At 37.6% G+C, this 72,089-nt stretch overlaps 1 protein-coding gene across 1 annotated transcript; it reads right to left on the bottom strand.

Moving 5' to 3' along the window:
* Positions 1–30,625: 30,625 nt before the first annotated feature.
* LOC121298465 (leucine-rich repeat neuronal protein 1-like) lies at positions 30,626–52,757 on the bottom strand. Its single transcript, XM_041225590.1, has 2 exons — positions 52,434–52,757; positions 30,626–33,804 (listed from the first exon to the last, which is right to left on the bottom strand). Exon 2 carries the CDS (start codon positions 33,555–33,557, stop codon positions 31,407–31,409), a length of 2,151 nt encoding a protein of 716 aa, XP_041081524.1. The 5' UTR covers positions 33,558–33,804; positions 52,434–52,757; the 3' UTR covers positions 30,626–31,406.
* Between the last annotated feature and the right edge of the window lie 19,332 nt (positions 52,758–72,089).

The raw sequence follows: 72,089 nt of genomic DNA, 5'->3' as shown, positions 1-72,089 counted from the left end.
GAATCATCTAGAGCTGTGGTTCTGAAACGTTTTTGTTCGTTGACCACCTGAATTTTTTTTCATCCCTGTCGGACCACAGTATAGGTAACTGAAATATAAGAACATAAAGAAAATCACTATAATACTAAGAATAACCATAGACTTACCTTTCTTTGTTTCAATGCGATGGGTGGGCCTGTTTTTGCGAGCAAAGTTATTTTAAAATTGATGTTTTAAGGAACAGTTCTAGTTTACTTTTCATTAACACAAATTTACAGAGAGGGGAAAAAAATTGACTATTTCATTTTAAAATTGATAAAATAAATAGATAAATAATCCTGTACAGGGCTCCTTGCCCTGTTACAGCACGGTGGAATTGATTTTTGCCAAAGCACAGTTCAATTAATAAATTATTAACACCCAACATATAAAACTTGCAATAAATATACACATTGTTTTTAAAAATGAGTGACATTCCTTTTGTCAGATTTGATATTTTCTGAGCCACGACAGTGTACAAGTGCATAGAATTATAAAACGCAAAACTTTTCTCAGTTGGAAAAAAAAAGCAAGAGAGGCAAACATTTAACAAGCCAACAACTTAATGAAATTGAAGAAAAAATATGTTCGGGCAGCTGGCGTTTTTATTGATTTGATGAAACATAAAGAAATGGTAATCAACTTAAAAACAGTTTGTCTTGAAAATGTAAAAGGCCTGTTATGATAATTCTCTGCTTCAATGTGTAATTTGGCTGGTCAAGAGTACTCAGTTTTGTTAAATTAGCCACTGTGCTGGTCTCAGTCGCTCTGTAAACTGTGCTGACACAAACCGCAAGCACAGCCTGTAGTGACCAAGCATTAAAAATGTAAATCTGTATTTCTGTATTGGCTTCTCCAGGTCAGCGGCAGTAATGCGTGGATAGTGAACTTTGTCTTTGCCTCCTTTTCTGTATCTTTTCACTATCAACAAAAATACACGATTGACATTTTTAAATGCTTGGTCACTAACAAGGCTAACATTGCAGGTTATGTCAGCTGTGAGACCAGAGCGGAGGCTTCGTTCATTTTAATTAAGTACAATAAATGGAAACGTTGAAAACACTCCAGTTTAATGTTTACAGCAAATAATAGAACCTTGTTTGAGGGACTATTTTTTCACTAAAGCGGAAGGATATATAATCTTTATTTATTTATTTATTTATTGAAAAATATTTTTTTTCTTTTTTTTTTTATTGTATCTATTTTATAAGTGGGGTAACACTCCAGGGCTTGTGTGTTTTGTTGCATTAACATAAAACCGTATGTTAATGCAACACAACAACGCAAGCCCTGTTGAGTTACTTTACAAGCTGCTGTATTGACTATTGTAATTGCATTACACTGAAATTCCCTAATAGCTAATATATTCCAAAACCATATACTATAATTTGTTTTTTTTTTACTGGGAGATATTCTCCATGTATGCATTGTCTTTCTATATCCGTAGCTGAGTTTTTAAGGTCTCATTTTGGGTTTGCAATGGAATCTATAAACTATGCTGCTGCTTCCTTTCCGTAATTATGTAACCTTTCCACGGACCACAGATTGATAACCATTGATCTAGAGCTAATCATACTGATTGAATTATCTGGAGCTAATCACACTGACTGAGTTATCTACTGCTGTGGTCACTTGGATATATTTCCTGTTGAGTTTAATCAGAGGTTACATCTTCTCCAGAACTAAAATCCCACAATTCGCTGCAGATATGATCTAAAGAAACAAGCAAAGTGAAACCAAAATGATTTGATATTAAGACAAATAATACCACATAAATATAATCGGTTTACATGCACATATAATGACAGGTGCATTCTGATACAACGGAAATTCAGTGTTGAACAACAGAACCACTTAGAATGCTAGATAACATAAAACAAATACATTTGTATCTTCTTACCCCTTAATCATTTTGATAAGTCCTTTAGAAGTAGCTGTGCTGAATGACAGCATTTGGAGACTTACATTAGAATTATATGCCAGTTAATTTCATAGCCAGACAGTTTAGAAAATGATTTCACAATGTCAAGGAGTACATGGAATTTGCTATTGTGTGATAGTGAAGGGCAATATGAGGGAAATAAAGTTACCAAACCAAAAACACAATTTGTGGAGTAAATAACTGAGAATGTGACCCTAAGCGTCTCAGAGTTTATAAAGCAAATCAAATAAACTGTGGTGTGAATGAATACTAGGTGATACTCTGTCAGGTCTAGTGGAATGATCCAGGGGTTTGCAAAGGTGATTTAGAGCACAGTCATCCTGCCGGGATTCACTTTTTTTTACAACTACACCCAAGCATTAATTTATTAATACTGGTTTGTTATAAACACTCTATTACTGCTGAATTCCATTCTAATCTTATGACGGTCAAAGCGATCAATATGCTTATATTTTACCCTGTTTTACTTTCACTGCCCTTCACAGTTGTATTTAACTGATAAGCCCAACCTAATGACAGCTAGGTGTTATGCAACTTGTAAAGATTTGAAATCTATCATATGTCAACTTATTTACACAGCACTTCGTCCTCGTGGAAAGGGAATTTCAAAGTATGTTAGCACAAGCCATCTCCCAGCATTGCTGATTTTTACATAGTCTAGTTATTGTCTCTTGCAATCATCTTTTCATGTTGTCTGAAAGCTCTTCTAATCAGAAAGTTGTTTTACTCTCTCTCTCTCTCTCTCTCTCTCTCTCTCTCTCTCTCTCTCTCGAAGAACGGTATATCATAATATAGATACTGTCTGCTCTCAAATATTATATATATGTGACAATTCTCTCTGTCTCTCCTCTCTCTCGCTCTCTCTCTCTCTCTCTTTCTCTCTCTCTCTCTCTCTCTCTCTCTCTCTCTCTATATATATATATATTTAGCTAAGCATCTGCTTTTTCAAATAGTTTTCAGCATTCTGCTTTTCAAAGAATAACCAACAGTTTAACCCCCTGCCTACAGATTTGTTTTATTTGTTGTTTTATTGTAGTCGATTACAAGTACAAATAGCCTTCAAGAGGTGTTATACAAAGAATAGCAACTACCTATTTGAACTGAGTGATGTTTACAACTGTAACCATGATTAATTAAAAGTGCATCAATCTAATAATCCATTGGGGATCTTTCTCCTTCATCTCATCAAGATGATACAGTAAAAGTAGGATTATTTGCAAAACTCAAGTAAATGTTGTCCTTTACCAAGCAAACATGAGAAAGCTTTATTTCAGACATTTTCTGGTAAATCTCAAGAATAATCAAGTGCCTTTGCCTAATGACAGAATGTCTCGCTTTCGCGCATTGTAAGGCTTCAGGAAAGTAAATATATCTGTTTAGTGTCTGTATTTGTCCTGTTTTGTGTCCAATATCCTTCAACACCATTGTGAATTGTTTTATATGCAAATTTACCAGTGTTGATTGTTCTGCATAAGTGGATCACAATATTGTTCAGTAAGAATTGCTCAATTATTCATTATTATAAGCTCATTAATGATTATTGTGTTAATGGAAAATGCATATGCAGAAATAAATACATTCTTGGACTTTAATGACTATTTTGTTAACTGACAATTTATATGCATGAATAAGTATGTTCTTTGAAGATATACCTGCATTTACCAATCAGCTTTGGTAAATCATAAGATTGACAGGTAAATGTCCAAAAGGAAATTTATTTCTCCATAATTTCAGACCTGTACCACCTTATTTGGTAAATGTTGACATTTACCGGTAAGATTGACCAGATTCAGACTGTTACTGTAACTTATATACTAATAACGATACACAAAAATTTACTGACAATGAAAATATGCTGCTTTATAATTAAGGAAGTAAACAAATAAAAACTTGATTCAATATTTTTTTATACAGCATTAACAGAATAAAACACTAATGCTGGAAGATATGTTACATTATATTATTGTAACCTTTGGTTGTGGTTCTGGGGGCAGGAACTAGGGCTCCTCCCATGTTCTCTCTTGCCAAAATATCTGTCATCTCCCTATTTATGTTATGCTCTGTCTTGTCTTTCTTTTGTGTATCTGATAAAAACCACCCTTCATTTTCCACCGCCATTGAACAATACATTGTATTTACATAGTAATATAAATACCATTTGCTATTCAAATTATACTATACGGTTATGTTTTAGTGAAAATCACTTAGCTTATGTGTACCATATATGCTTCTTGTTATAAGGTGGGAGACATATAAGCAGTCTCTAAGGAAGCAATGTTCACAGCATTATAGCTTGTCTGACATTTCACTATGTGGACTGGTAAATGGGTAATTTGTAATTAAATGTCTTCTTGTTTGGTCTGCAGAGTAACTATTTTATTGAAATGTCATGGGTGATTTTTGTAATTGCTTGAATGATGGTATTGTGTCTAGAAGGGGGAAGTTGGCTTGTTTATATGCGTAACAGCAATGTTGACATTTTCAAGTGCTTTTTGACAGCTTCCATTTTCACATTGTTAGTAGTGATAACATATTTCAAATATACTTCACAGGGACATAGAGATGACAAAATGTGTTTAGGATATCCTACTGAGGAACGTCATCAGCCATTGACTCTAACTGAAGCAAAAGAAAAGAAAATGAAGCCAGTATTTAATTAACTAGCAACATTATTGTGGCAGGAATGTGGTTAAATCCTATCCCATCCAACAATCACAGGTGTGGCCATTCCCCAATTAGATAATTTAGTGCTATTTGGGGAGTGACCACCTCTATAAAGGGGAGCAGAAATCCTTTGTTTGGGGAGGGAGTTAGATGACTGTTTTTGACCTGTGTGTGTAGATGTTAATGAACTGTATAGTGAAGGCAAATGCTCAGCCTATAGTGTATTGTTTTTGTAACCCTTTTGTTTTGGCCCTCGTGCCCTGTTTATTTTGCTCCTGTTTTTGTGTTTAATAAATATGTGCTTTAGAATGCAGCTTCTGTCTCTGAGTCTAATTTCTGCTGGTAACGTCTTGGGCCAGAGTGCCATCCTGTCAAAGAAGTGGGATAGAGACTCAGAGCAGGACTGCAGTTTAAAAAAAAAAAATTAAAAAATGTAAGACTGGCACAACCAGCAGCGACTGGTTGGAGGAAGAAAGGGCTCCGTGGTGCAGAGCTTGTGGGGAGTTTGTGGGGTGATTGTGTGCCCCCACAAGGACCCACAATTTATAAAGGTGTACCACAGAGATGAGTTGGCCGAGGAGTGGTTGCCTGCCCAAAGACTGGAGAAGATGGAACTGCCTGCCCCAAAACAAAAGAAGGGGAGGAACGGTGAGCAAAGAAGCCAGTGCCGTCACCAGCACCAGAGAGGGAGGTGCTGCCTGCCCGAGTGCCAGAGAGAGGGAGGTGCTGCCTGCCCGAGTGCCAGAGAGAGAGAGGTGCTGCCTGCCGAAGTGTCAAAGAGGGAGGAGCCACAGCCAACTCCAGTGTAAAAGGAGGAGGGGCTGCTGCCTTCTCCAGAGCTGGAAGGGGAGGAGCTTTTGCCGTTTCCAGTGCAAAAGGGGGATGGGGCCGCTGTTGTCTCCTGAGCCATAAGCAGAGGAGATTCCTCTGGCTCCAGTCAGCAGGGCTACTGCCAGGCCAATCTCAGCAGCCACCACACCTGCTTTGAGGGGAGCAATGTGGACAAAACCCCAATCTGGAAATTGTCATCGTGACAGACTCCGTTATATCCCCACAGAAAGCAGAGGCTTTGTGGCAAAAGTGGAATGTCTTTGAAAAGTTTAATCTATGAACAGGAATCAATATACAGAGCGATTTAAAAATTCCAAAGTCACCCAAAGTCATTCTGTTATTTCATGCCAGAAGTCAATATGAAGTACAATACAGGCAATCAACTACACATTGATGATTCTTTCACTCGCAATCTAGGGCAGCAGCTTGTCTTTAAAAATGATTACAAATTGATACAGACCCAAGGATCCTCTGCCTGGTCTCTGTTTGGTTATGGCAACCTATGTAATCAGTACCATAAAAAAAAAAAGTTGAAAAAAAAAACATTAATTAAGATTTATATTTTTATTTGCGTTGGAATAACAACTATCACAATTATGGCCACAAAAAAGATAACTGCTGCCAAATATTTGTAAATATCTGGAGAGACCTGCTGGGCAGTGAGGCTCCGCCTGTAGAAACATGATTATTAGGGCTTCTGTTTTTAAGTTTTTAATAATTTCTCCGTTTTTTGGGGGGCTGTCACAAAGACGTCCGGAGTGGGGGGACGTCAGACAAGAAAGAGGAACCAGGAAATAAACATAGAGAGAGGTGGAGTTTGGTGGAGCTGAGCGAATGGTTTCGCTCAGCATTTAATGAATGAACAGACAGTAAATGAAAGGTATGTAACAAAACAAAAACACAGGACATGGCACATTCGCCAAAACAAAAGAGACAAACAAAACGGACTATACAGACAAAACGTGGTGAGCTTCTATTTTTCTTAATATGATTACAATTATCTCCGTTTCCAATCCCATTCTCCACTCACCGAACACACAACCCTGAGTGGGTGAAAACATGCAGCTTTTATACAGCTGTAACGAGACTCGATTGGTAATCAATCATTCAGTTGGAGTCGCGGTACAACTGCACATGAATTAATAAAGTGCAATTCCCTGTGCTTTTTTTAACATATTATTATGTTTTACTTGCAAGTGAAGTGCTGTGCAATCCTCGTGACAAAATACAAATATACATTTTAAACACTCATGTTACACAGATCGGTTTAAATCCCGTGTACCACTGACTATACACCAACATTAACACACAACACAAAATACACATAGGGGCGGGCACTTTGCCACAGGGGCTTTTGCTTTTTATATACTATATGAAATTATTGTTTTTTGTTTACTGTAGTTTTTTTTTTCTTTAACAATATGTATAGTAACTCAACAATACTTTCACTGTTTCATTTCATTTGCAATTCTGTTTTAAATTCGACAAGCGTGGACATACTATGTACTGTAATATAACTTTAAATCTCGCGAGCAAGAACATCTCATTTTAGATCTTACAAGCACGTTACAATCCTTCAATAGAAATGTAGGAATTTGCTGCCACTGAGTAGTTGGGGTGGGTTTAAAGTATTCAGAACGAATCAATTATAGATACAGGTAGGAGGGACACTGTCAGGAAGGAGGGACACTGCCCAACTGCACTGGGAAATTATTATAATTGTTTTTCATGGGAAAAGGGATCAAGTCAGCATGAATTGAGTAAATATTTCCAGTGTTTATTCAGTCTTTATTGGATATACACCAATTTCATTTTTTTTTTTGTATTGCGGTTGTTTTATCAGTTTTTATCAGATATTATATTGAAAATCAGATGCCCTAATTATATAATTAAGATTTAGTTAAAACCTCACAGCAATATTAGACCATGTTGTAACAGCAAAACCCACTACAGGGTTGGCCTTATGGTTTAATAATTACATGGCTGAATGTAATTATTGAACAGTAATCCAAGTGTTTTATTACTTAAGGATTACCCACATTCAGGGGATGAACAGATGGACATAGCTTTTCTGGTATTAACAAGTATGCATTAAAGATTTTATGAGGCTAGCAAGGCTCTCCATATCTCAGATTTTGCTATTGAAATGTCTATCACACTGGCAGCTTCAGCTGAGTATAAGATACGGCAATAAAGTCTGATAGAAGCATCTATCAAATCCATACAATGAATGCAATTGGGCTTGTTGGAGAGTTTGCTTTAATATATGTTTGATTAAATTACATGTCATACTTACAGAATTGTCAACATGGCTCCAAAGCGTTGCGTGCAGGGTGAGCCATACAGTCAGAGAATCATAGGTTTGTGTCATGGCTGTGTGAAGTTGGTGGATCTTGGACATTCTAATCCAGAACTCACTATGACAGGGCATTCTAATGCTCTTAAGAATTTACCTAATTTCATCTGAATTGGTTTGTCTTTTTTTTCAGATATACCGGTATATCCCAAAATGAGTTCTGATACATTTAGAAAGAAGAACAAGCACCTCACCACATTTCACCAGGGATATACATCTCCAAATAAATGGTGATAGCTTCCCTGTTCCCTGAAAACACTTTACTCACTGTATTAGATTTCAATAAAATATCTCTTTGGATGTTAATCGCTATACGTTAGTATAATAATAGTTAAAGATCCCCAGTAATGGAGCCTGATGGAATATCAATAGAAACAATTAAAAAAAACAAAGGTAAGTTTTGTTAAAAGCCTTTTGAAATCATGTTTAGTTTTCACTTTTCTAGCCTACCATTAAGTAAATTTGAATTCTTATTTGCTTAAATTGTTATCTCCATGCTGGCTGTGTAAACTAATGAAAGCTGTCAAAATCCTGCGCACTCTCTGATTCCCTTCACACTGTGCAAAGAGATTACATTTTGATAATTTTTTTCTAATTCATACATTATTTATAATCTGCCAAGGTCTACTTTATATCAGCAATATATTTCATAAAAGCCAATATAGACTAATGAAGACACCTAGCCTGCAATCTTCTTTGAAGGTAGACCTGTTTCTTAACTGTGATCAGTCAAGATTGTCCGTATGATAAGGATGAATCCCCTGAGTATACCAGCACACATCTGCATCTCAGATTATCAGTTATCACTACTTTGTAGGGGTAGTGGTGTCAGAGCTGTATGCCTGTCAGGTTAGTCATGATCAGTGAACCTGCGGGGGCTGGCTGGCTGTGCAGGATTCCAAACCCTGACTGTAAAGGTAAGTCATATTCACTGAATGGCTTACTGCATCAGATTCCATAACGCAGGTAGGAGTGAAAGAAATGTCCCCCTCTACAGGAGTAGATGCACACGCTGCTCCTGAACGAGACAGCACAGCAACCCAGGTGAAGATTAGCTTACCACGTGAGAAACATCTGCATCCTTTCCATTATCAACTCAAGCAAGTCACTAATTTACAGCAGTGTTTCTATGCTATATGTATAGTACAGTACAGTCTAGAGCAAGTTTGGCAGTTGAGATCTTCACTATGACTAAATCATTCATATTGTCGGAAACCTTCCAGCACTTTTTATCGCTGAACTTCTTTCAGAACTAACAGATATTATGTGAGCTAGAAATATTCAAACCCAAACGCTAGCCGTGCTGAGATTTGTGACATACTGAATATATGACAGTAACAGCATACAGTGGGAGTTCTCTGTAGCCCGTGCCAAGCAACAAGTACAAACGAGTAATTGTAACGAGTATGGTTATTTTTTTCCCCCTGTGTTGAAGTAATAGATGGGTAATTTTGATATAACTTGTTATTTGAAAAAACAAATAAATTAATCAGCTACTTGCTTCAATAGGGCAGTGATGACTGTCAATCTTAAACCTACAGAGAACCAATCCAAAATTCAGGCCATTGGGGGCCATCCAAAATAATCAGCATGTCCTGAAAGCATGCAAAGTGTGCGCTGTGAGGTGGGGGGGCACTTTTATAGCTTGAAATATTCACATACCTTCCTGAAGCGGTACTACAGACACCAAAGATGTCACTTTTGACATTGTTTATGATATTTAACTTTGGTTCAGGATCCTGTTAGAACACACTACATTCACACACCACACAGGGAGTAAAGAATTAAAGAAGCAACTGTATATATAAGGGCTGTATGTTTAAAACTTCTCAGGCCTATCAAGTTAATTCTTATGAAATGTGTTTTTCAATAAAACATAATAGGGTATTGGTAATTTGAATTGCAAATCTTATACAGTACCACTTGACATTGAATAAAAATACTGTTCATTGTTTAATGTCGGAAAATGGTGTTTCTATTTGCTATACTGTATTATAGTTCTACTCAGTTTCATTGTGAAATTCGATTATAAAACTTGACATATTTCATGCTTTTTTTATAGTTGCAAAAATATAAGCTCTTGTACTAAGTAGCAGGCCTGCTGCCAGTCCTCCCAAACACATATGCACAATTATTTTTGAATATGCTGGTTCATTATATCATTAATATTATAGCCTGTTGCTATATTTATCATTAATTATGCCCTTATACTTTAATTCACCCAGTGTACCAATAGAATACAACAAAAGTAATCAGACAAACAAAACTCATTTCATGTCTCCAATCGATACGTAGTACATTAAACTAACTTGCTTAATAAAAATAAACTGACCAGCTCAGAAAAACCAACGAGTTGCTGCAAAGTAGCGTCCAGATATTTGCAGTAAGAATCCAAGCAGTAGGCTACAACACCTGTTTGAATCCAGATGCTTATTTTAACACATTTTGGAATGGGGTAATAAGCATGGTCTAACTCAAGTTATTTTCAGATGAGGGTGCTCATGTCCCTGCAACTTCTCCTGGTTCACTGCTTATTTCAGCTTCACTCTTGGACGTGACCCTTTTTTTTTAATATATATATACACTTTTGCAATGGGCTCTGGCATTTCACTGAGGTGGGTTTATAGATATAGAGATATAGGTATACAGATAGCCACTGGTGAGGGCATCAGAACAGGCCACGAGGAAGGGTGTGATGTTCAAGAAAACATTTAAATCAGCAGAATTTAACATTTCTATTAGGACACACCAAACCTTGGACGGCATCCTTCAAAGTTTTCAGACTTTATAATTAACCTAGTACTTTCTTATTTCCTTTGTTTGTTAGAGTTACAGTATTCATTTTTGGAGTGGAATAATTTAATGGGCCTAGCTTTTGTTTGTGTCCATGAGGTTTCTGCAAGAAGAGTTTTTTTTTTTTTAAACTAGCAAACTCAACATGAATGTTTTCAGAAAACAGGTCATATAATTAGCCACACAGATAATTTACAAGTGGTTTAATTAGGATAGACTGTGAGGTAATTTTAATTGGAATTGCTTCATCGGAGCAGCATCACTGGTTTCTCGTTGTAGTATTTGTTGTTAACGAGTGCATGTGAACAGGATGGCTGCTGGTGGTGACGCAGACACAGAAGACAAACAGCACTGTGGATAGCTGGTGAAAGAATGAGCTGCGGCACTTTTATTAAACAAACAAAATAAAAAGGTTTGGCAAGAACTATGCTCACAGAGCAAAATAAGAGGTTAAACCCAAAACAAATCACAAACACAAAACTAACACCAACTAAACAAACAGGGACAAACACTCCATAAACAAGCACCGTGCTGGTCCTCCAGCATGAAGTAGCAGTTGCTATTATTACTATTCTAATCTCCTCACTCACTGTCGTTTTTTCAACCCTGAACACAACCCTGAGTGAGAGCTTCGTGCCTCTATATATATCTATATCTATATCATATATATAATTTGTGCAATCCCGTGCACACATACTATACACATTTGAATCTGCACGTGAAATGATTGTGCCATCCTCGTGTCTAAATACAAATTTAAAACACTCTTGCTACATAACCCCATATTATACCCTGTGTGCTTATACATACACCAACAATAACACGCTACATACAACAGATAAATACACGATACCCACAGGGACGGAGCACAATGCATTGTAATGAAGGCTCTTAAATCTAGTGTGCAATAACAGGATCAGTTACATTTTAATGAACAATTTAGTTTGTATCAAAGGTAATCAATTGACCATAAACAAGGTTACATGTCAGTAGCAGGAAATCTCTCAAGCTGATGGTTAAAAACAGCTCTGTAAATTCCACAGCAATGGCTTGACTTATTTTTATGTGGGATCATATTGCAGGAATATCAGGTGTATTCATCTCTTACAACAATTACAGACCTTGGCCTGTATGTATATACGTTTTAAATGCCTGTTTTTCTGGTACTTACATGTTTCATTTAGGTTACAGAGATGTGTAAATGAGGTTTATGGATTTGTATTGCCTCTGTCATTGTGTTTGCTCAGTCAACGGAAAATGTACTTTGGTATCTGACAGCTCTTCATTTAGAATTCATGGTTTGTAAATGTAATTTGAGTTTCATTTACTTAGATTGGATGTATAAACTTTCGTCTGTTTCTATCTTCATATGTAACTTAATGATTTATGCTTGCTTCACGGTGGTGTAGTTCAAGGGTGGTTTTGTGGTTTATTATTTTTAACTATGTTATGTCCAGTTCATTTAAAAATAAAACACATTTATTATCATTGTTTGTGACTTTACACTGCGGTGCTTTGCAGATAATTAAGAATTGCTGACTATATGCTTTATTTATTTGCACATGTACACATACAGGTCTTCTCTCCTAGCAATTTACAAATCCAAGCTGTTTTGGCAGCAGAAATTGTTGTTCTTAATGCTTTTGTGGCCAAGATTCCTGTCAACAGGCAAAATAAAATAAAACACATTTTTTTCTGTTCAATTACTTCAACCAGTACATCAGTTTCCTCTTAACTGAAATGAAGTTGTATTTGTTTTACCCAGGTTTTTCATTATCTGCAACAAAATGTATATAATTTGTTGCACTTTTAAGGAAGCCATGGCATTTGAAAACTTGTAACAAGTACTTGAATATAAAAACGGTTCTATGCCATTCATGCACGTTAATTTGACTTCATGTAATACATGCTAAAAAAGCTTAATTAAGCTTAATTAATGGTGTATCCACATGTATAAAGCCATGTGTTAATTACATTTTCACCACTTACAATTAATGTATGTGTGACAGGGAGGATCCTGTCACTGGTTCTTGCGCGGATGTGTGCAGCTGGGATGACAGGAGATGTGTTACTAAGCAACCAATTGAGAAAGTAGGCTCGCCTGGCGCTGAGCTAATCGGGAGGTCATGATTGGCTGTGTGGTGTGCCTGGCGATGCTGCGTGCAGCCTCAAAGGGCATCTGCGCCACAGCTCAAGGTTACTACACATGCTACACAGAGGGGCACATTGTTTACATCGAGGAGGAGAGCGTCCGCGCCGCAGGATAACTACTACGGAACCCTTCAACTGCAAGACAGGGCCTGTGAGAGCTCTGCTCAGCCAGGACCATCACAACAACCCAGAGTCACTGGGAGACTCCGGGAGGAACAGCGATAGGTTACTAGGTTCCTGGAGCGAAACATCTCTTTTAGTGAGACTAGCGCTCACCTTGTGTGGCAACCTTTTTTTTGTATCTTTGTTTTGTTGTGTTTTTTTAATGAAATCTGATACTAGGGCTATGATTGCTGGTACCCTAGTGGCAGCACTTGTGTTGTTTATTAGATCTGCGCTCCTGTTTGGTGTGTCAACACCCAACATTCTGTGTCTGACTTATTATCCAGTAACACCCCCCCCCCCCCCACATAACATTTCCCTCTGACACAGTATGTGCGTGTATACACAGAGACATTAACTGTAAATCATGAAAATGTAATTAATGCATGGCTTTATACATGTGAATACACCGTTAATCAAAGAAAGGAAGTGGCATACAATTAAATTAATTTGTCTGTCCCATTTACAAAATCATGTATGTTTTATTCTCACGTCACTGAAAACATTTGCTGTTTAATAACCATGGCCTACAGCCAGTTATTTCTGATGAATATGCTGATTTTTTGTCCCATTATGTGTAATTGGGGAATCAGCTATTAAGCCCTCTTTAGAATGAACTGGATGAAAGGCTAAATATTTTGAAATGCGGTGAACATTTCATCTGGGATAATTAATGATCCTTCTGTTTGCTCGTAAAGGAGAACCATGCATCTGAAGCTGAGGGAGCTCAGCAAGGTTTTCTTGCTTGTAATGAATGGTAAGAGATTCCTGCTATTTGTTACAGTATGTTTGCAATGTATTTATTTTTTTTTATAAAGAGTTCAGTTTAATGTTTAAAGGGGGTAGTGCTCCTTTTTTTCTACACAGGTTTTGTAAATGAGCCGCCCCTGACACACATGACTGATACTTCATATGTCCCTGACATGCAATCTGTGATATACTGTATATACAAGCTGCATCTCCCTGGTGCAAATATTTTTCATTACAAATGGGCAAGATCTGATACTCCCTAACCAAAAGCTATTCTGAAGAACACTCTCTGCAGACTTCCACCCCAAATTCCCTGAATGGATTATAACCGGTAATCCGTGAAAAAGGATCTAATATCCCTCCAGAACAATTTAAAACCCTATAAATACTGTCTAATCAGAGCTACCCATGTTGCCCATGTGTCCTGTTGACAGTGTTATGGCAGGTGATTCTCATGTGAAAAAAGTAATTCTTGAACAATATAGTAAACAGAACCAGTCCCTTCCTAATGTTCCAATTTGTTTACCAATATGAAGTGCCAAAATAAACCCAAACCTGTACATGCATTTTTAGGGCTATATTTTCTTCACAGAAAAAAAAAAAAAGCTTATTTCACAACATGGCCAAAAGGTTTGCATCACATAGAATTGAGACATAATAAAAAAACAAAATCTATACAAACATGATTTTATTTAACATTATGTAATTAACAAAACTACAAAATGATATCACAAAAGTCTCCCGGAAGCTATAATAGTCGTACAGTAGTTCATATTAGATTTCAAAATGTCACATTTTTCAATTTGTGTCTGTTTTTTGTTAAGTATATGGAAAACTATAACGCGGTATGTAATTTAATGTGTTAATGTAACATTATTCTGCATGTCTCATTTGACTTTATGAAGCAAAATGTGTTAATTCTATAGAGTGAGGCTGTAGCTGTAGGTATTTCAAGATACAGTCAGCGCTCGGATATCCGTTGCCCAGATACGCGTTAGTCGCATTTTACCACCCTTGAATTAACAATAAAATCAATCCCCATTATATATGTAACAAATTAATGCACTTACCCGTCACACGCGATTTCCGACTCCATCACCCGTTTTCTGATACAAAGCCCATCTGTTCAATGTTGCAATATCCGTCTGATAAATTATCTCTAATGCCAAATCAGTCTGTCTTATATTGTGCAGTTACACAGTGTTTCCTCCACTTTCACCTGACGAAAATGCAGCCAAAACAAATCAAACGAGACAAGCAAGTGTAATGTAACAGTTAATCATGAAAAGGTTTTAGATACTGTGATATATTTTTTTCATTTGCAAGTGAACTGTCACATTAGGGCCTTATCAAGCCCTATATTCTGCAATTTTGAATACTGGCTTCGGATACTGTTTTAATTTTGGAAACAGAGTTGTTGTTGTTGTGTATTATTGATTTATTTTTTTAAATCTTTCGGTGTAACATAATAGATGTTATTTTGCTGTTGGGTCGTTAATGGGAAATTTTCATACCACTACATTACGCACCGGATTTAAAAGTGTGTACTGTATTACAGTAAATGGGTTGTCTCTTTAGTTTTGGCAAGTGATATTTTCAGAACCATATTCTGAATTTAATTATTATTGCTACTGAAAATACAGTACTGTACCAACAAAACCAATACAGTACATCTAAATGGAAGCCTACTTATTTTCAGATACAGTCCTTTCAGATATGCGTTTCATGCGTTTACCATCACTGAAGTCAAAATTTCATAGGCTCAGACATGTGAGTGCTGACTGTATAGCATGATTAAACATGTATTAATGCAGAAACAAATATCATTGTCACATTCAACATTGACCGTTTTCTCTGGAGCTTTTATACAACAAATGTTCCTGAATACTGAAATGCTTACCTGAAAAACAGTAAATGCTAAATTGTAGAATATTTCATTTTTATTGTCCACCTTTTAAAGACATTCTATTTTCACCATCAATGAATTATCAAACAAAATACTGTAAAAACATCAATAAATGTAAAAATAACAACAGACATATAAAATGTCCCCTTCTTGTGCTGGACAGAGAGAAATTGTGCAGACATATTTCACATCTTTGATGCAGTTGGTGTCTTTTTCATTTTAAAGAAATCGTGCAGCTCTATGCAGTGTGTTCAGTCCTTTTCCGGAAGGCAAATATTTGCTGTTTTTATTTTAAGTGATAAAGCAAATATGTATATTTACACTATTCTTTCAAAAATAGGAATTTTCATGGGAAAGTACATATTACATGGCAATTTGTTAATTTCGTGGACAATAACCGTGACAAAAATACAGCCTTGCACATTATTACAAGCAAAGCTAACACGAAGTGAAGACAACAATTTCTTCCAGTGGTCAATGGGTATAAATAGTTCTTGCTATTCCAAAAAGCTCCCCTGTCCAAGCTTACACCACCCCCTAGACTCCTGCAATGCTGGTAAAATGTAGAATGGGAATACATTTCTGATTGCCTCAGTAGAAAGGTTGGTCTCAGCCTCACACAGTCTTTTGATAGTGTAAAGTTGTTCCTGCTTGTCATAATACCCAAAGACTACTTTAGGCTATAGCACTACCTCAAGTTGTAAAAAGTATTATTAGATCCTATAGTAGTTTATTGCTGTTTGTCATCAAAGCTTGGATTTCTGTAAGGACTAGAACTTACAGTCTCGTTGTATTTTATTGTTTGGTAGTTTTTTGTTGTTGTTGTTATTGTTGTATGAAATATGAAACAAATAAATAAGCTTTTACTAAGCAAGTGCGCTGAACTGAACTTCATGGATCATAAAACGTTCCTGGATTTATTAACAGCACAAGCAATATTACAGGAATGGCCTCGTCAAGCCCTGAGTCTTACTCTTTCATAGGCAATCCCTCCTACATTCCCCCAATGGAAGATACCCATGTTGTTTATTTTAAACTGTCTTAAAACATAGTCAAAATAATAATAATAATAATAATAATAATAATAATAATAATAATAATAATAATAATAATAATCATCTGTATTTTTTATACCGCAATTCTTACAACACATTTCAAAGCGCTTTACAGTTTAAAACAATACACAGTGATATTAAAAATTAAAAAAAATTGTCACAGCAGCATTTACCCACACAATGGACATGAAGCAGGTACACATTAAAACAAGGACACACAACAAGTTTAGTCCAGAAACAGAGGACACACAGCATCAGGACTGTACAACACATAAACAGCCAGCCATGACTCAAATGCCATTTTAAAAAAAATGTTTTTTTAGTTGCTGTTTGAATCGTTTATTTTCTGTTTGAGAGCACTCAGAGCTTGGGTGCATAACAACTGAAGGCCTTCTCTCCCATAGACCGAAGCCTAGATTTTGTCACCGTTAAGAGCCCAGCATCTGCAGATTTCAGGTTTCACACCTGAGAATATACAGGTAACAAATCAGAGATATAGCTAGGAGCCAGACCATTCAAGGCCTTATATGTTAACAGTAGTAATTTAAACTCAATCTTGAACTGAACAGGGAGTCAATGTAGACATGCCAGGACAGGTGTAATATGTACAAATGTGCAATATGTATTAATAACAAGTTTAGAGGCTCCAGCAAACAATACATTACAATAGTCGAGTTGGGAGGAGACAAAGGCATGCATGAGTCTCTTTGCATCAGGTAGAGAGAGAACAGGTCTTAAGCGGGCTATGTTATGCAGATTGAAAAAGACACCTTTGTAACATTTTGAGCATGAGCTTCGAAAGTTAGGCGAGGATCAAAAATAACACCGAAATTTCTCATTTCGGAACTCACTCTAATTTCAAGTTGAAGTTCCCCACATTACTCAACTGACGCGGAGAACCCAGCAGCATAACCTCTTTCTTATTGCAATTTAACTGCAGAAAATTTTGCCGCATCCATAATTTGATTTCCACCAAAGAGTGAGAGTACAGAAACAGCTATTGAGGTATTAGGTTTAGTTTGATGAGAAATCTGAGTGTCATCTGCATAAAAAACTAATTCCATGGTGCCAGATTATCTGGCCAAGTGGCAGCATATAGATATTAAATAACAGAGGCCCTAGAATAGAGTCCTGTGGGACACCTCTGGAAACCATACTGGAATAGGACAAGTACGCCCCTATCAAGACAGATTGCTTCCTGTCTGACAGATAAGACTTAAGCCAGCACAGTGCAGTACCAGAGATACCAACAGAGGTCTCTAGGCATCAAATAAGAATATCATGGTTGACTGTGTCAAATGTGGCACTAAGGTCCAGGAGTACCAAAATAGATAAGGCTGCAGAATCTGCAACAATGAACAGATCATTTACCATCTTTACAAGAACTGTTTCTGTACTGTGTAGTGATCTAAATCCAGAGTGAAGGGGGTCATACAGATTATGTTGCAATAGGTGATTAGATAATTGGTTAGCCACTGTACGTTCCAGAATTTTTGCCAAAAATGACAGATTAGATATAGGCCTATAATTTCATAATATCTCCGGGTCTAAGGTAGGCTATTCATATATATATTCATATAATTGAAGACTTTAAGTGGTAGACTACTGAATCTTAGTACAGATCAATAGACAGTATGCTGGTTAGATTTAGATTTGTTTAAATGGGTAAACGCTTTAATATTTGCTTCACTTTTTATGGGCCATCTGGGATTCACTCAAAGACCACACCCTCCAAGTTGTGAACCTCTGCCCTAGAAGGAATTTAGCAACAACCCAGTAGTTGGATGCTGAACAGTTCAGGTGTTCACAGTGTCCCTTTCTTAATGAGCTCAAGCCTCCAATTTTCACACTAGGCTTGAGAGGGCATCCTCGGGCTTTACTTGCTAATGTTCTCCTTTACATCAGAAGAAAATTAGGGAGCAAGTTCACTTTAACTCCTGAATAAGTTCATTTTACTCCCAGAGGTGGGAATCAATTACATAAGTTGTGATATGATTGCAGAATTATTAAGAAGACTGAAAGGGTGTGCCTGTAAGCAATACCACATTAGGGTTAGATCATTGAAAAGCGCTTCCATATTTCACTGGTTCCCAGCAGGTATATACAGTACCAAAAGACTATAGAGACTGGGAATCAGAGAGCTTCAGCATGAGGTAACCACGTACTGCTTCCTCTGTAAGCACCTGCCCCATGCTTTTTGGTTTCTGGTATTTGTACTCATGTGCAGATCCAATTGAGTTACAGCAGATCTGGACAAACCTCCACAACCCAGCAATGTTAATAATGTATATTTTATTGATGATTATGCAATGTACAGAATGAATAACCCGCTTGCTTTGAGGGTCCATCACCTGGCCTGCTGGATGAGACTCCCCATAACAGAAAGTACCAAGGGAGGGGGGCTGCGAGGGTGGAGTCAGGGGAGGAGGAGGGATGCAAATTAATCAAACGCAACAGAAGCGTAAGTTATAGTCTATTTATATAGCTCTGATTGGCCACAATTGAATGACGTAATGTGTATAAGGGTGTGTAACAAAGTGCCCGCCCCTGTGTGTATTTTTTCTGTTATATATTGAGTGTGGTTTGTTAAATGTTTGTGTATAGGCATTGGTACATGGGATATAAACGGGTCTGTGTTTCACGTGTGTTTAGAAATTTCTAATTGTATTTAGGCACGAGGATTGCACAGCACTTCACGTGCAAGTAAAAAGTAATAATATGTGAGCACGAGGAATTGCACTTTATTAATTAATGTGCAGTTGTACCGAGATTCCAATTGAATGATTAATTAGCAATCGAGTCTTGGTACAGTGGCATAAAAGCAACATGTTTTCACCTTCTCGGGGTTGGGTGTTTGGTGAGTGGAGAACGGGAGAGAGAGGAGGAGAAATCGTTTACAACAATTGGTATTGCGTGCTGGTGGGACCAGCACGATACTTGTGTATTTAAAACTCACCGTGTTTGTCAGTGTGTCTGTCCGTGCACTGTTTTGTTAAGTATAGTCTGTTTTTGTTTGTCTCTTTTATTTTGGTGTGGAGTGCAGTGTGTTTTTCGTGTTTGTTTAAACCTTTTTATTTACGATAAACCTGCGCAAGCAAGCGCCTCATCATTTCAATTCATCCATCCTGTCTGTGTGTATTCCTTTCCTGGTTCTGACGCCGCCCACTTCGGCCGTCTTTGTGCAGGGTGTCACAAAGATTTGCTGTACTGGATGACGTCAGACCAGAACCAGGAACCAACAAATAAACAACAGAGAGGTGGAGTTTGGTGAAGCTGAGCAATTGGTTTCTCTCAGCATTTAATAATGAACTGACAGAAAATAAAAGGTTGTAAAGACAAACAAAACACAGGACACGGCACTTTTGCTAAAATAAAGAGACAAACAAAACAGACTACACAGACAAACACGATGAGCTGATATTTTAACTTTAACTATTCTTATTACCTCCGTCTCCACACCCACCAAACACACGACCCTGAGGGAGTGAAAACATGCTGCTTTTATGCAGCTGTACTGAGACTTGATTGCTAATCAATCATTCAGTTGGAGTCTCGGTACAACTGCACGTGAATTAATAAAGTGCAATTCCCCGTGCTCGCATATTATTACATTTTACCTGCATGCGAAGTGCTGAGCAATCATCGTGCCAAAATACAAATTTACATTTTAAACAACTCGTGTTCAACAGACCCATTTATATCCCGTGTACCAATGACTGTACACCAACATTAATACACTACATGTAACATACAACACAAATAAATAGCCCAGGGGTGGGGCACTTTGCCACAAAGGGGCAGTCCTTCCTGATAAATTTAATTGAATGCACTGTCTGAAAAACATGAATTGCATTAATTAGTAAATACATAATTAAAACTTCAGGACTAAATGAGTATTGTGAGTGGAGCGTGTACAAGAATCCCAACACTTCCCTTCATCGGAGCACTATTTCCAGTGAGCAAGGTACTTCAACAGTGAGCCAAATCTAGAATAACCTTGATATTAATACAAAAAGAAAAATTCTCTAAGGCTTGAGCTCTTTCCTTAGATGCTTCATAAAATGTGTAGTACTTGCAGGAGTGTTATCCTTTAACACTGCCATTTATGTCACAAATAGTGGAACAGAATGAAATATTTATAACGCAAAAGCACTAAAAATGTCACTTAAATCTTCATGAGACTCAAAAGCAGTACAATCAACATTCTCTACAGATTCTTTTTTTTTTTTTCTCCTATGTTGTGGTAATCAGCAGGAAATATTATCCCCAGAGAACCAATTAGCTGCTTACATCACAAAACTGGCAGGCTACAACAAAACCTATTGATTTGTCTTGAGAATACTCATTTGTGTATAACTGAAGAGGAAAGGGGCAATATTCAGTTTTCCTAATAAATGCGGATTAGGGAGTGGTGCTAAATTATTTGCTGAGTGCATATACGTGTTCTATTACACACTGCAGAGACTGGGAAGCCTGCTGCCTTGCTGTTAACCTATTTCAAATTACCTTCACTATAGAAAATGGTTCTGTGCTATAATAGCACAAGTGCAGTTACAACACTAAGAAGCTGAAATTAGTAAATGGACTCAACAGTAGTAACTTGTTCATATCACAAAGATATGAAGCAATGCACACATGTAATTTACTGAACCAATATAACATAATGAATCAATTTGCTGATTTATCAGAAGCAGTAGTCAGTATGTGTTTCAAATCTAATGAGTTGCCTTGCCATTGCAGGTAAAGCTTTCTGCTAAAGGCCAGGGTTGTTGGACAGGGTATTGTAATGGTTTTAATGGCAAGATGTCAACCATACTCACAGCTTGAGCTTGTAGTTATTAAAACTTCCAGTTAAGTACAATACATATTTGGTCCACTTTTGGTTCAACCTTTTTCGGTGTCATAGTATAAATATCAAATGGTAGATCAGTGTAAAGTTCAGTGGTTGTAGAGAATTAACTGTATTCTTCTATTTATTCCAGTTGCCCGGACTTCATTCGGACACCTAAAGCTGCTGTGGTACACAGAGGGAGTATTGTGGCAAGCTGGCGAGTGGATAGAGGCCCAGAAACAGACTGCAGTTCAAAAAAATATACTTTTATTATAAATAGATACAAAAATAAAAAGGCACAAGGGCCAAAACAAAAGGATTGAAACACAAAAAGAAAGACAAAAAAGCAAAATGTACAAAATAAAGGTTTCCAGGCTGGGCAATCCCTTCACTGGATTTAGAAAATTGAAACATCACAACCAACAAACACCAACCTGCGTCCTCAGCTCCCTCCTCCCAAATGAGAAGCAGAGGCCTCCTTTTATGTCAGGTGGCTGGGCGCTGATTGATCATTAATTAAACTAATCATCTAATCAACCCCAGCCACCTGAACACAATGAACCCAGGCAGGTAGGGGAATTTAACCCCACCCCTGCCAATTTCTAAAGGGCAGAGCTGTGCTCTGCCACAAGTATATAGACATATTCATTTAATATGCATTTATTATCATAAGATTCAGATCATTTGATTTGTTAAGAGACAAGGGGATGGGGCAATAGACATTTTGCCTTCCCTTTAAATGTCAGACAACAATAAAATATATGATTTGCAACATATCATAAGGATAGTACGCAGTGATTGTCTTTATTACATTTCAGTTTGATGGGCCTATTTCAGTTATACTATTTCCCGGATAGGAAAATCAGTAATGCCATCTGCAGTAGAGCTATCTTATAGATACTGCTAGAAGACCTAGAAATTATTAAGGAAATGCTATTTGGTAATATGAACCACTGTGTGTAACGTTTTCATCAAAGAGGATGAAATGGACTGAAATTGTAAATGAAATAAGTGCTGCTAGCGAAGGGAGGGCCACAGCACGGGAGCACAGTCTTGCTGTCAGATCATTTGTAATGTACAATTTAAAACAATAAGTACCTATTTTTAAGCAACTTTCATAATTAAAGCCTAATGTGCAGCTAAAACTAAAATGGTTGAAGATTATGCACAGGAATCCTCTGATATTTCAGTACAGGAAATGACAGAATCCAAGGTGCTGAGAGAGGGCACTGGAATATTGTTCTGGCTGATACTTGAAACACAAGCATTTACAAGATTCATTACATTAGAGTTAGCAGTGACACGACAGAGCCTCTGGGATTTGAGAACCTAGAAAATACATTTATACAACAAGCCAGAACAGGAAACTGAAATTCGTGCTTAATTAGTTATGGGAACAACTGCTGTATAAGGGTTTAATAAACAGTTCCATACTGGAAGATTCTGCATTGAACTCTGTAAACGCATTGACGTGATAATTATACTGGTTTGCAATTGAAATGTAGTTAGTTACAATAATGAACACATGGGGAGGTTTTTTCAGGAGCCTGCTTTATAAAACATTGATGGCAGTTACCCTTTTCAATGTTTAGAAATTGCTGTATATTTTATAAGTAGCAGTTCAGGATTTGACAGTGTTGTTTCTAAAACTATAGAAGCAACAAAGACTAAATTAAATTAAAAAAAAAAAAAAAAGAAAAGAAATGTTGTAAAATTTCCCATATGATATCCATATCACTTTACCAGTGTTTACTTTTAGATTATATACATATTTTAATTGTATTTGTTTGTAAAATTAAACATTGTAAAAGACCAAAACAATAACCCCTAGGTGAGGGCATTAAACCTTTGCAGTCCATTTATTCAGCGCTTGTCAGGCACATCAGGTCCAATTTATTTTCACACACGCTGTTTATTTTACACATGCTGTTTAAATTTTTTTTTTCAGAGTAAAACTGGTTTAAAAGGCACCGAATCGCAAAAGGACACACAGTACTGTATCTCCAGCCAAGCCCCACCCCTTGTTCACTGTATTTTTCACATACCTGTTTATTGACATGCATACTGATAAATCCTCTCCTTGTTTTATCACCAAACTCCTCAATAATGCGATCCAAGTCATTTTTATTACTATAACATCTCAAAAAGCTCTGCAAATGTCTGTGATATTCTTTGACTGGTGGAAGCAGAAGCAGCTGACTCCTTTGTTTATGTCGTGTTATCTCTGTGGTGCATGGGGCTATCAGATAAGCCTTTTTTTTGGCTTCATTCAGCTCCTATTGGTCTCACTCAGCCATTGAAAGGTTTTCTCTGCTTTCTCTGGAGAAAAAACAACTAGAGACCTGTGCTTTGAAGGAACCACAGCAGTTCCCTCACAGCTCAGGAGATCCAAAGGCTCAGTGGGTGTCCACCGATCCCACAACCAGGCCAACCTGAGAGTGGATGACAGCAAGCTACTGGCCTCTGGAAAACAAACTCCAATCCACTGTAGTGTGATGAGAAACAGTCCCTGACAGTTTTACCTCCCTAAGCTAATGTGACATTCCCTTGGGAATCCCCAGTCAAGATCAATGACTTTGCATAGCCAGGTCATGAACCTGAACTCCCCTGACTGTATGACTCACCCTGCACATGCAGCTGTGCTTTTACCGGGTGAGCCACTCGAGTACCCACATTGACAATTCTATAAGTTGTGGCAGACTAAGCGGAGGAGAGGAACAAAATGTAGTCCAAGAGGAGTTAAAGGACTACATCCCACAGAAGGTGGATGTAGGAGGAGGTACACCTGGCTCCCATTAAAAGGATAAAATGGGTATAAAAGGGGTAGAAACCCTGTAGTCTGGGCTGTTGTGCCAGGCTGTGTGAAGCTGTGTGATCCTGTGTGGCTTAAGAGGAAAGCTATAGTGTAAACCTTTTTGTTTGTGTTGTAAATTGTGTAAAAAAAAGTATTGTAACTGGGAAACAGCTTAGCCGCCCAGTTGTGGTAGTTTAGGAGTCTGCACTGAAAACTTGAATCTTGTGTTGGTCAGTGTTTTAAAAGGGGCAAACGAACTCGAGTGAGTGCAGATCTTTCACAAAGTAAACCATGTAATTTAATCAGACATATATTTATTTCAGAAGCAAACTCTCCAACAAGCCTGATCTATGCCCAATTACATTCATTGTACAGATTTGATAGATGCTTCTGTCAGACTGTATTGCTAAATTGTATCTTATACTCAGCTGAAGCTGCCAGTGTGATAGACATTTCAATAGGAAAATCAGATATACAGAGACCCTTGCTAGCTTCTGGGATTAACGTGTAGATATTTTCTTTCTGTTGATGATTATATAATGTAGATACATTCTACTGTGTAGACTGAGCTTTGGGGTCTGTGTTTTATTTTCAAACTGACAGTATATTATATACTGCTATAAAACCTGAAGGGTATTTAGTAAATAGTTATACAAAAGAAGAACCGCATCATATCTTTATTAGAAATTTGAAAATTGTTTTTGATTATTTAAAAAAAAAAAAAAAAAAAGAAATTCAACTTTTTAATAATTACTTTTTTTGCCTATAGATAATGACGAAATGTTATATTTTGTCAGCCACTTTAGAGAAATAGAGTACACAAGCAGCGTTACACAGTAGGGCTGATAAACATGTTAAGTGCTTACAGGTATGATGAATGCTAGTGTCCACATATAAAAGTGTAGCCAGGGTTAGACAAAGCTATCGCTTGGTACCTCGGTATGTCACAACTGTACTCCTGCTTTTTAAATTTCATGAAAAATAACAATTGCAGTGAACTGTGCACTAAGACATGACATGCACATTACAGCTCCCAACACGCTGGGAAAAGGGGAGGGAGACCAAGGGCTCCCAAATCTGCAATACTAGGATACACAAGCCCATTATTGCAGATTATATGATGATTATATTAAGAATACAAAAAATACTGAAGTTAGCTAAGCTTTATTGTTGGGTATAATCAAAATTATCCTGTTTATTTTCTTCAACTATCAGCCTCTTCAAACACTGTAGGAGCTGATGGTTTGTTGGTAAATTCGGTAGATCTATAGACTGGTAAACATATGCATTTATTACATGTGATAAATTCATACATTTACCAGCACATTGATCATTGTATTGCACTTGCAAAGAAATGCTAGCATATAGAGCAGCCATTTGTTTGAGGTAGATTTGTAAATAAAGTAACTTCAGGAGTGGAAAAAATTGCAGATTTAGCCTGAGCCACTTATATCTAAGAACAGTCCTTTGTGCTGGCATTTAGCTTTTTTTAAGTTTTCTAACTAAGGAAACCCAAAATGCTAAATATTGTGACATAAAATAAAGACATCCGTCCAGGTATTTATCACAACTGAATTATCCCTCTTATATATACAGTCCCAACCCTCTGGTTCAATGTTTGACCATACTGGTGAAACTGCTTTTTCTGTGCAAGAACAATAACTGCCTCTGCACCCTCTGTAATATGAATACTCAGTAAAGCACTGCTGTATGTCTCCCTAGACATGTTGGTATTGTATTTCATTATAGCTCTTTAGCCTTAGCAAGCCAGCGTCCACACCAGGTCACTGGCATGGATATTGCCTCTGACATGCAGCAGTATCTGGCTTGCATTTCCAGGGCAGATCTGGAATTATCAATAAGTATAGACAGTGTCTTTGTGAAGATAATTAGTGCCTGAAGGCAGAGAGATTAACTGTTCAGTTAATTGCTTTAGCAGCACATTTCTTGCACAGCAATACACTGCAGCTGCGTGCAATTAGAACCCCTATACAGCAGCATTATATTCATAACAGAGTAAACAGTTCTGTAGCCTAGTTTCCGCTGGTACTCAATAAGCAAACTAGGGAACAACCATGACTGAGTGAAGTTATCTGGCAACAAACTCTCTGTCCCCAGTTGTACTGCTTTCCTAGAAAAATTAGGTTTTGGGGTACCATTCTACTTGTGAGGTGTCTTGATCCTTAAAAAATGTAGCATATTTTTAAAGAGGAGACAATTGTCTATTCAAAGATAACAGCGTACAGAGAGGCTATCTCTTTAGTTCAGGGAGATATTCCTCTGGTACAGGAATGAGCCCCAGAGTAGAGCCTTGCTACCCGACCCGAGTCAGGTTAGGTGTAGTTTGTATATTATAGTTTTGGCTCGGGTTGGGTTGGGTCAGTGTGTTATCAGTGAGTGGATTATGGTGTTTTTGTTTATAAGTGAGTATTTTTTTTCTCCCTCTGTGCAAGTGTTTCCTAAAACTCACTTCCTGCTTCCTTTTTTGCCTGTCTAAAAATATATCGTGTGGGCGAGGACTTCTAGCGTGCACGTCAGCTAACAAAAAACATATACGAAGGAGAGATTCTCTACATTAAAAATATGGAGACTGATGGAGTAAAAACAATAACTATCAACAAGAGAATGTGTAGCAGTGGAGCGTTCTCTTGCTGGAAAGGGTACGTCTAAATCCACTGTTTGGAAAAATTACAACTTTGCTGTATTCAGCGATAATAAAAGTCCACGTGGCTTTATTCAAAGCAAATCTTGCAAAATATTACTGAAATATGACAACAAAAAGTTGGGAAATTCATCAGTGCAGCGGCACACTGAAAACAGATGTATTTGTCCTGTAGCTGAGCCAAGTCAGTCGTACATGACTTTGTTTGTCCAAAATGAGTATGTGAATTTGCAAGAGCATCTTAGTGTGTGGGTATTTACGGTAACAAAGTTTTAAAGAAGCCTGGTGTTGTCTTCTTTGAACTCAAGCAGTGCTGGATTATTAGGAAAGGAAGTAGTGATTTATTTCTTTATTTCTTTATGTTTTAACTGGAAATCGGGAATACACTCCGCATGCAAGGTACTTAGTTTCAATAGCGTATGTTTGGAATTATGATATTTGTGGAGATAGTCGGGTCGAGTATGCAAATATTTCGAAGGTCTCAGGTCAGGTTCAGATTTGTTTGGTCGGGTTTTAAATTTAGGCCCCAGCAGACCTCTACCCCAGAGCACCCACTGACTCAGCGTCTGTAGTTCATTTCTATAACATCACCATGACTATTTCTATTTGGGGCTGTGGCCATTATTTGGGCTGTTTCTCCATCTCTCCAGCAAAAGCACTGTTTAGCTTATTGATATACTATAAGTTTTGGCATATTTGAGTTGTTACCGAAATCGTGCAGTACAGCATAAAACTAACCTTAAACCAATGTAAGGTTTGTGCTTTTGGTATTCACAAGCTTCAGAGTGTGACACCTGCTGGTGAAACAATGTATTTCAGTAGTAGTCTGTGACAATTCAAACCAGTTTCTAGTCAGATACCACCCTCTAGTGTGCAGAAGATACAGGACAGGCTAACTAAACAATTTCATCGTGAAGCATAGCGCGACATACTTTGCCATTTTTAAAGATCACCATGGCTGTCACTGTAGTGCTGGATATGCTGAAGAACTCAAATGCAGCCCAAAGAAACTCATGTGGCACTAAACCATATGCATGAGATAAATCCAGGAGTGTTATATGAATATCCTTATCCTTTTTTGCAGACTGAATCTGTTGCATAATGGCCTATTGATTGCAAACGTTGTACATTTATAAATAATTAATCTTAAAAATCCCTAATGATTCCCTGTGATGGAGTACCCCCGCCCCTGGGTGTAGTTTGGGTTATGTAGCACGGGTGATGCAAAATGTATATTTGTATTTGGCCACGGGCAATGCACAATTAGTTCATGTGCAGACTTTGCCAGGACCAGATTGAGTGATTAGCAATTGAGTTCCGACACAGCTGTATATAAAGAGGCACGGATCACTCACTCTGGGTTGGTGTGTTCGCAATGGAGAATGGCTGAGAGAGAAATACATTTAAAAGAAATAGCAATTGCTACTCATGCTGGAAGGACCAGCACGATGCTTGTTTTGGTGTTTGTCCATTGTTTGGTTTGTCTATTTATTTTGGACAACGTGCCATTTGTTTTGTGTGTAAGTGTTTTGTTTTGTTTATTTATTTACTTTATAATAAATCTGCGCACCAGTGCATTAACTCACCATACTGTGTCTCTGCACTTCCTGGCCGGATGTCACCCACAAGCTATCCTGTTCACACCTCCCCTTTCAAAAAATGTCTATTCAATTTTACTATTGTGGTGCCTACATTAAAAGGGGTTTATTTTCCATTTAAACAAGCAGCTTGCTGTATGATTTTTAAAAATGTGTTAGTGTCAACAGTGGGGAAAGAAATAGTATCTTGAAATGTTAACAAAAATGTCATGTCCAGAAATAATAAACAGCTGTTTAAAAACTATCAAATGAATCTTGCAGATGACATTCAGAGCCTCCAACTAGTACACTGGCAAGCACGTGTTTGGTATTAAATTATATTATGATTTTGAGATAACAAATGGAAATGTCAAGAGCCTCAGGTCATTTACCTTGTACCTTCAATGACCTACTGAACTCTCCTCTATGCTGGTCTACAACAGATATTAAGGATCCCTAGTGTTGCTATATGACATCCTCAACAATGGCTCAACGCCATTCTCACAGGCTCAGTAAAGTGACACAACAATGTTGTAGGTGGAGCAGCAAATAATGCACAGGGACTCTAATACATGTTAGAAGATCATAAGAAAATGGTATTGAATCTACTAATAGGTAGGTTAGGTGGATTTTTATCTTTACAATCAAACCTCTCCTTTAAGTCAAGGGGGGGGGGGCAAAGTTTGTCTTTCGATTCCAGATCTTTGTTCCAACCACTTGAATGATTAAACCTCCACCCAAGCCTATGAACCTAGTTTTATTATTCAATGTTCGCAAATCAATCTGGATTGGAATAGCCAGAGTGGGAATAGGGCGCCCCTGCTTTAAGTATACAGGCAACGTAGACGATCCTCATTCATGCATTATGAATCAAACCTGAATACCACATTCTTCCTGAGGAAGTACCTTCAAATGGTATTTTCAGCACCTTTACCTTTATATGCTGTCTGAAATCATTCTGAGTAGCTCTCATCACATGTACTCAAACGCTGTGTTTTTAAGTCTAGTTCAGGGACAGCTCCTCAGTTCTAGTTGTCTGCCGTAAACATAATAACGTAGGCTTGATCAGTCAAACTTTATTTGTGTTAGTAAGCACCAGCCCCCTCTAGTGTAAGGAAGTGTATTGTTAGCAAAGTGCAAGATCACTAGATGGTGTTGGCTTTACTTATATAAAGATGCTTTTGCTGATCTAGCCTCTATTGTATATATCTATGGCTGGCACCTATAAATGAAGAAAGAACCAGTACCAGTAAAAACACACAGTTGTTGAGTACTTGCATTAAGAACCACTTGGAATGCTTGTGCCCATCATTGAAAGGTAGGGGAACAAAGGATAATATATTGGCTGCAGTGCAGATGTGAAAATATTTCATCAAGGGGTTATGGGACATCATAAACCGCAAGAGCAGTGGTTTATGAAATGGTGCAAATGTTTTTTGCTAGAGTTAATCTTGATTGACAGAGAAAGTTGCATTGCAAAATGACTTTTTTTTTTTAGCATGGGCCAGTGTAAATATGCCACTATACATGTCAATTATATATATAAAAAAAAACATTATTACACTACATGTTTGAATTGAGCTCCCCTTGGCTTAGCACAAGGTAATTATTTGATTTCTGGATATCATGTTTGCACATTCAGTAATAATTTATTAAGGTAATTCGGTAATGTACCTGGGTTTTTCAACGTGCTTAAGGTACAATATAAACCAATGCATTTTCCCCCCTGTGTTTTACCTCCATAATTGCTAAGGCAGCAAATCAAGCAAATGCACACAAATGCATTGCAGTCTCTCACTTCACCAGCAGCAAACTACTCATAACCAATGAAAATGCAGAAAAATAGATGCTTAATCATTGATGGTTCTTTACTGTATAGAACACACTACAGTCATTATGTTGTGCTGAACAGTCGATAGTTTTGATTGCCAACATGCAGTTTTTCTAGTACTGGATTTTTAATGACCTTGCTATAGTGCCAGTTTGGTACCTGTCCCGTAGCTGGCAGTTTAATGAAGGAGCTCTGAATAATGTTACATAATGTTGTAATATATGTCAATATGAATGACTTCATGATGCATATCCGATAGAATCAGCTTGACTATCAAATAAAAACACATACACCCAAAATGCATATAAAAAAATCAGAACATAATTGTCATTTATTTTAGTCTTGCCTTCATTATACAACATATTTTGCGTGTTTAATTCACAACAAAATGAAGCGGCCATTGACAGTACTAGCAAAAAATAAAAATCAAAAAAATCAAGAAGAATAAAAACAATGTCAGATAAGGTTCTTAGTTATCTATCTCCTAACTGTTATTTTATCAAACATTCACGTTTCTATTGCTTTACAGTACACTGCAAACTAGTACTAAATGAAAAAGATTTTTTTTTGTTCGTCAAAAAAGTTCAAATTATAGTTGATACAACAATACAGAACAATCCGCTAACGTTATTCAATAGACAGAGTATAACAAGTCTAATCCCCTTTGTCAACTTTTACAGTCTGTAGCCAAACGTGTTAATATGTTTCAGTGTGCAACAGTTAAACTGTTTTATTCAAAGAAATGAGCACTGCAGTCTCTACTGACACTGTGTGACTGAATGGATCAGGCCACTGCAGGATTATCAGCTGATCCAAAATGTCATCAAAAATTAAACGAGAGCATCACAAAATTAAAGCACAGCAACTAAGAAGCCTTGGAAGCCAAGTGGAGCTGCCAATTTAGTGTCCAAAAAACGGCGATACGCTATACTAAAAAATATATCGACCTGTCCCCACCAACTCTGCCACAAACTAGCAAAGCTGAAAATACAAAAAATTCTCAACGTCTCACTTTTGCATGGAAAAAGCAAAAGAGTGTCTTTGTGCTTCCTGGAACTAGAAGCAAACACAATTCTTCAAGATTTACCACATGTAATAGCTTCTTGTAGTGTCAACTTGGCTTGGCTTGTTCTCAGAAGAGCCCTCCTTGTCCTTTTCACTGTCACCTTCCCACAGGTTGATCAGAGGTGGGTAAAGCTCGTTTAAGGGGATGGAAGAGGTTTTCTGCATGTACTTCTTTAAGGAGTGGTGGTAATTCTTTCTCTTGAGCCTCTTAGCAATATACACGGCAATGGAAGCAAAGCTTACAATGGCAAACATGGTTCCCATCACTGCAGCCAGTGCTGTGCTGGTTCCTTGATCAGAAATATCTAATGCAAAAGCTGCGTTCTTGGTCGTCACATTAACACAAGACTTTTGAGTTTGCTGATGAATGTTGGACACAGTTAGGCAGACCTCGTATTCAGTGGAAGGTTGTAAATGAGTGAGATTATACTCATGTACATCAACAGGTACCCTAGCCGTATAGGTTATATGTGGATTATCAATCTTCATAGTGGCAGAAGACCATTTTAAATTGGAAGTCATAACGTTGGAATTAACTTTCCATGAAACCAAGATTGAGTGGGATTCGGTTTGCTTGATATAGATTTTCATGACCTGAGAACCATCCAAAAGTGTTCCATTAACTCGGATAGTGGACACTCTTGTATCCGCGCCTTCTGAGTTCTGTGCAACGCAAGTGTATCGGCCAGAATCTTCGACCTGAACATGGGACAGTACAAGAGTCCCCTCACTGCTGACCCGGTATTTGTCTGATAAGGTATCGACTGTCATTTTATTTCCCAGTGGGGTGACCCAGTAGATCTCTGGTTCAGGCTCTGCCATGGCACGGCAATCCAAGTTTACTGTCATGCCAATATCCAGGTTAAGGTGATTTGGGAAAGTGTCATGAGAGATCATTGGAAGACACTGTTCGATAGAGTCCTGCATGAGCACTTCTTTAACATGCTGTCCTCTGTATTCGAGTGGCATGGCACAAAACATCGATAGGGGCTCCATGAATCTAATGTTAGTTTTGTTTGAGTTAATCCACTGGATAACGCAATCACACCTCAGTGGGTTGCTATGAATGCTAATCTCACGGAGGTTTGGAAGAGACTCCACTGTCTTCTGGTAAAGAGCATTCAATGCATTATTGTTAAGCATTAGACTTTCTAGGGAGGGTACATCCCGAAATGCTACACGATTGATGTAGGACAGTTTAGGATTGTTGGTGGCTTCCAATTTGGTCAGCTCTGGAAGGTTGTCAAGTGCATATCTATCAATGGAGACCAGCTCCCCCATGTTATTAACCCCAAGTTCCTTCAAGCGAAGCATGTTTTTGAAGTCTCCTTCTTGGATTTTGTGCACAGGATTTTTGTTCAGATCTAGAAATTTTAAGTTTGGAACCTTCTGCAGTGCTAGCTGAGGAACTTTTACCAGCTTGTTATCATAAAATGAGAGACTTTCCAGATTATCCAGTCCTACAAGAGCATTTCCAGGGATATCAGTCAGCTCCATTCCAGCCAAGACCAGGCTTCTCAGGTTAACCAGTGGCTTGAAGTTCATATCCAAGATACCTATCACAGGGTTTTCTCCAATCATCAGGATCTCCAGATTAGGAGTGGACTCAAACCAGTGGTTATCAATGACCTTCAATCTGTTGGAATTCAGATGGAGCCTCAGGAGGTTCTGCAGGCCAGAGAAAGCATTCGCTGATATGGTGGTAATTTGGTTGTGGTTGATATAGAGTTCCTGAAGGTTAGTCAGGTCCTGCAAGCAGTTATCAGACATTTCTGCTATTTGGTTCTCCTCCAAATGCAGAGTGGTCAGCTGCGAGAGGTTAGTCAAGCCAACATCTTTGATGTTGCTGAAGTTGTTCTGAGATAAGTCCAGCTCTGTGAGGTTAAAGAGCTGCTGCAGTTCGTCGGTGGTTTTCGCAATGTAGTTACTCTGCAGGAGGAGAACCTGGGTGTCACTAGAAAGGTTGCTGGGGATTCTGATGAGCCGCAGATCATTGCAATCCACAGTGGTGGCTTCCCTGTAAGTCGACTGCGGTGTGAACCAAGGCCTGATTTCACATACACACAGCTGAGGACACTCGCTGTTCTGCACTGAAGACACAGTTAGTGAAAAAATAAGCAGTCCTTTGAGTAATTTCCAAGGCAGTGAGGAAGTCATCGCTCTAGCCATGTTGGTTGGCTAGTCTCTCCGCAACAGCCAGGAAATTGAGCAATTAATGTAATTTAATAGGAGGTGTGAAATTTGCATACACACAAAATACTGGGTTCATTAATTGGGTATCTACTACTACGAATATAGTATACAGGTTTGAAGAGCAGGAAATGATCTGAATCCTCAGTTCTCAGTTCCAGGTGCTTAGAAAAAGGTCTTCAGGCTCTGGCTCTTAGCTCTGCTGAATCAGTATCCGAGAACGTGCCTGAAAAACAGATAAGAGAATCTGTAAGAAATATTCATCATGGGCATAATACATGTTACAGTAGTCTATTCAAAAGACTTTATTTTTATTTCATGGACAAAACCATTTATGTCTACAGAATCTCATTTTTAAAATGGGTTTGGTTTATAGCCACAGACAGCAGACATGACCAATTTGTTGATGATCAATTTGCTGACAGTTTAATTACATTTCCTAAAAGTACTTCAGCTAAAGATTTGTGCAAGGCCTTCTGACTTGTACAAACTGACACCATTGCAAACAAATCCCTTTGTATTTACGAACTGTAATAAACATCAGTTTTTTGTTTTTTTTCTCTACAGCCCTGTGACGGGGGTGCAACGGGTCGAAGCTGTGGTCGATCCTCCCGGTTGCTGGTGGCGTTGCGCAAAACGGGACGAGACCGCCAGAAACCCCTAGAGTCCAGCGCAGGAGCGCCAGCGAAAATATTCTTCTTTATTTATAGTTGTTGCTTTAGTATGTGTGCGGGACTTTTGTTAGTTTTACCATTTTATTTTCGCCTCCTCCTTTATCATTGTTGGTACTGGTGGGGACTTATTTTGACTATTTTTATTTTCTCGTTGTTCTTTTTTTTTTTTTTTTTTTGGAATATTGGTTGGCGGCCACCTACGGCCAGACAAATAAAAACCCCTTCTGCGGGGAAACCCTAACAAGCCTCCTGAGTATTTTTGGCCGGTCCCACCACCACCTGACTCAGCCCACCAACCTCCCACAAGCCCTCAACACAGTATAGCTGTAGTGTATAATCCTTCTAACAGCAGAACATGTATCAATTGGTACAAGCAAAATTGTCAAATACCCACATCTATCTATTGACATATATTCTACACTAAGATTTATTATACACACACTGTCTTGACAAGCAAGGAATCTTGCTTCATTCATGTAATAAGTGCATTTTATCTGGACACAGATGCTGGATATTTTCATGGTGTGGTTTTGTCTTCTACCAATTCACATTAAAGATTGGATCAATAATTTGTTCAGTTTCACTCAAGTTCAGTTTCACTCTTAACTTTTAAAATATCAAAAAAATCGCTATTATGTTGAAAAAGATATTTCAGTAATACATACAGCACAGAAGACAGCAATGGTAAGTGGTGTGTTTGTTGTAAACACTAAAGGGTGTTGAGTAACACTTTAATCTTGGAGCAGACACAATAACACCTTCCAGATCTGCCCAGTGCAAACTTTTGCACCACAGCTATGTCACAAAATTGTGTTTCTTTCTATATGCTCAAAACTAAAATTACAAATCATGAAATCAAGCCAGAGATAACAGATCTTCAATACTGTATTATCATTTCAAATGGCAAAGCTAGTTTCATACAATTATAAAACCAGGCTTCTGTTCCACATTCTGCCCTAAATAAATGGAAAGGAAGACGTGTAATTAAACTGTTGGCACTGTGGCTCCTTGGTAAGCTGAATAGAACACAGTCCTGCTGTGCAGAAACCCTTACTAGTCCTGTGGGACTAGTAAGGGTTAAGCACTGTGAAATGATAACATTTACACAGGTTAACCTGTGGCACAACCTTTACCGTGGGCATAAAGTACTAGCTGTCGTTTCCCATTAGACTTCATTTTCTTAATCACTGCTGCTTCCAATGAAGTGAAAAGTACCGGAAATATCTGAAACTAGCGTCAGCCCCCTGTGTAAAATGCTTTGATGACTCTGCTTAGTATCTTAATCATGTGGGTACATGCATCAGCAGTTAGCGAGGGAAACAGTGCAGTGACTGCAAACATTTAAACTGGTGTTAAACTTGTGACTATGCCATACAATGGTTTTTAGGCTCCTCTTTCAAATGCCTGTCGCATGACTGCCTTGAATTTAGTCCAATCTTCACCATCCTACACTCCTAGACATTTCATATTCCATTTGATCAATAAACTCTCAAATTTTACAATGATTTTTTAAAAAGATTTCAGGTACTGTGTTATTATTATTACGAGGACACCTTGTATGTTGGTGCATTGCTTATACTTTACATCCGATTCTAGCAAAAAGCACCACATGGTGAAAAGTAAATTGTTATTTTTATTTTTAAAAAATGCACTAATCACATCTTCTGCATGTTAAAAATATATACAATCCAACAAATTATTTTCACTTTGACATTTTGAAACTATCAATTAAAAATAGACAGCTTGAAACTAAACCCCTGTGGTTTTCCAAACTGTTAAATAATGAAACAAAAGTAGTTATATAAGAGCTTATACTAAACCCTTGAAAATGTAAATGTTGAGAAATGCAATCTCATTTTTATATCCAAATTCAAATGAGAAATACAAGAATCAAAGCAGTATTGACAGCAACCTTAATCCCCAAACTGTAAGCTTGACATGAATACATTTCTGTTGCGAGCAGTGCTGTGATTGGTGCAGAGGGGCTTAAATACATCTTATAAAATTTGAATCTTTCCTCTATGCCGATTCTTGGACCTGTAGTTCTGATGTAATTTTAATAAAAAATGTGAACTGCTGTGGAATTCTGACCCCCTATTTTCTTGTGGTATTGAGCTAAAAAAACAGCCTGGTTAATGACTGGATATTTAAAGCTAAGAATCTATTACATTGGAACCATTTTACTATCTACATATTTCTTTATTGTCAAAAGTTAATACACAAGCCTTACACAATCTCCTCAAAGCCAAAGGAATTAGTTATCAGAAGCTGTCTCAGAAGAACAGCTACCCATTGTTTCTGCTGGGATTGAGTACGTTTAGCAGTGGTTGTTTGGCAACGGAACATAAAGTATCACAAAGTGGATTGAACTGTCTTGCACTGCAAGTCAGGGTAGTTTAAAACATGTACATTCCATGCTCAGTTTTTCTTGAGGTAAAAATACACTTCCTACAGGAGTACATTATGTTGTCAAGAAGGTTATTAGAAGCGTTTTTTGGTTGATTATAAGCATACGTTGTTCTTGCCTTTCAGTTATCGAGAATAATAATAATAATAAATGTTTTCCATGACAATAACTGCGTTTGCATGGTGGCAGATGTTGTCACATGAGTGCTGTATCATTGCTGTGTGTACCTTTTGACAAATTGCATCCTGTTTATATCAATAGACATGCATTTGCAAGCTTTTTCAAAGAACGTAAAGAAGCTTTTCTGATGTTTGCTAATGGTTTATTTTTTCAATCAACATCCTTGTGTTTGGAGGACTTCACTTACATTTACCAGTATTGCTACTGCAACAGCTGTATTACTAGTAAACTTGTGAAAGGGGGTAGTATGTTGAAATCACCACGCTTTAAAAATACTTTAGCAACACAAATGATTAAGGCTTCTACATACTGTATTACAAATCACTACTGTTACTTAAAGTATAAAAATGTACTGTTTCCATTCAAACCACTATTCTGTTTCAGTAATTTTGATAAAAGCTGTGTGGGAAGCAGTTAATCAATGCAACTCCTCAAATGTGTTTAAATGAAGGTAGGATGTGGAAAAAGATCAAGACGTACAGTTCACTGAACAAAAGCACAGATGTAACTGGCACAAGACATCAGATTGGTCTGTTTACTTCTTAAACTCAGGCAGTGTGTATATTGACTCGTCATTATAGCGAACAAGCAATGAAAATGTGTCCTTCAGATTTGCAATCCACTCTTTGCAGTCGTCTAAAAATAATTAGAGCATTCTGAAATTATAAAAAGCTAATCGGTAGAAGGTCTTTTTTTTGCTTTACCAGTAAATTAGTTTTCCGGTAAACGCAATTTTAAAATGTGCACATTTTTCTCATGAATTTATCCCTTTGGCTAAACTATACCTCGTCAAATATTGCTTTATTTTAATTTGACTAATTGATCTACTCATGAAGCAACTAAAACCTTACCCTCTAAACTCACAGGGTGTGCTAAACTGCAGTACACTAGACTACATTAGTTAAAGAGCTGAGACATGTAACATGTTTGCAAACAAGTGCAGTTTATTCAGAGATTCTTTCTGGTTCTTCACTCACATTTTTTAGTTGATAAAAGACAAATAAGCAAGAGCAAGCAACTTGTCATACTCTCTGAAATGTACTGACTTTATACTCCGGCTTTCTGAAATTTACACCGTCAAGTTTGTTAAACCGACCAATTCAACTGGCTTCTAGAACTGTTGGAGATCTTGGGGTCTTTGTTTGAAATTTCAAAGTTGCACGAAAGTATTTCATATATATATATATATATATATATATATATATATATATATATATATATATATATATATATATATATGTTATGAGTATATATATATGGAGCTTTAGACAGAAAGTCTTTCCTGGAGCTTTGAGAGCAGGCATGTCTTTCAGGTGAATGTGCTGTGCTTAAATCTTTGTTCAATTTAATAGACATATGAAAACTCCACCACTGTGCCGCGCCACTGCAGAGCTCAGTGTGATAAGGTAATGAAAATACATGGTATAAAAGTGACGAGCATAAGCTATTGATTTGAACATTTTAGTTTTCAAATTGTTTTATCTTTGGTATAACGACACAGCGCAAAAAATAAAAAAAATAAAAATTGTTATTAAAAAACTACTAGTAAACAATCTGATTCTATAAAACTAAAGTGCTTGAAGGTGGACACCGCAAGTTAGTGTTAGAAGCAGCACAATCATTTAGGTAACTAATAAAACACAAATACATAAATATGTGTTGGCTTACAAGCAATCCTTTTGTGAAATGTGATGTACATCAACACTTGAATTAATTGTAACATACAGTACACCCTCGCTAGCACGCCCTTCATATAATGGACCTGCTACACATAATGAACCTAGTACACATACATTGCACATTTTTAATTACATCATACAGGGTGATTGATGTGGTAAACTTACTTCCCATCTTCCACTGTCTCAGGTACTGGTTTGTATTACTGTTGTATGAATTATTATCTGTGAAGTGTACTTCATCAGCAGAATAAATCCGTTCCTTACTGTAACATCAACAAAGAACTACATACTATACACCCATCTCATTCTCTGTAGCTAGCTTTATTCAGAGCTCTTCTATATATATGGATGGGCCGGTTGGTCAAGCACATTTCTTAGGGACTGCTGCCATCTGCCAGTGAAAAACAAAACTGCAGACAATTATACAATAAAGTCTTCTTGTTTATTTACTGGAGCACGTCAAAGACGTGTGTTAAACTTTGCTGATGCACATATAACCCCATGCACGCTATTCTCACGAGAGTGACAAGTTTGCACTTGCTTGCACTCCACGTGGAAATCGCGGGAAAAAGCAGCTGGGTGATTAAGATTTGGTGCGCTTTGTAACTCATGTCAGATTGATTTTGAAAAAATGTTCAGCTTCAATTCGGGATTTTTGCTTTATGTACCGTGTTTTAATTATTTAACGAATTGGATAAAGCAAAGGCAGAATACTGCATACATGGGACGAACAGGTACATGTAATTCTACTTTTACCCACAATCTCATCTCATTAACTTACTCCAACAGTTTATCATTAATTTTGATTGTCCTTTCGCTACAATGAACCCCTCGATATAACAAATAAAAGACTTGGACCCCAACAGTTTCGTTATAGCGAGGGTGTACTGTAATTGGAAATGCTATATACAGTAGTTTAGCTGCAGTATGCAGGACTTCAAAACCTATAAACAAGCACTAGAGGAATCCAAATTAATGTATTAAAAATGTCCCCAGCTTATTATCAGGCTGTGCCCTAACAGAAACAGGGCCTAATTAAACAGACCCATATAGGTGATCAGCCCAAACTTCAGACACAAGTTCCTCTATTATATCCCCATCACCATAGATATTCATCTCTGGAAAATAATAAAGCCTTGAACTGCATCTGAGTCTGAATTTATAGCAGCAGGCTGATAACCCCAGAACACTTACAACATCAGAACCATTGTTCTCTGGAAAAGAAACAGGAAACAGGTTCATACCTCATTCATTTATATTATATTTTTTGGTTTGTTTAAAAATCTTAACATAAGGATTGATCATCTGGATGTAAGCACCCAGAGTCCCAAGAGGCAGAAAGCACAGGTCTTTCATTAACAAACAGCCACAGTATACAATAAAGTGTGACTCACACTCTCGTGCAGCTGAGATTCGCTGTGCTTTTGTCTCAGTTGAGTCTCAGCTATAGTGGCAGTCTGGTGAAAAAACAAAGCCTATTCTGGAACTCAGAGCTTACCTCAGCCATTAGAACGACTACGAATAACTACAGCACAGCATCTGCCTGCTGATCATTAACATGGGCCTGTGTGCAGATATCAAAGATGCCAAGACAGCGACGGTCTTTAAATATTAATATGTTGTTTTCAACATATATAAAGTTGAATTGACAGAAAGAACAAGTCTAGTGGAATCTAAATAATAATATATAACAGCACATTAGTTATCAGTGGAGTGGTATATAGGGCTTTTCACCTGACCAGGTTCTCCTCATGGTTTCCAACAACATTCATCTCATGTTTATCAATGTTGGATGATGGGGAGGTGGACAACGAAGCAACAAATGGGATTTCATCAGAAAAACCTGAGCCTTTTCAGAAATGTCAAAATTGTTATTATTATTGTGAAGACCAAAAAACATCAAGAAGTTCTGAAAAAGAACAAGTGAATCAGTAGAAGCGTGGAAGAGTATCTCTTGCCGTAAATTAATACGAAAGCTGTGGTCTGGCGCCTGCCCAAATCAAGGCAAACATTTAGTCATTAAAATAGTCATTAGTGCCAAGCAAGATTTGCTTACACCTAATCAAGCACAACTGCAGTTCACTTGTCAGCAAAATGGTCTTTATTTCATCAAGTTCATTAGCAAAATCTAAAGGATGCCTATCATTTTCTGTTTTGGTCTAGAGGTGCAATTCTAGAAAGAGGTGGAAAACAACAGGTTACAGTGCAGCTACTTAATCAGCTGATGAAGTGATTTTTCTCATGAATCAGTACCAAAGCAAGGCCAGCAAATCTCTAGAATATTTCTATTTCACTGGGTATTTCCTGGCCTCCATACAGTCATCTATTGAAATAAGAATAAGAATTATTATTATTATTATTATTATTATTATTATTATTATTATTATTATTATTATTATTATTTAGTAGTAGTAGAATGTGACTGTGACTGATAACCTGCTTGGAATGGTGAAATAAAGCTTTGTTTTGTCCACTGCAGTTGCTGCTGCAATTCAAACTTACTATTGCAAGCAGCATTAATTACATGTAAATAAACATGTATTTTTATTTAAATGATAAAAACATGTTCACTTTTCTATATAATGTATTTTTAAACGTGAATGCTTTATTCCATTTATATTGATTACCTGTAAAATAATACAATTTTCAATCAAATATGAACAGTTAATGACATCACCAGTAAATTATGCAAATTCGTACCATTAAAGGTTAGAACCTTCGAAGGTCAAAATGTACCCCTCGTTGCAGCCCTATTAAAATCGGTAATTGTATAAGTTTCCCTAATGAGTAGACCCATATATAAGCAAGGTTGTTCAAGTGGAATATGCAGTCTAATTAACTAATTTAATTTAACTTTAACAAGAAGCCAATGGTCTAGAATGCTGAAATTGTTTTTGGGGAGATCAATCTTCATTTAGCTCACAATCATTCCCTTTGTGAATAGGCCACATTGTTTAATCAAAAGGAAAATGAACTTACCGCAAAGGCAAAAAGTACGAATTGTGCCTGGCTTTTATTCATAAAGAAAATACAAAATAAATAATAGCACTTCAAAGAATAGAAAAACAACATAATGATCATGTCAAAATACAGTGGAATCAGAATGCTTAAATAACAATACATTTAACTTTGAGAATTCTTTTAACAGTATAAGAACTGACTGGCTTCAGCAGAATGGACCCTAACCAGCTATAAACATTTGACATTGCTCGCTAAACTCAAAGCAACTACACATGCCACTTAAATCATCTGGCCTTGTTTGGATTGTAATTCATCTTTTAGACTTCAACTCGAGATTGTACCAGTCTTTCCTTTTCCTTAATGTTTCTTCCTATTTGTCAGAAACATCTTTTAAAAGCAGTTGGTGTGATCAGTCAGTTTTTAATGAAGGCGGCTTCTGTTTCTGTTTGGTTTCTTCAAAGCGCTCGGGAGTGACATGAGGCTTCACGGCTGCTTATCTGAGCTGGGCTCCAACTCTGATCTCCTTAATCAAAGGTGACTACCATGCAAATTGCTGCATTCATGCTCGCCCATAAAATTAAACACCTGGCAGGGAGATCCTTAAAAATGTGAGAAACACCATGGAAAAGGGGAGACTTGAGTCCTCTTAAGTCTCTTCCCAGTTTGCAATGAATCTTCACATTGCTTGTTGAACAGTTGCTCAAAAAGCACTGGAAAAGAGCTGATTAATTACCAGCTTTCCTTAGTGCAGTGACTGAGGATTAAAGTAACGACAGAAGCCAGAACAACACGTAAAATGCATATAACTCTGTATATTTACTAGAAAGCCTGATTAAACATTAAATGCATGCTGCAGGTTTGTGTATGAGTATAGTTATAAAACAGGAAAAATAATGTGACATTTTAATTTTTTTAAATGTTTTTTTTTTTTTTTTTTTAATTTAGTCGTTTCAAATTTTTTTTACCTCAATTTTCTCCCCAATTTAGTGTGCCCAATTATTATCTGTATCCTCGGCTCACCGTTCGCAGCCCCCCTGCCGACATGGGGAATGGAGGCTGGAGCATGCATCCTCCAAAACATGTTCCTGCCAATCTGTCATTTTACACACTGTGGATCCACAGCGAGGCCGCCAGACCTATAGTGCTGGAGGACAACACAGATCTGGAGGCTCTACTGCAGAACCACAGGTGCCTTATCGGTCACAGGGGTCACTTTTGCGTGGTCAGCCGTGGATTCCCCTGCCGACATAGGCCCTCCCTACCGTCCCTACTACCAGTCACGGTTGTCTGTGACATAGCCTGGACTCTAACCTGTGCTCCCCAGACTATAGGGCACATCCACATAGAGCGCCTTTGCTGGATGCACTACTCGGGAGCCCTCTACAGTATTCTTTAATACAGTTGTAAACAGTGTATTATACAGATGACCCCGCCCCCTTGTTTTCCAATGGAAGTTGAATCTGCTCCATAAGAGCTCTTATCTACAGTACGCCTCTCCTTCCTGCTATAAACAAGGCAAATTATTGAATCGAACAATAAATCACAGAAGAGGCGACATCCTACTTCCTTCACAGGCTTTATGTCACCTCTACCAGGTTTTCACAACTCACAGTATTGGAGGTTTTGCATAACAATTCATTGCAAGATTGAAGATGCATATAGAAGAGCACAAATAAAAATGGCCTGCTCAACATTTAATTGGATGATGTGGAAACTCCAAAACAAAAACAGCCACATATACAAAACCTCTATTTACTTGATTTAATTGGGATTGCATAAATCATTCTCCCCATTAGGATATTACACCTAACCAAATGCATACGTAGAAGCAAAGATAAAATGCAATAGAACATACCCTTGACAAATGGTCACACACTTACAGGGGGAGAAATGAGTTTGTCTCATTTGTTTGACATCACATCTTTATATAGATGGACAACATTTATAATTTGGCAAGTTTTGTACATTGTCAATGATTTTGTTAAAGGTATCACAGCCGATCGCTGAGGTTAAAGGAGGTTAAAGGGAGGCATTGTATAGCGAGCAGTGCTGAGTGGTACAGTACATACACTTCCGTTACAGATTCTACCTCCTGTCACTGAGATGTGGTTAAAAGCTCTACAAATGCAGAGAAACACTATTTTGCATAGTGGTTAAGAGGCTCACTTCCAGTGTGTCGGATCACTGGATCATGTCCCGCCCCCACCCGATTACACTAGGTGTCAATCTCCTCAACCTTAAAGGTCCACAGTTTAAATTATAAGGTGAGCCTAACTCGCTTCTAACATTTTATCTGTAATAGATGACCGTTGTCTACATGTGTTTTTACAATATGTGATAGAAAAAAAACAACAGGCAAACTATAAATAATTACCCATTGAGACTGTATAACAAAAAACTGCACCGAAAACAAATATCTGTACTAAACCTATTTAACCATGGGGAAAGCAATGCATGCTAATATTGTAGTACCTCTCACATAGCCAGAATATTATTAAACAAGATTATTCAAAGGATACACTAAAAAAATTGACATTTTATAAAAACATGCAGTCAGTGGATGTCATGTTGACTGCTGGAACACAGCAAGTTGTATGGAATTATGATCACGCTTCTCCAGAAACTCTTATTCCTAACAATACCCAATGACTTTAGAAGCATAGAGATTGCCTTGCATGCAGATGGTTTTTCATCTTTATTTAATTTTATCAGCAGAAAAAAGACATGCAAATTGTGATATGTGTGTGTGTGTGTGTATATATATATATCAGCAGAAAAAATTTTATATTTTTTTTCTGGGTTCTATCTTATTTTCTGTTTTCCTTATTGACGTCGTTTTTCTGGAACCACAATTGTGATATGGGTGTGTGTGTGTGTATATATATATGGACAATAATCTAATCAATATATAATAGTATATATATATATACATACAAATTATAAGGTATGTTAAAATTAATAAAAATTGTAATGTTCTTTTCAGAAAAGCCTTAAGAATTAGCTTTCTGATATTTTTATTTTAATTAATTTCTGTTGCACAATGTGACAATGTGTAGTTAAATAATTTACTGGTCAAATTAACAAATGTTTCTATCACAGCTTCTGATAATTAAAACATGTTTTTTTTAAGGTCTATTGTGACTAAATATATTTTATCTGGTATTTTTATAACAAGGATATACATTCCACATGTCGGTTGTAGACAAAGAAGATCCCATCTTTGTCTAAATATCAAACCGAGTGAAACAGAGGTCAATCAAGGTCAAATTCTTCAACTTCAGTTATGTTCCTAATACACTTTACCTGCTTCATCAGCATTCATAATTAACTTTTAGTTATTTCACAATCCACCTCTTTAAATTATCAAAATGGATCAATGGCAAATCCAGAACCGTTTTGCAGAACCCTTCTAAATGTAAAGTGAAAAGATAATAATGAATAATAATGAATCTATAATGAACTTTTCAAGAAAAGCATTGACTCAGAATTATACACTGCTTCTATGCTGTGGTATGCTAATCAATCATATATTTGGGTTGTGCAGGCTACCAGACAAAAAGCAAGCACTTGGCTCCATCCCCTGATACCCCCTGCGACAGCAACACTTGGGTAGCTGCACATTCCTCGCCAGCTTGAGCCCCCGAGGGTTCTCTTCTGGATCAGTAAGCAGGGACTCGGATCAGGGCAACCAACTGCTCTGTAAGATGGAGATCTGGGAAGAAAGTACACTTTGCAATCTGTAGAATGGGTCCAAGTATTGGTTAGCAGTGTGCACCAGTACATTTATAATTGTGCTTTTACTTGTGTTTAATCTTGTCTATCAGCATATAGGTCACTCACTCCACTGGATTATTATTTTTATATATGGTGTGATTCATTCAAAAGATGTGCCATTTTGCAATAAAAGTGTCCACATTGCCACTTTACTGAACCCCTGCAGCACACTGCATTCCGCCCTCTCTCTATGGTCTAAATACATGCTGACCAAGATATTAGATCTGCTTTGATCTAATTTTGATTAGCCACTAATCAGCAATAAGATGACGATACAATTAAAGCAAGATATATCGATCAGATATTCATCTATCCGGTTGTATACAACTATGCAGATAACTGAATTATACAATGGAACTTGAGGAAGCGGAATTGGTAGTCCTGAAATCTTTAGATACAATTTCTGATATCCAAGTTGGTCCAATATCAATAACCAAACATGAGAGCAGATGAAAAACAGAATGAGAAAGTCAGAGGTTCTATGAGTTCCAGAATAGGCTTTGTTTTTTCACCAGACTGCCACTATAGCTGAGACTCAACTGAGACAAAAGCACAGCGAATCTCAGCTGCACGAGAGTGTGAGTCACACTTTACTGTATACTGTGGCTGTTTGTTAATGAAAGACCTGTGCTTTCTGCCTCTTGGGACTCTGGGTGCTTACATCCAGATGATCAATCCTTATGTTAAGATTTTTAAACAAACCAAAAAATATAATATAAATGAATGAAAAGATATGCTTCAAATTACATTAAATGGATTTTCTGCATTCTCCTCATTTGTTTATGATGTTTGCAGTTATTCTGGGCGGTACTGGATTCTGTTGCTCCATTATTGAGTTCATGTTTCTCTTTATCTTAACTGGACATACACTCCTTAGTGACCTTCCTTTTTTCTATTACTCACATTTCTAATGCCACTGCTTTCATTATGTGGCTTCTCTTGGAAGTTCATGACAGAATCATTTACAAGAGCATTCAGACATCTTTGGTTCATTTATTGCTAAGAATAATAACATTAAAATGCATGTTTCCCATCCAACTTTAATAGGAAACTCTGAAACCTAAGGAGTGATTTACTCTAAGTCCTGTAGTTATATACCATTAAACAATACTGTAATGTAATGTAATGTGTGAACAGCTTGCTTGTTAGCTCTTTTACCCAAATGTCCCTGCCAGCTAAACCTTCACGTCCATAGATCTCTATCATGCTTATATTCTTCCCGTCGCCATGGCGACCTGTGAATGCCACCAGTTTGTCTATTTGATACACAAATGAGGGGACAGCTGTGTTGACCACGTCAGGAAGACAATGGACATAAACTGCGATGGTGGGACTAAGAAAACTACAATCACTTCTCATACTACCATGTTCCCTGTTCACATTTTAAACAGGATACCCAATCTACATGGTGAGTGCTTTTACCATGCAGTAAAATAAAGGTATAGAACATGCAGTTTGGATTGGTAAGAATACAGGACTTAGCCTTACGACTCATTTCTTAAGGCACATTTGATAACAAATATGTTGATATTCAAACACAAAAGAGAATATTTGCACAAAAAAGGCCAGTTGCTTTTATTGTATTATTATCTGAACTTAAAGGCTCTGTTAAAGGTGCATTTCTACTATTGCTATCTAAAATGTAAACTTGTCAATCCAACACTCTCCTATAAAGGGTTTATATGCTGCCTGAGCAGCATTCAAAATACAGTAGTGTGTACATTCATTAGAACACCTCAAGATTTGTCAAACTGTCCTTTATATACCCACCTGTATGAAAACCTCAGGGTGTGACAATGTCAATTTCCGGTCAGTAACCAGTGATATAGAAACAATAGGCATTCATGTGTGAAACTGCTAGTCCACTTTGTGCTTTAACTAGGCATCTTAACTGCTTAAAAGTCATTTTTACGATTTGTGGCTACGTGCTCCTTTTTTCTTACTGTTTTAAATGAATTGCACGTGTGGCCTATTAAAGTCATCAATTAAATTAGTCAATCATTAATGTGTCTATTTTGACAGTTTTCCGAGGTTTTCAGTTCCTGTGGTTTGATTTCATATTCATAGACAATCAAAACTACAGAAGCAATGGGGTGGACATGCTAAACAAAGTTTCTTGGCCACTTTGGAAAGCAAAAACTATTTTTACAGCTTTGGCCAGCTGTTCATCATGTTATATCACATATGCAAGCCATTGGATGGAGGTCTCAATGAGCAAGTACATATTTGACTGCGATGGGACCAGAGTAAGGGCAGATAAGTAAAAACCGTCAGACGAATGAATCGTGTTTTAAATACCATTATTCACAGCTGTAACAATGATTATATCCAAAAAATTATTGTTTTGTGATTCAGCTTATATTCGGAAGATCCCCTAAATCCCTTGTTTAGAAAGATACAGGGTATTAATGCTTGTAACAGAGTAGCCGTCTGCCATGTGGGTGACTCCGGCTAATCGCCGGCTGTCGGAGGTTTTGACTTGCTTACTCACTCTTCGGTATCCATCCCTGGTTCTCACTCACATATACGCACAACACACACATACGCTTATGTTGGTGAATTTCAGCTTATTTAGCCCAGTTAGCTTTGGTTTTGCAGCAGGACTAAGGTAAATAAATGGAACCTTTTTATACGTGACACCCCGCTGGAACACACCAACCTGCTGATTAGATTCCACACCTGGCAATCACACACAGCAGACAGGTTTTCCCAGGAGAGTCAGGTACTTCATGAATTAATTACAATAAAAACACACAATTTACAATATACAGTATATTTACACAAAAAACCCTCCATGCGCAGGGCTCTTGCCCTGCCACCGTGCTGTATACACTTACATTAATTTGCTTTCACTTTCCTGTAGCATTTTACATAAGCTCTTGATCACAGCGGATATGTAACGGGCAGATACACGACGGATGACTGTACTAGAATAAACAGCACCCCCTGGTGGTAATATTCCCTGTGCATGTAAAATAGGTTTTACATTCCATAATTTTGAGTGTTTCCTAAATTATTGCTGTCCAAATGGTCCAAGAAACTTGTCCAAGAAAATTAAAGAAACAAAAATCTTTTGACACTAATTTGAGTAGCCTAAAGAAATGTTTTGCACATTGTTTTTTATATATATATATATATATATATATATATATATATATATATATATATATAGCAAAATGCTATACCTTTTTCAACCACTGCAAACTGCAGAGGTTTAGATAAATGTTTGTGTTCTTCATTTGACTCTTTGAAAATTCATAAACCTCATAGCGTCCTATTAAGAACTGGTCAGCTTTAAACATGATTCAATTACTCCTATCCTCCTCAGCATTTTAGCCATCCATTTTATGAGGCTTCAAGTCTTTTTGTTCATATTTTATATCTGCGATAGCAAAGTAAAGACAAAGAACTATCATCTCAGTATGTATCAATCATGCTGGTTTTAGCAAGTCTTTTTAACACTCTACCACTGTATAACTGCTTACATAAAACCAAACTCCATTTGTATTAAGGCAAGGTTATCAAGGTGCCATTGCCAGACAAAAATAAAAAAGGCTTTCAAAGATTTTACAACACATTATTATACAGTGCAATGCTGCAAAACATAGGGGTGATAAAATGAAATGAACAGTTGTGCAATTTGGCTTTGATGTAAGCCATTAAATGCAAATTAGGGAGAAGTTCAAATTAATGTTAATTATTTTTATTACCACAAACCCAATAAGGAGATTAACAAATTGCTCTGTATTTTTGTACCTAATGGTCACATTTTCATAAATATGCTACTAAAAAACGAATGTGCAAATAAAAATCAGATGTAGTTCTATATCACAAGTCATTTTGATTAGGATTAATTATAGCTATTCTGCAAGAAAAAGATGCTGGAATGGAATTTCAGAACAATTTAGAGTAAATTAGACCAGCTAATGTAAGGTGATCATTCTGAAAACAAAACCAATCCAAGGAAATATTATTACATTATATTCCATGTATATTTATTTATTTTGCATCATTCAAAAACAGGTTATGATAAAAAAAAGGTTTCCATACACATTGATGTGTAATTATTTTGTTTAATGATAACACCCTTACAAAAGTCCCACATAGCAAAAGCTAAAGTGTAAGAGAGTGTAGTGAAAGCATGGTAATGCATAGGGAAGCATTGTAACGAATAATGAGGCGTGGAAAAGCATAATACTAAAAATGACAAACTAGTGTAAACTATGGTAAATGTATAGCATAGCCATGGGAAAAAACATGGGGAAACTGCAAAAAGACTGTGCAAAAATACTGCTGTAAAATGTTACAAGGGCATCCTTCACTGCATAAAACCTTGTCACTCCCCTGCAGTGAAAACAAAACTGCTGATTTAGAGGTTATTTGATCTTTAATTTATCCAAATAAGATCATTCAGTTCTGAACTAATTCCAGAGCATTATCAAGGCAGACACCATTTCTTCAAAAAATGTAAAAGAAAGCAGTAGACTAGAATAAGCACAAAAACAACTAATGCAAAATGCTGACCAAGCAATTTCCAGTTTTAATGAAATGCAACTCCAGCTGAGAAAGACAGAGAATGCTTTTGAACCCTCCTGTTTTACAAAAGATGCTGAGCAGATTTCAAAAAGAATAATTGACTGAAGTGGAAGACAATCTTTTCAGCAATTTTTGTAATCCAGAGCTAACAAAGGGTAAATAAAGGGTAACAATGTCTGTGAGCGTTTTAGTGGACTGAAGTATCTAGGGATAAAAAAAGTGAAGAACCTTTTAATGAAAGAACATTCAGTGGCACAACAACAGTACTCCTAAAGACTGGGCTAAGTTTTTGTTCCCAGCGCATGTGGTTCATTGTGGTCCCGTTTTTCTGGTTGAGCACAGCTACACAGGGAATTTCTGTCAAGCCAGCACAAAACCCTAGCAGTGTAGCATTCTGTTTATTAAATATAGAATCAGAGCTGCAGCTGCTTCTGCACCCCATTCCCTACCCCCAATCTTTTCATACCTGCTAGTCTTCCACCCTTTAGAATAACTATTAGGGGTGTGGCCAGACTCCTGCGGTGTAACAGCCTATTTTGTTCTGGAAGGGTCTGAGACCCCTGTCACAGATTCGGTTGGCGAATGGTGACAGCCAGTTCATAAGCGCATTTGCACATGCTCACGCACACACCAGAACCAGCAGGCTTTTGTCCGAGAACATTCACACGCTGGCTGGGTATGGAGCAGAGGTGGTCGTGAGTCAAACAGAATAAATAGCAAGACCACTGGAAGGGGGTGCACTACCCCCTTTGTGTTGAAGACAATGACTTTTTACTACAACTTGCATTCAAACTTTTTTTACTTTCTTCCATCTGTGAATTAATTCAGGTACCCACATTCTTAAAAATCTTTAATTGAATAAGTTGTGCCATTTCGATAAGTCTGAGTCTTTAAAAGTGGGATGACAATTCATTGTAAACATGAAGAGGAAGAAAACACACATTATTGAGACTTGGGGCAACAAATATATTGTAAGTATATTAATACCTAATTAAGTGTAACGTAAAATTAGCCGTATCTACTAAATTATACGACAATTTAATAAACCTATTATCGAAAGTCCTTAAAGAGAGATTATCAGGAATTTCTCTAAATAATAATTATATATATATATATATATATATATATATATATATATATATATATATATATATATATATATATATATATATAATATATTTTAAACTCACAACTGGACTTACTTTTAGATACTTTTAGCCTTTGAAATATGAACCGTTGATTTACAAGATTAAAGCCTGGAAGAAAATTTATCAAACAGAGATTGTAATTCTAAATGTGGTATTCCATACCTGGGTGGATGTTTAGGTAATCTACATACTACTGCACCCCAAACAGATACCCTCCAGTTCCTAAAGGTGACCACAAACAATACAGCCCTCCACTTCTTTATTTTGGTCTTCTGCTGAAGACCCATTGTTTTCGTTTTCTTAAGACCGCTTGTCTCCTCGAATCCCTCCGTGTGAATAGAAGAATCGAGACATCTGCCAGAATGTTCTTACATCTGAATACAAATCAGCACTTAACACATGCCACCCACTGCTACATCACTACAGCAAACAGTCAGGGTTTATCAGCTACCCTGTGCATCCTGCTGCATGCGGGGCGAACAAGTGATGAAAACTTTCAAACAATACAGTCACTTGTCTTTGTATAAATTATACGTATTACGTTCTTTTTCTATTGTGTTTATCGTACCAATAAAATAAACTACATTGAAAATACAAACTTTAATACACCTCTATAAATATGTAGGCTATATGTTTAAGCGTTAAATTCTCTCCCCCAAAATAAAAGACACACTTTTAATTTTCGTTTTGTTTATCAGAATAAACTATTTACAGAAAAAAAAAACATGTACAGTTTTTATTTACCCTGTATGTACTATTTGTAAAATCAATAAAGTATATTGCAGAGAATAACAATTCGTTTAATTAACAAAAATTAAATGATTAAAACTATTACAGTACATCCGCTGCCCTGAAACATTGCAGCTCTTTAACTCTTCCAAAACACTACTGTACATTTGATTCGATTTATTTGCAGGTGCCTTTGCGTATTCACTGGAGAACAGTGTGTCCTATGGGATTTACATAGAATATCAATATGCAATGGTAACCTTACCGTTAATTATGGTAGGAGACAGATGAATAGCCAGATTGTGCATTTTATCCATTTCAGTAATGGCATTTACTGTAACTGTATCGGGCATTTAGTTCAGTGCAACCGATTACCGACATTTTAATACCAGGACATATCTGGTTAACCGCAGTTATTATGCAAACATGTATATTCAAATTATGGAAATTATTCCTGATAAAAAAATACAACATCCAGTTAAAGCTATTACGACAGGAGAAAGCGATTCGTACGCATGTCTGCTTGTTACCTTTGAATACACACCACCAGTTTCATAGAAACGTCAATTGTTAAAAAAAAAAAAAATAAATAATTAAAAAAAAAAAAAAAAAAAAAAAAAAAAAAAAACATAACGTTTACTGTGCATAGTGAAATTTTCAAATCAATACATATAGTCTGTCGTGTCATTATTTAACACGGGTCCTGTGTGTCCTCTGATAGAATACTGTACACCATTCAATAATGTATTAGACATGAAAGTACTCACCTATTACAATGCCAACATCTGCTTTCCACTCAGTTGTTTACACTTTGGGAACACAATTTGTGCATAGAAATCAATGTATAGCGACTCAATAAAAATGCAGTGTTGTAATATACATTAATTACGGGCTTTATAATAAGCTAAGCAAAATTTAATATCCACAACGTTTTTTTGGTTCTCCCTATATCCTGAACTAAGCCCTCTGCATTTGCTATAATGCGTCGCTTCCTAGCAGTGGAAATCCTAGCTCGCCACCAGCAACCACCTTCCTACAGTGCTGAGAACTCTCCTTCTCCACTGAATTCGCTCTCGCGTCTGTGCCTCCGCTTTGTGTTACAGAATACGACGCGAGCACCTGGTGCTGTCCAAGCAAAGTCAGCTGATTTCTAACATCTGATTGGTTGAATGCTTGAGCCTGTCACGCTGTACCAAGCAGGGCTCACCATCTGTTCGGGTTTGTTGTGAGAGGAACAAAGGATGGAGTTGCTCAATGGGATAACGTAGGGAGAGAGAGAAAGCGAAGGGTCGGGGGTTGGTGTTGTCCTGTGGGAACATATCAAATTCACTGCTCCTTTCGTTTTTTGTTTTTCCTTTGGTGGGGTTTTAAATATTCAGGCAATGCTCCTGGTTAGGGCAGAGCACAGTAGGCACTGACCTTTGCTAGCAGCTGATACATTTTAAACTACTTTTCAATGCTTTAGTAACATATTAAATAAATATAAAAAAAAAAAAAAAAAAAAAAATACTAAGCATTTGAGACGTCGTACCTTTAAAAGTTAAAATTATTGCAAGATTATAGCTATCATGAGTCCTGTTCAATGTTTAGTTCTGTTATAGTGAATGTAAATTGCAGCAAAAAAAAAAAAAAAAAAAAAAGTTTTACAGATAGTACACTGGAAGCAAATCTGGTATCTAATTTAATGGCCTGTGAATAGTCTGAAACTGTTTCTTATTAATTTTTAAATTGTTTGGTGTTTAAAATCCATCTAATTTAGAATCCAGCTCATTTAGAATCCAGCTCATTTAAGAATTCAGCTTATTTAGAATCCAGCTCATTTAGAATCCAGCTCATTTAGAATCCAGCTCATTTAAGAATTCAGCTCATTTAGAATCCAGCTCATTTAGAATCCAGCTCATTTAAGAGTTCAGCTCATTTAGAATCCAGCTCATTTAGAATCCAGCTCATTTAGAATCCAGCTTATTTAAGAATTCAGCTTATTTAAGAATTCACCTCATTTAGAAACCAGCTCATTTAGAATCCAGCTCATTTAAGAATCCAGCTCATTTAGAATCCAGCTCATTTAGAATTCAGCTCATTTAAGAATTCAGCTCATTTAAAATCCAGCTCATTTAGAATCTACCTCATTTAGAATCCAGCTCATTTAGAATTCAGCTCATTTAAGAATTCAGCTCATTTAAGAATTCACCTCATTTAGAAACCAGCTCATTTAGAATCCAGCTCATTTAAGAATCCAGCTCATTTAGAATCCAGCTCATTTAGAATTCAGCTCATTTAAGAATTCAGCTAATTTAAAATCCAGCTCATTTAGAATCTACCTCATTTAGAATCCAGCTCATTTAAGAATTCAGCTCATTTAGAATCCAGCTCATTTAGAATCCAGCTCATTTAAGAATCCAGCTCATTTAGAATCCAGCTCATTTAGAATCCAGCTCATTTAAAAATTCAGCTCATTTAGAATCCAGTACAACTGAATTAACATAGACGCTTAAGCCAAGCATGAATTCATAAGTGAGGGAACTTGTTTCAAGAACCAGTGGGTTGGATTTTTCACTTCCTCTAATTAAGTTGAAAATGCCCTTTTAGTTAAATATCTCTGTTAAGGGGCATTCATTATGAATGTATGTCAATTAGGAGTTGTAATTACAGAAAGCGTGAATCATTTATGAACTAAATTTATGGACTAAATTAAATAAGCCACACCCTATTTGTACAGAACAATGGGCCCTATTTCCAAATCATTACAAATCTTTATTTGACGCCTCTTCTTTTGAAAGGAGAAGCGTACCTGCTAATGCTGCCACAGTCTCTTAAGAATTCTCAAGTTGTTTTTTTTTCAGTTTTGTAATATTAAAATTGGCATGTTCTCCTTTTGAAACAGTTAATTTAAGGATCAGACCAATGCTTTGAAAACATGCCCAATGTTTCCTCTTGCATAATTGGCTTCATTGTAAAAATACAAAAAAACTACTTTTCTTATAAAAACAGGCATGCAAAGGATATAACTATAAGCTATGACTTCAATAATGTCATTTTTATTACTTTCTGTATTTAAAGTTTATTATTTAAAAAAAAGAAAGATACTGGGAAATGTTATGATATGTTCATAGCTGCATTACAGGACCTCATTCCATTTTATAATGATGTATTCTCCAATTTTCTAACGAGAACATTTATGACCTACTATATACTACTATGCACAGTAATATAAATTTACCTTGAAATAAAGCACAAAGGTAGTCTAGGAGGAGAGGAAACAGAGCTCTAAGGCTTTAAGTTTCTAGCAGAAGTGTTAAAGGTATGTTTAACAACCATGAGCAATTTTAATAATAATACTGTATTACTAACATGACATTCAAAACCTTTCTATTTTACTAGCAGGCCTCCTTTCTAATGCTTGTTTTGCCTATTCCACCCAAGACTCCAGCAGTTATTCCTGCAATCAGCCAAGTATGTCATTGCTGTCTTATTTACCCAAGTACTACTATGAATCAATGCAACGTTAAATGGAGCTTACAGTCTCTGTTCCACATGAAATACTCTCACAGACATAAAACATAACTAATGCTGATTTCCCATGTAAAGGAACGCGCTGTTTCTATAAAATGAGAGACTTGGAAGGTGGTAGGGAAATGGTAAACCACTCTGAACTGAGGAAGAATCCCAGATAAAACAAGGTTACAGGAACTCCAGGCTGGTATTCACATTACCCTGCTGTGGGTTAGTAATTGGCAACCCTTTCCTGTGACCAAAATGACATTGCCACAGATGAGCCATTCTCATGAATTCTGCATTTGCAATGCTGTCAACTGCAAATGTAGATTAATATATCCGGTCTGAAGAGGCATGGTTTGGCTTCAAACAGTAAGATCGAGGAGATTTCCAGCCATTGAAAAGTACATTATCATGCATGAAGTCAACTTGCAAATGGTGAATGCTATAATAATGCTAACACCAGTTATATGTTGTATGCATTTGCATTATCAAGTGGTCTATTTTTATTATGCAAAAGGAGGGCAGAAAGAGGAGTAGGATAATACCAGCATGGTGATAGAGCTCATAAGGTCATTAATGACCCCAGTGACAGTTGGGCTCAATGCACCCAGTGAAGGGGACAGGAACCACAATTAACCCTTTATTCCACTAAAAAACTAAAGCTTTGAACAGTTGCTTATTGCTCTTTTAACAGTGTACAGCAGCATGTCAATGCTTACTGTAGCTAAGTATTTGCATTACAAAGTTTGGCAAAGCTTGGTAAGCACACTACAGGACTGGAAAGTATGTTAAAGAATGGTAGAAGGCAGTTTGGTAAATACAGATATGCATCTGAACAATTTTATACTAGTTCAATGTACTTGTACAGTTTGGTAAAAACACATGTATTACCCAGTTGCGCTATTCTGATGTCACTGTAGGTTAATATGCACTTTTGAATGTGTTACATAATAATCCTATTTATCTGTTGGTTTTACAACAGTTTAGGTAAATTCTGAACCCCACTTTAGCTCAGATGGCTCTTGGGTGCATAACTTATACACTCTTGGGTGCATATATACTTATATATATATATATATATATGTAGATATATATATATATATATATATTTTAATAATTATTTTTTAAAAAATTGTGCTAAATTATTTAACATGCTTTTTCTCCTCAATTTACAATGCCCAATTATGCTCCCTGACCGCAGCAACTCCCACAACAGTTCAGGAGGACTGAAGGTCAGTGAGTGTCCTTCAATCCCGCTGCCAAGCCGCTCACCTGTTTAGGGTCTGGGAACATTTTAAAAAAGACTAGATTCTGTGTTTTGAAATTAGTTCCCCACAGCAGGGGATGATGTGCTAACAAGAGAAGAGCCTTGATGGGCCGAATGTTATGTACATCCAGAAGACCAGCACTGGATGTGGGTGAACTATACGTTATGATGGCATTAAATAACCTTGAATTTGCCTTACCCCTTACTCTGAGTGTCCCCCATCTCACTTAATAGGGTTTGATTTATTGTAATATCTGTAGGTCTGTATTGGGGAAAAAAAATGCACAAAATTCTCATGGCTAACCCCACATATTTCATCTAGGTATTTTATATATTTATGTTGCAGATGAACCTGAAAGCTTAAGTGTGTTTTCAAATAAAATAACGATCCATGCTAACCCTCACTGTTATAAATAAATAATCTCTTGCTGGGCCAGTAGTTCAGTTCTGAATGTGAGTGATCAAAATACATAGCAGCAAACACTGTTTGTATAACTTTATCTACTTCCTTAATCAATGGATTTGAATGATAAGGTCAACTGCCTTTGTGACCCATTTCTATTGATTTATTAAAGTAACTCTTTGATTTTTGTAACCTACTCTGAGTCAATTTGCAGATGCCATTCTTCGTCATTCTTTTAGCAGACAAGTGAAGAAGACAAATGCCTCGGTTATTGATTGAGTTCAGCTCACAAAAAAGTGTGATAAAGTATAAGTGAGCATCTCAAGCACCATGGAAAAGGCCCAGGCTCTTCTGTGTTTGTCGTTATAGAGATTTGAACCTCATTTTCCCAGTGGGTCAGAATCTGTATCATCATCTGAATCATCACACAACACTGCCAGTTACAAAAGCATGGTTAATATTAGCCAAAACGTTGTTTTTCTAGGATAAAGATAAATACCAGTTGAAGTTCAAAGTAAACACTGAGGGTAAACACTGATTAATTAGCGAGTGTGGTGATTTAGGAGAGTACATCAGATTTTATATAAAGTAACAGCCCAGAATTTATAGATTTACCATAACTAGAGTAGGTGGGACCACTGTCAGCTTGTGATCCCCATATGGGGAACACATTTTTGGGCAGGATACTATGTATGCAGATATACAGGAGCACAAATAAAGGAGCCCATAGCCACAACGGTAAGATGACATTTTAAAATATCTAATTAAAACACAAAGTGGTGTTACATTTTCACCCATATCAATGGGGCTCCCGAGTGGTGCATCCAGTAAAGGTGCTCCACAGGGAGTGCAGGACATGCCCAGGGATCACATGTTCAAATCCAGGCTATGTCGCAGCCAACCATGACCGGGACTTCCTAGGGGGCAGCTCACAATTGGCCAAGTTCTTCCCGGGTAAGGAGGCTTAGATCAGCAGGGGAATCCATGGCTCATCGCACATCAATGATCCGATAGGGCGTCCGTGGTGCAGTGGAGCCACCAGATCTGTGTTGTCCTCTGGCACTATAGGTGGTGGCATCACTGTGGATCCACAGTGCGAAAAATGACAGATTGGCAGGAACGTGTTTTGGAAAATGTTTTCGGCACAGGTGTTGCGAGCAGTGAGCCAAGGTTACAGATAATAATTGGGCACACTAAATTGGGGAGAAAACCAGAGTAAAAAATTGGCAACGACCACAATTAAAAAATAAATAAATAAAGGATATCAATGACAAATCTTGAGTTAGTCATCGCCAATTATTTTTATTATTTTCTCACAATTTTAGAATGTCCAATTATTTTTAGGCTCAGCTCACTGCTACCACCCCTGTGCTGTCCCCCGAAGCTTGTGCCTTTAGCCGCCTGCTTTTTTACACACTGCAGGCTCACCATGCAGCCACATCAGAGCTACAGCGTCAGAGGACAACGCAGCACTAGGCAGATTACAGGCAAGCCAGCAGGCGCCTGGCCAGAGCACAGGGGTCGCTGGTTCGCAGTGAGCTGAGGACACCCTGGCCAACCTCAGCCCCCTCCCCGGGCGGCGCTCGGTGAATTGTGCGCCACCCCCTGGGAGCTCCCATCCACAGTTGGCAAGGGAATAGCCTGGACTCAAACCAGCGACGTCCTGCACTGCACACGGAGTGCCTTTACCAGATGTGCCACTCGGGAGCCCCAGTCTTGAGGTATTCTTAGAAATCTGTACAAAAGTGAAATTGCTTAAAAAAAAACACTTCGTGGCCAAGTGGGCACCGTTGAAACATTGACGTCAGTGAGTATAACTCTTTATAATTCAATAAAACACAACTTTCTTACATTAAATTGTAACAAGTTGATATTTTTATATTAGTAGAGCAGGAGCAGCAGCGTTCTGTTTAGCTTGACAAGTAAAGGGCAATGCAGGCATGGCTGAAATGCACGATACAGTATATCCCATACCACACTGTAGTATTAATGCTTGGCTCTCTGCATCCTGCTTTATTCTCCATCTCTGGCTTCTTTGAGCTGTGTATGTCAAATTAAGTAAAGTTAGTGGCAGTTAGAGTGGCATCCTTGATAGACACACTTCCATTAGGGCTCTCTTTGGAAGCCACAGAACATCTCAAGGGACAGTGAGACAGAAATGGGGTTCTTTCACTGAGCTGAACCTATAGTGGGTCACAGAGGGTCATGTGCAAGGACTATTCATACTACAGCAGTATGGGTTGGGATTACAATTCAATTATAAGGCTACTATCCATGTAGCTGTTTTAAGAAGAACTGTGAAAAAGATCATTTAAGTTAAATGCCAGCCTCTTCAGCACTGAAGACAAAATCATTATGTTTTGAGGACTGGGGGCACACCTTGAAGCATTTCAAATAGATATCAGTGTAATTTATATATTAGTTACCTGGCTTGTTATTAAGGAACTATACAGACTAAAGTAAGCACACCCACAAGGGAATGTTGATCAAAAGAGTTGAACCATATGAGAAGTGATTGTGTGTGCATTTTACAATATACGGCCTTGGGCTGTACTTAGTTGACTTTAAAATAAGTAGAAGCAAATACATATCTGACTAAAAGATTCCCCGTGTGGAAGGGGATCATTCATATTAGTTTGTGGTATCTATGATTTAAAGACTACATTAATCAGTAAACATTTTGAATGAAAGAAAGTCTATTGGAGTTTACCCACATGCAATTCAGGAGCACTGTAGGAGGTAAGGATGCATATGAGAGAGCTTTGGAGAACATTCACTAGCGTATTCACACTTTTTCACTGCATATTTCTCTTATTAATTTATGGCAGGCATTAAAATTGTTACGCAGCTGTCTCTTTACCAGGTGAGCAACCCCAGGCTAGCTGTTTTTTATTTTTTATTTTATTCAATATGCTGGGTTCTTACTTCACATTGTGCTGTGTATTCATGCATTGCTTTCAAATAAAATGCTGTGTGAGCATCTGAAAAACAATCCTCAGTGTGTGCAGTGACTAGGTAGCCTTATTGACCATGCACAATCCTTCCATGCCTTGGACCTACTAATAAGAAATAATATGGCATTGGTTATGGTGATTAAAGATAACTTGCATTTCCAGAAAGCGATCATAAATTGAAATATTTACAGTAGAACTGCAGAGTTACTGTTGATTAAATGGACACACAGTGTGCTCTGCTTTAATTCAAGTGGCACAGCTTAATCCCATTATATCCTTTGAATGTGTGCTGGCATTATTGATCTGCTTATTTGTTTATATTTTGCAAAAAGACACAATATTGTGGGGCAATTGCCTTTCATGCCTCCACCTCTGGTGGCCTGGGTTCGAATTCTAGAGACACACATATGTGTGCATCACAAAACACAAATTCACAAGAAGCAACATTAAATTATTGAAAATAAATATCATGAAATTATAACCTGTTCTTTGAACTAACCAGTCACTTTCCCTTAGCAGCCCATTTTAAACTTCTAGAGAAAGCTTAAAATCCCAGAAGTTATGAATTTAGGGGTCCAACACCCAATTGATAATGTCGTCTGGTCTGTGGGCCATCCCAAGTATAATTCGATCCTGCTGAAGTGATTCTAGTATTTATTTAATTAGATGGGTGTAGAGAAATTCCAAGGACAAATACAGGAGGTCGTATCTGAGCAGGAAGAACACCAGACTGACTGTCACAAATGCAGGGCCCACAGACATCTTAAATAAATACCATACATACAGAATTGATCTGCTTGCTTTCACAATGAACTAGCAGAGTTGCAATCGACAGGGTAATTAAGGGGCTCTGAGTGGTGTCACACTGTTGATCTCTCCCTCCAAGGCATCACAGATGAGCAAGGCTAGAGCAAAGACGAACCATAGTGAGCCATAGGCTTTTGTAAATGAGTTACAGACACTGGACACAAACAAACATTTGAATTGAGTGTGTTTTATATTATTAGGTATTTTATAGACACGATCCTCTTTACCTAAGATGTACAGCTATGGCCAAAAGTTTTGCATTGCCTAGAATTTTAGGATTTAGATAATAATAATAATAATAATAATAATAATAATAATAATAATAATAATAATAATAATAATAATAATAATAATAAAACTATATGAACAAATGTAGATATTTTAATATCATGTAATCAAAGAAACTACAAAAATTGTATTGCAAAAGTCTACAAGAAGCCATAATAGTAGTACAATATTTTGTGTTAGATTTCAAAATGTCACATTTTTTAATTTGTTTCCATTCTTTTGTTATGTTTGTGGAAAACTACAAAGCTGTATGTAATTTAATATATTATCATAACATTATTCAGCAGGTTTCATTTGACTTTCTGAAGAAATGCATTAATTCTATAGGGTGATGAAAAACTTTTGGCCATCGCTGTATATTCCCAGTATTCTACAGTATGTATATAGCAGTCAGAACTATACTATAGTACTTTTTTGTTTTGAACCATAGTCAGAATTTACAAGTAAAAGCCAGTTTAATCTGATTTCTGGAACCTGGGGGCAAGTTAGTGAAATGTGCTTTTAGCCTTGGAGACATGGTTGTCTCAAATGTGTGTTATCTAATTACCGCCAAAGGAAGGTCTGCAGCCCAACTAAGAAAGTAGGCATTATCCTTATCTCTATTGGGTTATAAGATTAACATAAAATAGATAATCTGAGATTGTTCTGACCTTGAGTCCTTTCACAAAAGCATTAGCATCACAATAACACTGCAACACAACACCATGGAAATCACGTTCTTCACAGCTTGATGTTGTTCACCTCAACTCAAATAGGCCTTTTTTTGTCTTCTATTTTTATGGTCTAAATCTGAAAGATAGCAGTACTGACATTTTTACACAAAAAGACTTTAAGGAGAACATATATTAAGTAATTATTTTAGAAAACACATATATATTTCACAAGGATGATAATAAGAAAATGAGTCAATGTTTACGAACAGTTTATAAATTAATCTTATTTCAGCGTACACATTCATGAGGAAAAGTCAAATATATTGCACATTCTGAATATTTCTTTCTTGTCTGTTTATATAGTATTAATTACTTTAGTTTCTGCTTGGATCATTATTTAAAACCAGGGCAGCTGCTGAAAGCACTGTATATTTCTTAAGTTAAAAGATTTGCAAAATGGACACAAGGAGCCTCTAATTTCTTTCATAACTTTAATTTATATAAAGAGATTTTCCATTTAATCACAATTGCAGAAATGAGCAGTAATTGTATCTAACACTGTGAGGCGAGAGTGTATTAAATGGAATGTCCAGGCAGTAATTTATGTGTACAGAAATAAAATAATTTATTTTTATTATCTATACACAACAACATAATTAAATAACAAAAGAAAACAAAATGGTGTGAGGGAAGGAGTGCAGGGATGAAATCCAAAACAGATCATGAGAACTCGTCTTTAATCGTCTTCGTGGAGACCCATACATAAACAAAAAAAGACAAAAGAAATGTTAGTGTTTTTTTTTTTTTTAAAAATCCCGCTGCACCAAACTAGTCTCTCCCTTCACCCGTTACTCCTCCTATTTTACTTTCGGACCAACCCCGAACACAGTAGTACGCTCCCTTTAGTATGTAATGTCCTGCCTCTATAGTCAGTGGAACACCAATCCCCAACTGACAAGTGTCCTTATCCTTCACTTGACTCCAGTGGCTGGAATTTACATACTCGTACTTCCGCCCCTCACCAAGGTGCCGCTCCTCAAAAGATGACTTTTGCCATGGTCACGAGATCTTGGTAAGGGAAGTCCCGAGTTGGTTTGATGCCATCTACTGTCGGGAGGCTGAATCACAGACCGAAATCCCTTTGACTCATTACAAACACAATTATTCCACAAGCCTATTTGCATTTCCATAAGTTTCCTGTGTGTGCTAAAACATGTGTTTCTTTCAATACTGCACAATCGATTTAATATATTCACTGCCATTACTTCTAAGCACCTCACATCAGCTTTAGCTACTTAGCCAGGGGACCATTGACCAGAAACAAAAACAAATACATTGGTTGCGCTTTCACTGGTAGAATCCCAACAGAAAAATATCTTTGAAGTGAATACAAATGCTAATACAATCTTGTCGAACAGTTTGGAAAGCAATCCCACTGTTTGAAAACGATGTGGTGTTGACTGCATTGTGTGATTAAAGGCAAATTTCTTTATAGTGATTGGGTGTGTTTACCTAAAATAAAACCTTGTGATGTTTGAAATACACTCCTAAATTGCAGTATGACTCTCTTATTTTACAGCTGCATACTGCCATGCAATCCCCCTTTGTTTAATTAAGAGCAGTTAATATGCCTGTTGATTGATAGGCCCAATAGCATGGCATAGACAGACCATGACAACCATTTATCAGAGACCCCCTCCTTCTTTCCTCAGATGCCCTAGAGGTACTGTGTGGGTTCAGGATACTTTGATGTGATGTTTTCAGATGAGAAAGACTAGGCCTGCAAGTAAAGATAAGAATGGAATTGCTGGGGTTTGAAGTTTGAGTCAGGCAACAGGCACCTGCTGATAACCCTATTTCTTGCATCACAGGTGATTAATAATGGTCTTAGCAAGACAACGATGCAGATGATGGAATTGTTTGCTTTAAGACAGAAGAAACAGCTCCAGACTGCCCAGACTGATGAAGCATGGCGTATTGTCCATACCGATTAGAATAACTTTATTCTTGACTTTATTAGGCTATTAAGTGTCCATTCCTTTTGTGGTTATAAATGCGAATCCGCTAAAAAAAGTTGGCTTGTGTACATCTCCTTCAGTGCCGGTGGCACAAGTGTAATTTTACCTGAATTCCAGTTGAAATTATGTTTAATGCAATAACTCAACATTGTGAAGAATTGTGACTAGCATTTACAGCAATTTAAAGTAAAATGAATGTTCCTGTAAAGATTTTGAATAATTAAAGTGGCTCTCTTTGAAGAGGACTTGATGACCCAAAGCCAATGCATATTAAAACTATACTCCCTCATGCTTGCCTCACATGCAGCCATAATGGAACCCATTCTAAACTGCTTAGTAACCAAGTTGCTGTAGTTGCTGGGTGAACTTTACCATGTGATTTGGGTGTTGGGAATTAAAAAACACTTTTGAAGGAGTAAAATCAATGGACAATCTTTATTTGCATCCTTGCTCATATCTACTTCAGTGGCTTGAACTTCAGGCAGGCTGAACTCAGTCCAGCCAGCATGTCTCAAACTCAGCTGACTGTAAAACCAGGAATGTGACTTTTACTGCTTTACTGTGAACTTTGGGCAAAAACTAATGGAACGATGATCACAGAGCAAAACACCTGTTTTCTTTTTCTTTTATGAATTGGAATATAATACTAAACAGTGCATGATAATATTTTAGGGGTTTTTATTGATTTGTTTATCAAACCTCTAAACCAGGTCGATAAATGAGAAATACACAGCAGATAAAGGACTTTAATACATAAACCTTCAATTTAATAACACTGTTGCACCGAGCATTAGAAAAGAGACCCTACCCCTGCTGCAGGGGCAATTTTCTCCTGAAGTTAGCTGATGGCAAATTTTCAGATGAAGAAAGATGAGTTTCGCTGTGAGCTTGTCCTATGTTTTCATCACTGGAGCCACTCAACAACATCTGATGTGTCTTCACCAATGTGTAGGGTTAAATGCAGTTACAAACTATAGGAGGATGCAGCTGTTAGACTTCCTGTCTTGTTATTTGAGTACTAATGTTAATGCATCTTCCGAGATTAAGGGGTTTTACACATTTATGCCTCAAAGGGATTTATAATGTCACATTTAATTTGTTTTTAAGTGATTTAAGTGAATTTATACTGAGTAAATGATATTTCTTTTAGTATTTTAAGTATATTTAGGTATGTGGATCTCTATTGTTTTCAGCATCATTATGGAGGAATGCACCATCCATTATGTTAGTGGTACTGAAGCAGTTTGTCAGACATTTGTACTCCAAAGGTGACTTTTTGGTAAAAGGAGAAAAGCCATATACATATATTAAAAGACCTTAAAGCAGTGGGGCTCAAACTTTTTCAAAAGCATCAATTTGATTTAAAAATATATGCATATTTATAGACATTTTTTTTTTTTTTTTTTTTCAAGGCCAACCCTAGAATAAATTAATCTGTTTAAGAATATATTTAGTGCATGGAATGACATTTTAAGAACAAACCATTAATGCCTGGAATGTATTCTTAGAGCAAAATATCTAGAATTGAAAAATAGCATGAGGGAAAATATACATTAAAACAGACTGGCATAAACTGAGATATGATCCCCCATATAATTTTAAATATGCAGCAAGTCAAAAATGTATTCTGTAAAACTTTAGACCGGCCTGTAGAAACTTTTAACATGACAACACAGTGAAGGATAAGGCTTATGTCCCAAAACCAGGCTCCAGCAATCCAGCCACGCTGGAACTTGGAAAGAACAGAATTGTAGGGTTAGGTTGTCATGGGTATCGTTCCCATTAACCCTTTGGGGTCCTATGTTGGACCAGGTCTGAAATTACAATTTTCCCTTTCCAGTCTGATGTCAGACCCTGTCCGACCTCATCAAAAAGACTTCAAGCACAGGTCACTAGTCATTTTTTCTCCGGAAAAAGCTGAGAAAACCTTTCAATGGCTGAGTCAGACCAATAGGAGCAGACATAGCCCCTCCACCACAGAGATAACACGGACCCAAACAAAGAAGATAGCTGCTTCTTCATCCAGCGCTCAAAGAATGTCAAAGACATTTGCAGAGATTTTTGAGATGTTATAGTAAAAAAATAATAATTGAGGAGTTTGGTGATAAAACGAGTTATCAGGAGAGGGTTTATCAGTATGCATGATGTTGAAAAGGTATGTGAAAAATACTGCGCACAAGAGGTGGAGCTTGGCTGGAGATGCACTACTGATGCCCTTTTGCTATGCATGGCCTTTTAAACCTGTTTCACGCTGAAAAAAAAATCAACACTTCATGTAAAATAAACAGCGTGTGTAAAAACAAATTGGACCTGACGTGCCTGACAAGCGCTGAATAAATGGACCGCAAAGGGTTAACACTGAAAGAAACTGAAAGAAAGACTTGTATTATGTAGACTTTGGGCTAATTTAAAATTGTGTTAATTTAATGTTTATCTGTCATGTTACAGATATGTTCAAAATGCAGTTACTTTAAATAGTTTTAGTACATTACTTCTCTTTCACTATCTGACTTTTTGGATGTTTTGCTTTCCTGGAAAATACAATATATGAGGGCATATTAACAAATTAAACTCCAGACTAACAACCAGGAGTTTTCCCTTTGAGTTCATTATTCATACTGTAATTTTGTTTACAAAGGAATGCTTCAGGTACATTAGATATTTTCCCACTTTTATACTAACAGTGCATAACAATGTAAGCATTTTTTAAATTTAATTAATTTTTTTGCACAAAAAATGCATTCCTTCAGAATTGGTTAAATTAATTAATGGCAAGTCTGAAATGCTGAGGGGCATATTTATCTGTTAGTTTGCGGAATTAGCTTTCAGTTTGAGTGAAACTGCTTTTAAGGGAAGTGTGCTAGAGATGCAAAGGCCAGCACAGAGTATTTCTGCATCTGCGCTGCAAAGATTGTAGGTAACTATTCTGTGTGTGCCATAGGCATCCTCTATACCTTTGGCATTACTCTTATATGGATGTGGTAGAAAGTATTAATGGTAGTTCAAAGCTATACTACAAGCATTGGCTTAAGGGCAGGCAGTGCATTGTGGATGGATTTATAGAGCATTGAATTGGTTTTGTTTCCTATTAAAATTTCTTCCATCTTCTTCGGTCTGAATGTTTTAATAAAACTGTTTTTATAGCTCAATATAAGCTGAGATAATCTATACCCTCGAGTTCAACAGGTCTGAATGCATGATCCCTGCTCCCATCCACCTAAGAAAAAAAGATTTTTTAATGTTGAATTGAAATAATTTGTCTGGGAACTGATGTATGACGAAATACATCAAAAACATTTTTTTATCTAAAAAACGTTTGATCATCGGCAAGTTTGCATTTCCAAAAATTGAGCCTTCTTTGTTACCTGCTTTTTTTTGACACGCCAAAGCCATTCTCTGGTGTGTTATTATAGTTATTTCTAATTTATATCAATAACACTGCAACGAAATGTTAACTATTTTGTAATTACAATAAAACCCCTGGAGTTATAAACTGGGACATTGTTAACACAGACAAACAAAGGGTGGGGGGGCTTTCTGATGATCTAATATGTAGCTGATCTTAATACCACCATCCTAGAATCTAATTTCACTTTATTTTTTTGTAAGGTAATTTTAATAAGTGGGTCAATAAAGACAGAATAGTTGCTAATGCCACAATTCCATAAATGTATGGTGGTGCACCTTGCCCACAGTCTCTACGGCCCATAGATGGGAAAAAGAACATTTGTAGGAACAATACTTGTGAAGCAGGGGTGCAGATTTGGAGCTATGGTGCTAGATTCTGGTGCCACGGTTCCTCATATAGTGCCAGCAACACTACATTCTGATGCCATGTTTAATAAAAAAAAAAAAAATACATATTATTCTTTAGCAACCATAGATGATAATAGTTTCTCTTTGGGTCCACCTCTGCACTACTCTACCCTCACTCATCCACAAACACAGGAGAGAAGGTTTGTGTTGTGTGGTAAAGGGGTAGCACACATGTCACAGCACACTTTTACACTGTTATTAATTAAATCTTTGTTGTAGAAGTCAAAATTAGTTATTAGGTGTTGCCCAGCAGCTGGTTCTCAAGAGCTGTTAATAGCCCTTACCCCGCAGCTGGTTCTCGAGAGCTGTTAATAGCCCTTGCCCCGCAGCTGGTTCTCGAGAGCTGTTATTAGGTGTTGCCCAGCAGCTGGTTCTCAAGAGCTGTTAATAGCCCTTACCCCGCAGCTGGTTCTTGAGAGCTGTTAATAGCCCTTGTCCCGCAGCTGGTTCTTGAGAACTGTTAATAGGTGTTGCCCTGCAGCTGGTACTCAAGAGCTGTTAATAGGCATTGCCTCGCAGCTGGTTCTCGAGAGCTGTTAATAGCCTTTGTCCCGCAGCTGGTTCTCGAGAGAGCTGTTAATAGTCCCTGCCCTGCAGCTGGTTCTCGAGAGCTGTTAATAGGCATTGCCCTGCAGCTGGTTCTCAAGAGCTGTTAATAGGCATTGCCCCGCAGCTGGTTCTCGAGAGCTGTTAATAGCCTTTGTCCCGCAGCTGGTTCTCGAGAGAGCTGTTAATAGCCCTTGCCCCGCAGCTGGTTCTTGGGAGCTGTTAATAGGCATTGCCCTGCAGTTGGTTCTCGAGAGCTGTTAATAGGCATTGCTCTGCAGCTGGTTCTCGAGAGCTGTTAATAGCCTTTGTCCCGCAGCTGGTTCTCGAGAGAGCTGTTAATAGCCCTTGCCCCGCAGCTGGTTCTTGGGAGCTGTTAATAGGCATTGCCCTGCAGTTGGTTCTCGAGAGCTGTTAATAGGCATTGCTCTGCAGCTGGTTCTCGAGAGCTGTTAATAGGCATTGCCCCGCAGCTGGTTCTCGAGAGCTGTTAATATGTTAATAGGCATTGCCCCGCAGCTGGTTCTCGAGAGCTGTTAATATGTTAATAGGTGTTGCCCCGCAGCTGGTTCTCAAGAGCTGTTAATGAATGTTGCCCCGCAGCTGGATTTCCCTCAGAGGATGGAACAGTTTTGGTTTTTGAAAGAAAAGAGAAAAGAGTCTGAAAACATAGAAGACAGTTAGTTGTGGGACTCGAGCACTAAGCTAAGAGGGCCACGTCCCAGGAGGATAGAGAAAGACCCTTCTTGTCTTGAGGCAAGATATACCACATGAGCTGTGAAAGAATAATTTGGCCGGTGGTCCCCTCTGACCAGGGGACCAACCGACTCCAGGCCGGGGAAGTGAGACTCACTATCCCCAGAGGCACAGAGGCACGTGGCATATGGATAACAGAGGAGGAGGAGGGAAAGGGAGGAAAAAGCTAACACAAGAGAGAGAGAGAGCAGAGGCAGTGAGGGGTTTAAATAGGGAGTCTAGCTTGTTTGATAGGAGGATAGGAGGAGGTGGAGCCCTGATTACCGTCCCCCGAATTACACCCATGAGTTAACTTTTATGGTTATATATTTTTTACAGATTTTTTTAATGTGTGAGATAAGTCAGGATGTGGTGACAGAGTGAGATAACTTAACCTGTCTGTTGCAATGCTTCAACTTTATTGTGGAGCCCTGGGTACATTTATTTCCATATTACATTTTTATTACCTCCCTACCCCTACTAAAACTGGAAAAAATGAATTTTGGGTATAATGTATTCACTAATAATGTATGTTTCACACCCCAATACACTTTATGTCTGCTCTTCTGTGCAAAAAAATATTGCTGAATGCTCCTTTACAGCTTTACCTTGTTAAATCTTTCTCTGGAAAGAACTTTATAAAAATGATATTCTGTTCCAAATGACCAGATTTAAATCGCACGTCTGCACTTAATGTACTTATGTTTTCATGCAAGTAGAAATTATATTGTATTGTAATTTAAATTGATTTGTCAATAAACAGCATAATGAAGAAAAATGTTTAGGGCAGATATTCCTTATTGCACAGGATTTACTTGAGTTTATAAAAATGTACTGGAACAACTTTTATGGAGAAGGGCATTAGGACAGTGTTGTGTTTATTCTTTATGGATAACAAATTATATATGCAATTATTTATAAATACAGAACCAACGGTGTAACAGGGGGAGCAGCCCTGCACAGTATTGTATTGTTTATTTTAGAACGGGGTTTCCCCCTCTGCCCCTGTACTGTGTTTTGTGTTTGTTTATTTATTATTTATAAATGTCAGCGAACACTGTGTGTTTTGTTTTAAAAATGTGTGTTATTGTTTTGTATATGTTTTATAGCATGGATGGGAAGCCCCACCCACATTAAAAACCTTGTGTTAATGTGTGGCTATTGGCTAGTGCGTTGTTAAACTCGCTGGCAGTTACACAAATTAATGAACTTGTGCAGATTGTGGCCGAGGGGGTAATAGAATAATTACAAAGTAGTTAAACCCCTCGGCCACGGTACTTAAACCTGCAGCTCTCCCAGCGAACTTCCCCCTCCCAGCAGAGGAACATCCTGCGCCTGAGTGGGAGGAGCCCGAATGTCCTGTGCCTGAGTGGGAGGAGCCCGAATGTCCACAGCCCAAGAAGCGGGAGTCGGTGTGTCCACAGCCCAAGAAGGGGGAGCAGGTGTGTCCACAGCCTGAGAAAGGGGAGCCGGTGTGTCCACCGCCCAAGAAGGGGGAGCCGGTGCGTCCGCAGCCCAAGAAGGGGGAGCAGGTGTGTCCACAGCCTGAGAAAGGGGAGCCGGTGTGTCCACCGCCCAAGAAGGGGGAGCCGGTGCGTCCACAGCCTGAGAAAGGGGAACCGGTGTGTCCACCGCCCAAGGATGCCTGCCTCGCACTGCCCAAGGATGCCTGTTGCTCCGCATCGCCTGGGGCTGCTTGTGTCTCTCTTTTATCCCTTTGGGTCGCCGAGGATCCTGCTTCACCTGGGATCGCCAATGGTCCAGCTTCTCCTGGGGTCTCCGAGCACGCTGCTTCGCTTGGGGTCGCCGAGACTCTGCTTCGCCTGGGGTCGCTGCCGACTCTGCTTACTCTGCTCACAATACTTAAAACAGTATAGAATTTGGATTCTTGAATGATTCTTGAAGGACAATATATAATACAATATCTTAGTGGACCACCATCACAAAGTGCTTTACAGAGGCAGGCTGTTAACTGTGCATTATATGCAGAGTCAATTACAATAAGACATTGATTTAATATCTCATCCACAGGAATGAAGCACAAGGAGGTTAAGTAGCTTGCTCAGGGACACACAATGAGTCAATCAGTGGCAGAGGTGGCATTTGAACTGGTGACCTTCTGGTTAGCCCCTCGCTAAACCGGACATGTTTGTCTGACATAAGTTGGTGTCAGGTTTTAAAAAATACAATTAAATCGGACACACATACAATTATAATGCTCAATGTATTTTAAATGTATAAGTCATTGCGCTGAAATACCACTAATGTGTTTTGGGTAGGCTACGCATGACATTATGTAAAAAATATAGATCTTTACAGTAGGCCTATACAGTATATAGTACAGTAGTAAAATCAAATGAATACCTAGCGCACTTTCTTTTTACTTTAGCCTTCTGTAGGCTACCGGTAACACAAAATAAACTATACTGCTGCATTGTACACATTGGTGTACAATGAAAATAAAAGATTATTTTAAACTGAAACTAAATGATTTTATTATTATTATTATTATTATTATTATTATTATTATTATTATTATTATTATTATTATTATTATTATTATTAGCCTAGACAACACAAAAACACTTGGGGAAACCAGAAATATCATAGAAATTTGTTTTCAAGGCTTGCAAGTACACGCTGCTTTTAGGGAAAAATAGGTATTTGCATGTTTGCACTCAAAAATGCATTGTGCACAACTGGTGATGCCCGAGAAAAAGCAAACTGGGAAATGCGAGCAACAACTGCCACAGTGCCCTGAAAGTACCCAGAGGTAAGGTAATGCTGGGTGGACAATAGTTTGACCACTGCAGGGACAGCATGGCTTCTATGGGTGACATGCTCCAGGTCGTCTTTTAAATCAGACAGCAAATCAAGAACTATGCGGCTTCCGAGCGTGTTCTTGTGCTTAATTTGGTCTTCATTTAAATCAAAGAGAGTAATGTGGGTATGAATGACCCTTTCTCTTCTCATCCTATGAATCACCCATTCTTGCTGAAGACATGAGCTACCTCCTCGCGACTGTGTCTCTATCCAGGGTGAGCTACCGCCTCGCGACTGTGTCTCTATCCAGGGTGAGCTACCTTCTCACGACTATGTCTCTATCCAGAGTGAGCTACCTCCTCGTGACTGTGTCTCTATCCAGGGTGAGCTACCTCCTCGCGACTGTGTCTCTATCCAGGGTGAGCTACCTCCTCGCGACTGTGTCTCCATCCAGGGTGAGCTACTTCCTCATGACTGTGTCTCTATCCAGGGTGAGCTACCTCCTTGTGACTGTGTCTAATTGGGGTGAGCTACCTCCTCATGACTCTGTGTCCAAGTGTTTTCAGTGACTACACATGGTTTTGAACACTAACACAATTGGTTCTTTCTGCTTGAGGCAAACTTTGCACAGAATCACACATGCATAACAGATCTTGCTTTTAATGTAGATTGAAT

Source organism: Polyodon spathula, chromosome 23, assembly GCF_017654505.1.
Source record: "Polyodon spathula isolate WHYD16114869_AA chromosome 23, ASM1765450v1, whole genome shotgun sequence".
In the NCBI taxonomy this organism is placed as follows: domain Eukaryota; kingdom Metazoa; phylum Chordata; class Actinopteri; order Acipenseriformes; family Polyodontidae; genus Polyodon; species Polyodon spathula.
The sequence above is the reverse complement of the archived record's forward strand: the minus strand, read 5'-3'. Positions and strand labels throughout refer to the sequence as shown.

What these genes read in the sequence shown, in the direction of transcription:
- LOC121298465 (XM_041225590.1), bottom strand. Translation starts at nt 33,557, where the DNA reads ATGGCTAGAGCGATGACTTCCTCACTGCCTTGGAAATTACTCAAAGGA.